The 72,089-nt window shown below is 34.2% G+C and overlaps 2 protein-coding genes across 3 annotated transcripts; both read right to left on the bottom strand.

Annotated features, from left to right (window-relative positions):
- Nucleotides 1–27,181: 27,181 nt before the first annotated feature.
- LOC110725899 (probable aquaporin NIP7-1) lies at nt 27,182–29,412 on the bottom strand. The gene is made up of 5 exons (XM_021905369.1): nt 29,060–29,412; nt 28,720–28,944; nt 27,935–28,132; nt 27,792–27,853; nt 27,182–27,688 (listed from the first exon to the last, which is right to left on the bottom strand). Exons 1-5 carry the CDS (start codon nt 29,237–29,239, stop codon nt 27,487–27,489), a joined length of 867 nt encoding a protein of 288 aa, XP_021761061.1. The 5' UTR covers nt 29,240–29,412; the 3' UTR covers nt 27,182–27,486.
- A 1,446-nt stretch (nt 29,413–30,858) lies between these two features.
- LOC110725909 (serine carboxypeptidase-like 15) lies at nt 30,859–58,154 on the bottom strand. 2 transcript variants are annotated; one of them, XM_021905375.1, is made up of 14 exons: nt 57,914–58,154; nt 57,606–57,751; nt 54,891–54,973; nt 54,585–54,707; nt 52,872–52,974; nt 50,922–50,959; nt 50,172–50,273; nt 49,785–49,871; nt 49,422–49,487; nt 43,730–43,801; nt 43,496–43,614; nt 31,479–31,592; nt 31,306–31,360; nt 30,859–31,226 (listed from the first exon to the last, which is right to left on the bottom strand). In XM_021905375.1, exons 1-14 carry the CDS (start codon nt 58,051–58,053, stop codon nt 31,143–31,145), a joined length of 1,332 nt encoding a protein of 443 aa, XP_021761067.1. In that variant the 5' UTR covers nt 58,054–58,154; the 3' UTR covers nt 30,859–31,142. The 2 variants fall into 2 exon arrangements, with proteins under 2 accessions (XP_021761067.1, XP_021761068.1); XM_021905376.1 differs by lacking the exons at nt 30,859–31,226; nt 31,306–31,360 and having other exon boundaries at nt 31,485–31,609.
- Nucleotides 58,155–72,089: the final 13,935 nt, after the last annotated feature.

The raw sequence follows: 72,089 nt of genomic DNA, 5'->3' as shown, positions 1-72,089 counted from the left end.
TTATGCACCCTCGCCTCTGATGTGGTGTTATCCACTTCCATTTGTTGCCCGTCTTGAATTTCTTTGAGAACTACTTTACTCCCACTTGTCTTTCTAGAGAGGAATTCCTTTTCTAGAAAGACACCATCGCGAGCAACAAACACTTTTTTTTATCTTTGTGATTGTAGTATAATACCCTTTTGTTTCTTTGGGATAACCCACAAAGAAATATTTGTCTGATTTAGGGTTGAGTTTGTCGCTTTGTAAACATTTTACATAGACCTCACAACCCTAAACCTTGAGATAAGACAACTTTGGAACTCTTCCAGTCCATAACTCATATGGTGTCTTCTCAACTGCTTTGGACGGGCTTCTGTTTAGTATGTTCGCAGCTGCTTCTAGTGCATATCCCCAGAATGATATGTGAAGATAAGTAAAGCTCATCATGGACCGAACCATATCTAGTAAGGTCCTATTCCTCCTTTCTGACACCCATGTAACTGTGGCGTCCCTGGAGGGGTTAATTGTGAAAGTATTCCACAATTGATAAGTTGTTCATCAAATTCTTGGGTTAAATATTCACCACCACTACCAGATCGTAATGCCTTAATTTTTCTTCCCAAGTTGGTTTTGTACCTCATTCTGGAATTCCTTGAACTTTTTAAAGGATTCCGACTTGTGTTTCAATAAATAAATATAACCATACCTACTTAAATCATCAGTGAAGGTAATGAAGTAGTTATAACCACCTCTAGCTTTTGAACTCATTGGTCCACTTACATCTGTATGTATGAGGCCCAAAAGGTCACTAGCTTTTTCACCTTTTCCAGTAAAAGGTGACTTGGTCATTTTACCTAGCAAGCATGACTAACAATTCTCAAATGACTCATAATCAAATGAAGTTAGGAGTCCATCCTTATGTAATTTCTAAATATGCGATTGGTTTATATGACCTAACCTACAATGCCATAAATAGGTTTGGTTTGATTCATCTATTTTACGCTTTTTCCGATCAATGTTGTAAACATGAGTTGTATAATCTAAGACATATAAACCATTAATCAATTTGGCGTTAGCATATAACATATTCTCTTTAGAAATAAAACAACACTTGTCTCTTATTTCAAAAGAAAAACCTTCAGTATCTAAAACAGGAACTGAAATAATGTTCTTGGTAATAGTTGGGACATAATAACAGTTATTAAGCACCAAAATAAGACTAGAAATAAATCTCAAATGATAGTTTCCAATAGCAAGTGCAGCAACGTTTGATCCATTTCCTACTCGAAGTGTGACTTCCCCTTTTGCTAACGTCTTACTTCCTTCTAGGCCCTGCATGTTATTAACAATGTGAGCACCACAACCGGTATCGAATACCCAAGTTGAAGAAGAAGTAAGATTAATTTCTACAACAAAAACTTTAGGTCGGTAACTCTTTACCTTCTGTTTTCACTGGTGAGTAATGGGGACACCCAAGTACGTTGCAAGACCACCAACCGCGATAGAAGCACTAGCTTCCCTCCCTTTTCAAGTACTCCTCTGAATGGTTGACCAAGAGGTTGACTAATGTCACTGTCGAGCCTTCATCATCATGAATAAGCTTGAATAGATTAAATCCATCATGGAGCGAGAACAAGATAGTGTCATGCGCAGAGTCATCATCAAATGGCCTCCTTAGGATATCCATCTGATTGAGTAATCCAATCAGTTCATTGACATGGGTCCTAACTGACTGACCAGACATGAGTTTCTTAGCCATAATCTTACAGTGGATACTGTGAAGTCTCAAACCTTACAATGTCAGTCCAGGAGTAGTAAATCTGAGGGATCTAATTAACGACCTCTCTTACATTGTGGTCGTTGATGCCTACACTTCCTAATGCTACCACGACAGATGGCACGAAGACGTTCATGCAGATTGGTCAACTCATAGTGCCTGAACCTTCTTTTCCAACAAGTTGGAATAGATTCTAAAATGCGATTCCTGATTTTCTCAGCATCCGAAACATTTTTCGCATGCCTTTCAGGAGTAAAACCAGTAGTGTATCTGCTCTCAATGGGTATGTATAAACGAGCCTCAACCCTTTGACTTTTGAGAACATTTCTCAGCTCGTTTTCCCATTCCATGAAGTTTATGAGATTCAGCCTTAATTTCAATTTGTTTGGCAAAATAGTGTTGTCGTAAAGGTTATTCATCTACAAACAAAAACAAAACGAGGCAAAGTTCAATAATTATGTTTAATAAATTTAAATTACCATAAACGATTTAAATTTAGTAACTTTAAAGCACTTTATTCAATTAAATAATCCCAATTTGAATAAAGTGATTCCAGGACCCTTTATTTGTGTAATAATTGACAGGACTTTGGCCCTACCATCAACCATTACATTTTCAAAGTGAGTAAACTCTTTACTGATTACAACTCTTTTAATTCTTGGTTGAATAATTAATCATCACATGTTTAATTATTACCCTTAGCTTCAAGGTTCTAAACTCTTTAGGTAACCTCGTTGAGTATAACCAATTAAAATTGTAAAACTTGATTTACCCCAACTCTCCCAAGATATAATATGACACCCAGCTTTGGCATAAATATCGAAGGTTTATCGGGTTTTTTAATTGGAAAAGCAACCTCAAGATTACCAGGACCTAGATTCATTATGTTTGTGATTTTAATAAAGTGAACTCTAGCGCATCATCACACAACATAAAATAAATCTAACATGCAAAATCTATTAATACATAAATAAAACATGACATAGTATGGACCCTTAATCCTAAGAAAACTAATAAAGCAGAAAATGCTCCCACTTGAATCTTCATGGATCTCATCCATCTTATTCCTTTGGGCCTCCACTCCATTGGCTTATTGGATCAAATATAACCTGTAATATTATTCTATTCTATTTACTACTTAAATAAAATAAAATAAATTACAAAAATACTTAACGGTATGCAGATCGTATTTAGATTACAAAAATACGAAACGATGCACAGATCGTATTTAGAATCTATGGACAAATTAGTCTATATATAGCAATAAATAATATCATATATAATAAAGTGCCACATAATAAATCACTCATCATGCTTTCCTAAACTACAACATCGAATGTTCACAGTTAAGGAAACATGTCTCTAAATATCTCATATTATAATTTAAAACTGCAATTAGATAATATCACATATAAATTCTAACCAACCATAAAATATCATATATTTTATGTTAGGTAAGAAATAGAATCAAATCATATTTTAATTATGGAAGATAAATCATATTTATTTTCCATGATTATCCTAACTAATTAAGGAGATTCTATCCTAATTGCCTAGCCAATCACATAATTTTAAATCAATTATTATCTAAAATTAATTATGGGATAATCTCATTAAATCAATTATTATCCAAATAGAATCTTTTGCTCCATAATTATCTAAACTTAAAAAAATTAACAACTTTAACTTTGTTAATTATCCTTTCAAAATCAAAACTTATCTTTTAAATTTTTAAATTTGAAATCTGATTTTTATTAAAATAAAAAATATTTTTTTTGAAAGCCTTGCACCAGCCACCGTGGTGTGTCCAGCCAAAGCCGGCCACGGTGGCCGTACATTGTGAGGTGAACGCTGCTTGCAGCGGCACAGCAGCAGTAGTAGTGCCGCACAAACTTTGCACGGTGCTGCTGTTGTTGCACCTCCCTGACCCGCCTGTTGCCCCGCCCCGACCTCCCTTTAGACCACCTGCAGTGACAGCCACTGCGGCTGTGCCACCCAGCCGCGGTTGCCGCTGCTAAAAACTTTTTTTTTTTTAATTTAAATAAAAACAAAACAATTTTTGTTAAAATTAAATTAACCTTAATGTGGTCCAATTAATTTCAAAATTAAATCATATTCAATCTTGAAATTAGGGTTCTTCATGAAATTAATCCCCAATTTAATTTATCTCTTAAATTAAATAATTTGATCATGAAAATTCATAATTTAGAATGAAATCAAATAGATTAAATTCATTAAACATATAGCAATCGAATTAAATCAAAACCAAAACACAAATTTCACAAATTAGGGTTTAGGGTTTCAAAATTTTTGAAATTAGGGTATGGGGGGTCGAAATTTTCGAGTGAATTAAACAACTTTTAATGTATCTATATATATTGTTAAATCAAATTTAAAATAATAATTGATCCATAATTATATTATTCTCCTTCCTAATTGTATTAAAATCATGGACTATCAAAGAATTAATATTCAATATATGTACATGCATAGGCTAATTGATACCACAGTAGGAGTTTATAGGTACGTATTGCGGAACATTCATATAGCACCTAATCCTAAGATCATTCATAAAACATAAGGAAATAGAATTAATATCTTTGTAGTGTGATTCCACGTATGATTGAGCAAGAACAATAAGGAGAATAAGAACCCCACGTGTGATTCCTCTACTAAGTTCAAGAGCTTTCCATCTATATCTTATTTATCTTATTCCGATTTCTAGATCAAAATATATGATAAAAACAAAAACCGCAAAAACTGCTATCTATCGCAAGAGTTTTAATCCGATTCGAACTCGATCTTATCTTGTTTTTTCGATCCTTATTGTTTTCCCTATAAATAGAGGTCATATCACCCCTTTTTCAATGATCAACAATCTTGATCATCAAATCATTCTCTTCTCCCTCTTTAGCCTAAATACCAGCCTCCCTATCCTTTCATTTCTTCCCTTAAGCACTCCAAAGAGTCTATACTAAACCCCAGGTTCCGTCCTTAAACCAAGGCGTGAAAGGTATAAATAACCGAGGGACCAAGTAAAATCTATATTTATTTAATTTAATTTTCATTTGATTTATATTTTTATTGAATTTACTAACAATTTATTCATGATGTAGCAATTTAAAGGAACGCGCGGAATGTGAGTAATTAATTAATTTAAGAACTCTTATTTTATTCTCTTATTGCTAGTATCATGATTATGTTATTTTGTATTTAATTTGACTAACGCTATTATTGTTGAATTGCTTCCAATATTAATGTTGATTCTATTATATTTTTTTATTGATCACCATATTGCATATTAAAGGGAATATGTAATTGAAAATCACGCCTAATAAGATAATTTGGACAACCGGTTTAGGTTCCTTTTAATCTTATTTTTTAATCAAGTGGTCACGATATTTTAGAATTATGTGTTGCGTTAATATTCAACCAATTTAGATTAATAATAGTTTGGAGCGAATTGAATATTTTGTTTGTATGCCTTTGAGATCGCATGAATCACTTTTCACTATAAGAATCGAGTAGAGGCCAATACGAGCGAATGTGACTCCTTGACTCACTTCGTACCGTCATCCTTGATCCTCCTTTCGTGGTTCCGAACCATATGGAGTTAGTAATCTCATGGATTATGAATGGGGTGTAATCTTCACGGGTCAATCGTTGTTGCCTATCGTTGTCCCTTTATCGTGGTTGCCTTTTATGATCCGTGAATGGTTTACAAGTTCCTTAAAAACTTGTTGGCGGCTCCCTACTTTATTTGTCCCTAATCGCATACGTCAATTCCCACTTCCTATGAGTGCCAAGGATATTCACCACATGCTTTTAACGTAGGCGCACTTCGAGCGACGTCTACAATTTGGCTTGATTGAGTCAAAGAATATCCAATGCTTAATCCTATGACCCTATCCATCTAGAGCTAGACTTGTGGCCTTGATCCCACATCATTTAGCCTACCCAGCCTAAAGAGTCACCATTTTGACTCTTCTCACATAAATTTCCATCACCATAGCCTTTGCAGCCAGCCTTAGTATCACATTCACACACTTCACTCACACATCCATATCCATATCAATCATCCTTCCCTTTAAGATCCCTTATCAAGAAATCTTGTTTCAACACTGTGCATGATTCATCATATTTAAAGACAACATTCATTAGAAGAAACATTGTATACTTGCTTAGCTTCCTGACCTGAGCAATATTCATTGTTTCATGCATCGCATAATGTGCTGAGAAAAATTTATATATCAATGATTTTTAATCATACAAAGCATATCGTGCTTAGCTCCTTGACCTAAGCAACGTTCATTATGCAATAATCACTTCATTTGTATATGTGCTTAGCTTCTAGACCTAAGTGACGTTCAAGATCGTTTCTTTACACCATATATGATGCTTAGCTCCATGACCTAAGTTCATTCATCGTGTCACATGTTGTAATTGTCCTTAGCCTCCTGGCCAAAGGACATGCATCATGAATACATTAGTTTCAAGAAAAGCAATTCAATCCATGCGATTCATTTTGTCTTGCTCAACGAGGAAGTTCAAAACTTCTTTCTTTTTCTTAGCGTCTTTTCTTTTGGGGAAGTTTACAAAAACTTTTTCAAAATTTTCTCATCGAGAGAAGTTCGAAAATAAAAGTTCAGTTTTCACATCTTTCTTTTTCGGGAGAAAGTCAGTACCCTCCACTCATGACCAAAAATTGACGGAAAATTTTTGCTTTTGCATCTTCGTTTTCTTGTGTCTGCACATACACATATACACACACACACACACTCACAAGTCATACACATGTCATGTCACATCAAGTCAAACTTGGTCAAGTCAGTGGTTAAGTCAATCACAATATATACGAGTCCATTGGCAAATTTATTTTTGCAGGTCTCATCTACAACCCACGTTCGGGGACAAGCAAACCATCTACAACCCACGTCCGGGGACAAGCGGACCATCTACAGCCCACGTTCGGGGACAAGCGAACCAACTACAGCCCACGTCCGGGGACAAGCGGACCATCTACAGCCAACGTTCGGGGACAATCGAACCACCATCATTTCATGACGCAAGGTTCTCAATACACAGAGACTTGCAATCTCATCATTTGTCGACTTTCCTCAAGCATGGAAAGTATTATCCGGTGGATTTCTTCAAGCATAGAAAATCGCCAAATTCCTTTGTCGGCTTTCCTCAAGCATGGAAAGCATTATTAGTGGATTTCTTCAAGCATAGAAAAACGCCAAAATTATATTTCGACTTTCCTCGAGCATGGAAAGTGTCATCCGATAGGTTTCTTCAGGCTTAGAAAGCTACCAAACTCATCTGTCGGCTTTCCTCAAGCATGGAAAGCATTTCAACAAACGTCATCCGGTGGATTCCTTCAAGCATAGGAAAATACCAAACTCATTTGTCACCGATACACCGGTGTCAGATAAGCATTATATCCCTTTACTCTTTTATTTGTAGAACTAACATTTTTCTGCAGGTATCGGCGTATATAGAGTGATTTAGGATCGCAGAACGTCTTAAATCATTCTCCGTCCCTATCGGCTACTTTGACTATCATTTTCGAAACTGACGTTTCTACAAACTCAGTCAAAGTAGGGGCTTCTGTAGACACCTAAAAATGTCTCCCCAAAACCAAACCCGATGATGAACAACCTTTCACCGCCATTATTGGTCGGGTTGAGTATTTAATCTTGGAGTGCTTAAATCCATATTCAAATCCATATTTCCATTTCATAAACCAACCCAACTTCTATCCCATTTCCCCAAACCATAACTTATTTTCCTCTTTTCGTGCCTTTAAACCCAAAATAATTCATTTTGTGTCCTTTAAAATCATTCATTTCGTGTCCTTTTTATAAAAACGTTAAATCCAGTTTATTTTGTTCCATAATATGGGTCCAATGATTGAATAATTGGATGAGTCTTTAAAAGAGATTTCCAACGATATATTATAAGCCCAAATCCGAGTTATAACGAATAAGTTATGGCCAAAATATTAACCTGAGCCCAAACCGAACCTAAGCCCACCTTACCTACGACCCAATGATCATGTGGAGGGTCCAAATGATTTAATCCAATTCCTAAACAAATTAGGATTAATTAGAAGCTTCTATAAGTTTCTAAAAGATCCTAATTATCCTTTTTGAAAAGATAAGATTAAAGAGTTTGAAATTGAATAAAACTCCTTTTTTTTTAAAGTCCTAATTTTATCCGAATTGAAAGACATTCAAAGATAGACAGATATTATTTTTGTTCTTCATATTTTTTATCCAAATTTTATATGGTTGAATAGACCTTGAAATTATCTTTCCAATGATATATTATAATATCAATTCCGAGCTATAACGGAAAAGATATGAATAAAATGTCAAACTCTATCCAAAACTGACACCGTCTCACTATTTCGGAAATATCTTTTATTTTACAAAATATTTTAATCTGATTTTAATTGGGTTAGAAAGTAGACTTCAAGAGCTTTCCATCTATATCTTATTTATCTTATTCCTATTTCTAGATCAAAATATATGATAAAAACAAAAACCGCAAAAACTGCTATCTATCGCAAGAGTTTTAATCCGATTTGAACTCGATCTTATCTTGTTTTTTCGACCCTTATTTTTTTCCCTATAAATAGAGGTCATATCACCCCTTTTTCAATGATCAACAATCTTGATCATCAAATCATTCTCTTCTCCCTCTTTAGCCTAAATACTAGCCTCCCTATCCTTTCATTTCTTCCCTTAAGCACTCCAAAGAGTCTATACTAAACCCGAGGTTCCGTCCTTAAACCAAGGCGTGAAAGGTATAAATAACTGAGGGTTTGGAACAAATAAAATCTATATTTATTTAATTTAATTTTCATTTGATTTATATTTTTATTGAAGTTACTAACAATTTATTCATGATGTAGCAATTTAAAGGAACGCGCGGAATGTGAGTAATTAATTAATTTAATTACTCTTATTTTATTCTCTTATTGCTAGTATCATGATTATGTTATTTTGTATTTAATTTGACTAACGTTATTATTGTTGAATTGCTTCCAATATTAATGTTGATTCTATTATATTTTTTTTTGATCACCATATTGCATATTAAAGGGAATATGTAATTGAAAATCACGCCTAATAAGATAATTTGGACAACCGGTTTAGGTTCCTTTTAATCTTATTTTTTAATCAAGTGGTCACGATATTTTAGAATTATGTGTTGCGTTAATATTCAACCAATTTAGATTAATAATAGTTTGGAGCGAATTGAATATTTTGTTTGTATGCCTTTGAGATCGCATGAATCACTTTTCACTATAAGAATCGAGTAGAGGCCAATACGAGCGAATGTGACTCCTTGACTCACTTCGTACCGTCATCCTTGATCCTCCTTTCGTGGTTCCGAACCATATGGAGTTAGTAATCTCATGGATTATGAATGGGGTGTAATCTTCACGGGTCAATCGTTGTTGCCTATCGTTGTCCCTTTATCGTGGTTGCCTTTTATGATCCGTGAATGGTTTACAAGTTCCTTAAAAACTTGTTGGCGGCTCCCTACTTTATTTGTCCCTAATCGCATACGTCAATTCCCACTTCCTATGAGTGCCAAGCATATTCACCACATGCTTTTAACGTAGGCGCACTTCGAGCGACGCCTACAATTATGAATGGGGTAACCTTCACGGGTCAATTGTTGTTGCCTTTTGTTGTCCCTTTATGGTGGTTGCCTTTTATGATCTGTGAACGGTTTACAAGTTCCTCAAAAACTTGTTGGCGGCTCCCTACTTTCCTTGTCCCTAATCGTTGTTCCTAATTGAATATGTCAATTCCCACTTTCTAAGAGTGTCAAGCATATTCACAACATGTTTACGTAGGCGCTCTTTGAACGACGCCTACAGTAACCATTGTCATGAGTACTCATAAATTAAAGACAAGAACCAACATTCCTAATCTAGATGAAAACATTCCTGGGACTTCATATGCTCTCATATTGACTTCACCTGAAATTAGTCAACACTGCTTACCATTAAGGTAAACATGGCGAACCAAAACAAATAGAGAATAGGGATTAGAAAAATATTCTAAGTACAATAAGTGCAAGATAATTAAACTCAATTTAGTAGCAAACATGCTTTTAAAATCAATTCCAATATAATCCAATAATTCCAATTCATGATTCAAAACCAATTCCAATATTTCAAACCATTCCAATAACTCAATAATAATTATTAAAATCAATTCCTCACCCAAATGACACACCCCCCAAGCTAGTCTCCTTATATTGCAAGGATATTCTTGAGGAAAGACCCGGTCGTACAAAGTCCAAGGCCTTATCATACCAAATCCACATAGTGGGATTACTAACATGCTTGTAAAACTTTGATAACAATTCAATAATTCCAATATAATCCAAACTCCTTTTTATTTAATTCCACATGCTTTCAAAATCCAACCTTTAAAACATGTTCAATAATTTTAATTAATCAAGACATGATATAAAATCAATCCTCAACTTATTTTTTAAAAACAATTATTTAAACACGCTTTTATTTCACAAATCACAACTCTATTATTCAAGACATAATATCAAGATCAATTTATTAAAACATATATTAAAATCATATTTTATTTCATAAATCATAATTCAAATCAATTTAATTCAATCACAAATAAAAATCATATAAAACATGTTATTCAACCAATCACTTTCAAAGGTGTCTAACCATCTAAACGTACCTTGATCCTTGCTAGAAAAACCACACAAAAAGAACCTCAAGAACCTTGATTGAACACACCCTACAAATAAATATAACCTTAATTAATATAAGATTTTATTATAACCTTAATAAATATAACCTTAATTAAATGATCACAACAATTAAATTAAAAACCCCCAACTATATGTACATGAACCTTTTAAATTATTTTATCATAAACATCATTAAAAATCAGATTTTATTTAATTAAAACTAGTCATAATAATTTTTATAAATCCCTCATAATAATAATAATTAATTAAATAAGAGAAGAAAAGATGAAAAGGTAGAAAACCAAAGGAAAAGAGGAGGAGATTTGGAGGCAAGGGTGGCGGTTGGTGGCTGCTGGTGGGGGTGGCGGTTGGCGCAGGTGTCAGCCGGCATTAGTCGAGGTGGCCGGTGGTGGTGGCGCACAAAAGGAGGAGAAAAAGAAAAGAAAATAAGAGAGAATTAAGTGAATTTGTGTGAGTGTTTGGTCATGAAATAAAGGGGTATGTATATGCTAGCTTAGACATGAATTATGGTAGGAAAATGTAGGAAGAATTATAACAAGAATAGTTAAGGAATTACTTGGAGAAGTGAATAAAGAAATGTGGAAAGTTTTGATAATAAGGAGATTGTGCATAATAAAAATATGGAAGGTGTGTTGTCATGAAAAATAATATGGTAAGAGAGATTACTTGGGGAATAATCAAGGGAAGTATAAGATAGAAAAATAAGATGAACAAAAAATTAGGAGATGGAAAAATAGAATTAAGAAATATAAGAGATTTTAAGGAGGTAATTAAAAATACAATTTTTCAAAATAAATCACTCAAAAATCCAACCAAGTGGCCGAAAATTTTGAACGAAGCTCAAAATTTTTGGATCATATAGTTGTATCTAGGGAAGATTTTTGCTCGATTTTAAGAATTAAAAATAACCGTGTAAATAATATTTATTGTATAAAATCAATAATTAAATAAATACCAATTATTCAACAATTACATAACTAAGAAAATCAGATTTTCTATGCATAGAAAATATGAAATTCTCAGCTACATTGGGGGAATTTTCGGACCTTTTAAAATAATTAATAAAATATAGTTTTTATTTTAACTAAGATATCCGAAAATATATAAATAATCCGTTTTTTTTTAAAGTGAAATAAATGGATAATAAATCTTATCTAAAATCTAAAAATAATAGTTAGATTTTAAAATATTTTTGGCGCCAAAATTCAAATATCATTTTGACTCCAAAATTCAAATAGTAAGCTAATTTACTAAAATACCCTTTTTATGAAATAATTAATTTAAAAAATACGTATGAATATACGGGGTATTACAAGTGGTGCTCTGATAATTTTTAAAAAATTAATATCCTATACGGTACTCTTTAAACTTGGGAAAAAACTCCCTTATATATATATATATATATATATATATATATATATATATATATATATATATATATATATATATATATATATATATATATATATACTAGTACGTGCCTCGGTTGCCTCGCATACCCGTTTTAGAAAGTGTACTTATTAATGGACATGTTTTGTAGCTAGTATTATAATTTATAAATTAAACCTATTAAAATTTAAAATGTTTATCGAAACTCTTTGTCGATCGACATTTATTTTTAAAAATAATAAATAAATAAAAAGCTCTATGTCGACATATATGCTAAATTTTGTTGTGGCACTACTTAAATATTAGAGGAAATATAATTTAGTGAAAAGAAGTGTGTGTTGGTAAATTTTGTTTGAAGTGTGATGCATCTTTTGTCTAATCGAAACATGAATATGGTGTGTGTTAAAGTTGAGAAGATGTGGAGAAAACGGCTTCCCCTTTTGTATTGATATTAATCACATATATATACATAATACACAAACTTGCCTAAAAACTCCTAACAAGATAAACTTTTCAAATATACAAGAATAACATAAATACACCAAATCGACTCTAATACTCCCCTCAAGTTGGAGAATGCAAATCACGAATGCCTAACTTGCGTAACTGAAAACCAAACTGCTGACGTCTAAGAGCCTTGGTGAGAATATCTGCCAACTGATGACCATTCGAAACATATGACAGGATAAAGTCGTATCACCTAGTCAAAAATAATTCCTAAGTTCCTCTAACTATGAAGATAGGGAAGAAGGGTCGAACCACAGGGAAACAAGTCTTCCTATTCCTAATTACTTAATATAATCTAAATTATAGAGTAACTAAATTATAGATATGATGAAATAAACTAAGGGAGATGAAAGTAGGGAGAAATCAATAAATAAAAGCTTAGGGTATAGGTTCACCAATAAACAATATTTCAGGGTAAAACATAATAATAAATTATCGATGCATCAATTAATCATATCATAAAAGGGCTTTCGGTACTGTAGGGAATATTTCAAGCATCCCACACTTGAGCCCCACTGTGATCATACACTTAAGCATGGTGGCATTCAAGGGGAAGGAGGCTAGAGCAAAAGAGTCGCCAACAAGTTTTAGGAACTTGTAAACCGTTCACAGGGTGAAGGTTACACCTTTTCACGATCCATGAGATCGCTAACTCTATAGTGGTCTGGAACCATGACTGGATATTCGGGGATGAAGGTACAAATCCAACCTAAAAGAGATTGAACTCGCCCTAAAAATAGGTCTTTACTTTATTCTTCTCATATTCATGTGCGCTTTCTGACTAACTTACAATCAATAGGTTAACCCTAAACATGTTTAATCTATGTTGGTTGAATATTAATGCATAAACAAATCTATTATTGGCGATCACTTAAATTATAATCATATTAACCTAAACAAGATTATTAATTATCTTATTAAGCTTGATTACAAGTATAAATTCCCTTTAAACATTCATAAAAGGCGTGATCAAGCAATAACAATAATAATAAGGAAATATTGATTTTTAACACCACAAAAAGGTAAAAAAATGGCTTTTAACACTACAAAAAAACTTTTATTTTAACACCACTTAAAAAATAAAATTTAGAAATTATCACCTATATCCAAGTTCCGTTAACGGAATATTTACAAGGGCCCACTCCAACGGATACTTTTTTATTTCTGTTATAAGTAGTCACAATATTCTTCTTTTCTTCTTCCTTTTTGCGCTTCATCTTGCCATCGAATATGAAGTTCTTACGAAAATTGCAACAATCCAAAGAGGAGAATTCAACCTAGCAATCGAGATTGTGTCTAGTATTAGGTATGTATGCAAATAATTTGATTGAAATTAATTACTGCATATATTAGTGAATTTGCACAATTTCAGAATTAGGGTTCATGTAAATTCAAAATTGGGGATTTTTGTATTATTAAATTATTGTCAAAATTAGTGTTGTAGACTTTTAATTAGTTCATATATACATCATTAAATGTTTTTTTTTGTGTGAAACGATTGCAGATTATGTCAATTATAAGTTCATCTCCTTCAACAGAACCAAAATGCCAATGTGGTGTTCCTATGGGAAAGCTAACTAGCTGGACAAAGGAGAATTCAGGGAGGAAGTTCAGGTCATGTAAGTTTTATGATCCAATTAAAGAAACAAGGGGGTGCAAGGTGTTTCAATGGGTTGATCAACTTGATAGAACAGAGTGGCAAACACATGTTATTAACAACCTGTTGTTGGACAAGAAGCTGTTGAAGGCTGAAGTAAATGAATTAAAAAGGGAGGTTGATGATATCAGTGGACAAAGGAGGTGCTTGCTGAACGAAATTGACAATCTCAACATGAGGCATAAGGCTTTAACTGCTAACAAGAAGAAAATGAACAGAGAAGTGAAGCAAGGAAAGAGGTCCTCCATTGGGTGCCTTGTTTCTGTTAGCATCATTATTGATGTGGCAATGGGAGTCTGTGGGCTAAGTGTAGTACTCATGGGTGTTTAGTGTTTAATTTAGTTGGAAGTTGTAATGAATTTAAGGGTTGTTTATGTAATACCCCGTATTTTCATACGTATTTTCCTAATTTATTATTATTTTCTAAAAAGGGTATTTTAGTAATTCAATTTACTATTTAAATATTGGAGCCAAAATGATATTTGAATTTTGGCGCCAAAAGTATTTTGAAAACTAATCATTATTTTGGATAAGATTTATTATCTATTTATCCTATTTTAAAAACCGGATTATTTATATATTTCGGATATTTTAATTAAGGAAAAAGCTATATTTTATTATTATTTTAATTAGTCCGAAAATCCCATTTATTTAGCTAATAATTTCAGATTTTCTTAGTATAAAATATGATTTTTATTAGTTAAATTATTTGGTGAATATTTGGTATTTTATTATTTAATTATTTATTACAATAAATATTATTTACACAATTATTTTTAATTCCTTTAAACTAGCAAAATATATTCCTAAATACTAAATAGGAAGGCCGAAAATATGAGCTTAGGAAAGCTCAATAATTTCGGCCATCCCATAAAGATTTTGGGAAAATATTTTGGTAATTTGTATTTTTAATTATCTCCCTTAAATATCCTATTTTCCATAATTCTAATTCTCCATCTTTTTGATATCCAATTATTACATTTTCTTGCCATTCATACTTCTTAATTATTCCCCAAGCAATTCCAATTTCCTTAACATTTTTCATGACATACATACCTTCCATATTCAATTATACACAATCCCTTCAAATATCAAAACTTTCCTTAAATCTTTGCTCACTTCTCCAAGTAATCTCTTAAACCCTAATTACCATAATTATTCCTACATTTTCCTATCATAATTCATGCTCATACTAGCCTATAAATACCCCTTCATACCTCTCACATTCTTCACACCAATTCTCTTCTTTTTCTTCTCCTCAATTTTACACAAATCATCCTGTTCATCTTTGATGCCAATTTTCGGGAACTTCTGATCAGTTTTTGGGGTAGTGACGTTTCACAAAAGGTTGTTCCTCTCGACAAATCCTTGAGGTTAGGCTCAAGAATCACCCAATTCGGAGCTAAATCAAAGGAGTTATAGCCTCTGAAAGTTCTGCCTTTTATTTCCTACGCAAATCCAATTCTTTTCTTCTCCTTTTCTTTTATTCAATTATTATTATTATGGGAGATTAATATAAAATTATTATGAGTATTTTTAATTATATAAAATCAGATTTTAATAATTTTCATGTTGAATTAATTTAAGAGGTTCATGTACATTTAGTTGGGAGGGTTTAATTTAATTATTTGTGATTATTTGTTAACCTTATATTGATTAAGGTTATATTTATTTGTAGGGTGTTTTTGATCAAGCTACTTGAGAGTTCTTTTGAAGTGTTGTTGGTAAGTGAAGATCAAGGTACATTAGGTGGCTAGATACCTTGAAAGTGGTCGATTTGAATAACATGTTTGAATGATTTTATGATGAATTGAATTAAATTGAATTGCATTATGGTTTATGAATTAAAAGTATGTTTAAAAGATTGTTTTTAATAATTAATTTGGAGTATTGATTTTTATAACATGTTTTGATTAATTAATTTATTATTCATGTTTAAAAAGGATTGATTTTGAAAGCAAGTTGGATTTATGGAAAAGGAGTTTGGATTGTTTTCATTAAAGGTTGAATTATTGGATTTAAAAGAGGATTTATTGAATCATGGATTTATTATTATTTATGCTTTATAAGCATGTTGGTAATCCCACTATGCGGATTTGGTTTATTGATAAGGTTTAGGACTTTGCATGACCGGGTCTTTCCTCAAGAATAGCCTTGTAACATAAGGAGACTAGCTTGGGGGGTGTGCACACTTGGGAGAGAAATTGGTTTTAATATGAGGAATTGGTTTTAAAATAATTGGATTTGGTTTTATTGATTATTGATATTGGAATTATTGAGAATTGGTTTTAAACCATGAGTTTGGAATTATTAGATTATTTATTGGAAATTGGTTTTAAAGCGTGTTTGCGAATAAATTGAGTTTAATTATCTTGCACTTATCGTACTTAGCATATTTTGCTAACTCGTACTTCTTATTTGTTTTGGTTCGCCCTGTTTACCGTAATGGTAAGCAGTGTTGCTTATTTTCAGGTTGGAGTCAATAAATGATTCATTGGAGTCACGGGATTGGTTTTCACTAAATTAGGAATTTGGTTTTGTATCTATTTTGAGTACTCATAACATTGGTTACTATTATGGTTATTATTAATAAAGAAGAGTATTGAAGTTTCCGCTGCAAAGTATTGTTATTTTTAGTAAGTTGAGTAGCCTTGCGTAATCACGCGGCGGTAATACGCCTAAGTCTATCTCTACGGTATAATTATACATATTATACTAGTATTTCCGTAGAGGGAGATTTGGGGGTGTTACAAAGGTTTAATCTATTTACTCTGTTTTATTTGTGTAGAACAATGCAATGTATGTGTATTTGAACTTTAAAGCTTGAATTGCATAAAGTATTAACCAATAAAGCAGTTTGTTCAAACAATATTTTCCCTTTAAATATATCAATTATAGTGGCATTCAATACCTTACAAAAAGTAGTGTTGTGCAAATGTTCAAAAACTATGCAATTAAACTACTGTTCTTCAAAAGCATGTGTTAATTGGCATTCATTGCCTTACAAAAAATGATAATATTGTTCTAAGCAATGAATTTAACACAACATCACTAAGTCAGACTCATCTTGCTCCTAGTTTGGAGCTTTGCTCTAGTAACAGGACCACTTGGTGTAGCAGTTGGTGGTGGTTAACTTGATGGTGTTTTGGTGGTTGCTTTGGCTTAGCTCTATTTAGATAAAGGCTCTTTCAGTGGCTGACTTAACTGTTCTGCAGCAGCAACTTGTTTGCTCTGAGGTAGGCAACCTGGCTGCTCTTGGGGGAACTTCTTGTTGCCTATGCTATTTGGTCCTGCTCCAACTGCAGCCTGTCAAAACCATGCATAAGGAAATTTTAAAATTAGTTTAGGGGAGAAAACATAAACACAAATGTGAGTTCAATAGCTATACCTTTTTAGCAGCCCTTAGCTCTTTCACCTTTATCTGCTCTTCCATCCAAGCTGTGATAACAGCTGGTCTGCCCGCTGGCTTTGGGATTTCTGTATCTGGTTGAGTAGGGAGCTTGCATATCTTTGCACAATGGCCAAAGCCACCACAATTCTTGCATTGGTTTTTCCTTTTACTTGTGCTTCGCCCAGCATAAGATCCCTCCCCAGGTTCTAGTTTTCTCTTCTTACTCTTTGGTCTGCCTAGTTGAACCTTGATTGCAGGTGGCTGTGATTCCCTTATCTTAACCATATCCCAATTCAATGTTTTGGTCCAGGCATAGGCTGGAGAGCTGGTTCATATGATTTCCTGTACTTTTCCAAACTGTAGTAGCTATGCACATAGGCTTCAATGTTTGCCCTGCCGTCCAATGTGCAAGCATAAGCATGCACACATGGGATTCCAGTTAAATCCCAATGGTAACAGCTGCAAGTGCCTTTCTCTAAGTCAACTAACACCTGATCATCTTTGAGTTGCACCTCATAAGTATCCCCCCTAGATGGATTCACTACACATGATCTAGCTACATAATCAATCCTCTCCAACAGCCTTCTCACATATGGCACCAAGTTCCCAATAGTATCTTTTGAATTCTCCCACTTGTCCTTTTTTCTGTGCATCATGTATCTCCTCATCCATTCCATCTGGGTGAGGATAGGCTTGTCCCTTGTATCCCTTATCACTGCATTGAAAGTCTCACACATGTTGTTTAACAACATGTTAGACTTGCAGTTTGGTGTGAAAGCATGTCTACACCAATGATGAGTTGGGATGTTTTGCAAATACTCATAAGCCTCTTTAGAAGTGATTTTGATTGACTCCATTTGTATCTTAAAATCAAATTGGTAGCATACACAAACAATCAACAACAACCAGAGATAATCTAAAAGCACTTATTTAACAACCAAGCCAAACACATACACTTATTTAAACTCAAACAACCAAGCCTACCACATATACACTTATTTAACATCCAACATTGTAATTGAAAAAAGATCAAACTCAAACAGAGAGGCACACATAGAACAATGGAACATACTAAAGTGGAAACTTACATAAGTTGTAGCTCTTGTTGCACTCCAAAACAGTTCCTTAAACATTTTCCCACTGAACTTAAGCTTAAAGTTAGCCCAAATGTGTCTTACACAAAAACTAACCTCAGCCTTTGGCACGACTTCAGCAATGGCTTCAACCAAACCCTGCCACATAAAAATCACATATGTTAGAACACAGCTGTTTGATATTCTTAAAAATAAACTGAGAGTAAGAAAAGAAAACCATACCTTCTGTCTATTAGACATGAAGGTGAAGCCAGCTCCTTGATCCCCACCAAGCATTTCCAACAAAGACTCAAGGAACCACACCCAAGTTTCTTTATTTTTTTATCTCCACTGTAGCTCATGCTATTAGGAATAGGCTGTTATTTCCATCCTTGGCCACAGCTACCAAAATCTGACCAGGATATGCACCTTTTAGGTGGCACCATATACACCAATAACTGGCCTGCAACCCCTCTAAAACCCATCTCTCTAAGGACTCTAACATACAAACATCCTTAGAAAAAGAGGTGGCTCAGGCCTGTTAAGACCCTCAACAACCACATTACAGCCAGAGCCAGGGTTATGCTTGATGATTTCTTTGCTATAGTCCCAGACCCTGGCATATTGTTCCCTAGCTGACCAAAAAATAAGCAGCTTAGCCCTGCACCTTGCTAACCAAGCCTTGAATTAACTAACTTCTATCCCAAAGTCAAGCAACACCCTATCCCTGATTTGTTTCACTCTCCAACCAGGATTACTTCTAAAATCCTCAAAATATCTCTCTGCTATATACTCAGCTGTTATCATCTTGTTTTTATTTACCCTAATGCAGGTGTGTTAGTTTCAAGCTTTTAATTTTCCAGGTTTGTTGTTTAACCAGTTTCCTAGCATGAATCTTAAAATGGCACTTTACTTCACCCACACAAGTGCATGCAGGCATCCTGCATGTATAGCTATTGAACTCACAATCACATCTAGACTTACACTGCATTATAATCCCAGTGCTATCATTATACAAATAGTAAAACTGATACCTATTCTACACAACATGCAACCTTAATGCCTTTATCAAATTGAAGAATTATTGAACTTCTATTTCAACTTTAGATCTACAGACTTGCTGAAGTCCACGGTTGCATCAAACCAAGGTGCATAGTCAATTTCATCATCTGAACCAGCCACACTTCTAGAATCATTAGAATCAGCCTCACCTTTTTCTTCCTTTGACTGGATCTGGCCTACATGCAGATCCTCAATCAATTCTGAGGTTGGAGCTTTTTTTTTCCCCTGATATGTATCAATCCCAAGACCCTTTGACAAACTGTTATTCACCTTATCCAGAATCTGGCCTGAATTCAAAATATATCACTCTTCATTAATTCTTCTTCTCCAGGCTCCCAATTCAAATCATCTTTACTGTGCTTTGAACTTGAGTACTCAGAACCACTGCCTTCATCTTCAGGATCTTCCTCAAATACCAAAGCTTTCCCTTTCCCCTTTGTGGTAGCTTTCCCCTTTTGCTTCCCACCACTTCCAGATGCATATACTCCAAACTTAGCAGATACTCCCTCCCTTTCTTTGTGAGATGTTTGGTCCTAGGTTGTGGACTGTTATCCTCTTCAACTACTTTAGTTTGTACTGGATTTAACCTAGGAATCTTCCTAATTGACATAACTGAACTCTTCTTTTCCTTGGGCTTAACAGGAGTACATTGGGCCTGCTCATTTTTAGGCCTAATCTGCTTTCCTACTGTAATAAAAGCTTCCACATATCCTTCATCATTTACTGACTCTAACAGCCCCCTTATATCCACAATGTCCTCTATTCTCCTCTTTCCTGTATTAAATGTTTTACCCTTCTACCTATACCAAAGGCTATAAAGCATAGGCACTTGCATGTCATACTTCACAAATCCATGGACAATAACCTCCTTTATCAAATTAACATCCAACTTAGACACCTTCACCTCCCTCCTCCAATAACACCACCCCCCACACCACACAAGCAACTGCCTATTTTTGCTGACTCTTTTGGGGACAAACCCTCCCCCAACCCTCTGACAAAGATCAATTGTATCATCACTGTTGTTATCCATTGTCTACCAACTACTGAACCAATAAAAAAAGAGTACAAGTCAATACTCAATTAACAATAACATTAGCATCTTAAACTTATCAAACTAAGATTATTTTTTTCTCCTATTTCACAGCATCCCCACAAGTTCCAATATCTTTGAATAACAACACTAAAACACAACATATTAAGCAACCCCTCAATTTCACTCCTCAACCACACAAATTAAGTTAGATTTGATTTTTGTAGAAGCTTTTTTGAGTAGATGAAGAAATTCAATTATATTCATTGCAGAAGGTGGGTGAGAAATTAATGAAGGAACCAATGAAGGAAGTGAAATCGTAAATTGAAGGTTGATGTTTGGAGGTAAAACATAACTGTGGGATCCACAAACTTTTTCTGTGACGGAAATCGTTATCTGGTGATAATTTCTAAATTTTATTTTTTAAAGTGGTGTTAAAATAAAAAGGTTTTTTTTTATTTTCTTTTTTTTTTGGGTAGTGTTAAAAGCCATTTTTTTTTGGCCTTTTTGTGGTGTTAAAAATCAAAATTTGTTTTTTATTATTATTCTCAACTTTTTATTATTATTAAGAACTTTATATTATTACACCCAACAATTGATTCCAATATATTCATATGACTCTTGACTACCACAATTTTTTAAAATGGACGGGTGAGATTATTTTTTTTTTTATTTTTATAAGTAATTTTAATTAAAAATAATTTTTTTAATTATTTTGAATATAATTTTATCTTCCAAAAATTATTTTTTATTGTTTTCAAAATCTTGAAATAAAAAATATATAAAATGATTAAAAAATTATTTCTATTTAAAATAACTAATAAAAATAAATAAAAAAACAAATAATCTCAGACATCCATTTAAAAAAAAATTGTGGTAGCCGAAAGTCATAAGACTAAATTAGAATTTTATATGAGGGTAACTTTTTACCTTATTTAGTTTCTAAGGCAATTAATTAAGTGTAATTTTTACATGGTAAATAAGGTCAATTTTATCAAAATTTTTGCCCTCATAATAGTAAATGGGAAGCAAGAAAAATATCCGACGGGATATATGAATATATTGATCTACACACATCATATCATGTGCATATAAAACTAGTAATTATACATATACAATTATACACTAAGAAGGCAAAAATGCCAAAACATTTTTATTTGTTATTTCTTTTCCATAAGACACTTGGACGGTTCCCCATTTTCTTTTACCCAAATCAAATAATACTAGGCATATCCATTATTTTATTGTGCATTTCTTATTAATCATACCCAACAAATTTAAAAACGCTTGAAAAAAAATCATAATTTTTATTTGAGTACGGCTGGAGCAAAATAAAAAACATTTAAAAAGGTGGATGCATACTTATGTAAGCTATAATCGCATAAGCAACATTAGAAAGATCTAGCATTTCCTTGCTATCAGTCGATATAGGAGACTTGACTGGTGCCTTGAAGCCCTCCTCGCAATTTTCAACATTTATTGGTACACTTTCCATGATACCTCGAGCATATTCAAAGTCTTTGCCATTTAATCCGTCTATGGTTTCAATAATTGAACTCCTTATAATTGAGAAATACGTATGATCGCATTTGGCAAGGAGTTGTCTCACTGGACCGATGATTTCTCGATTTTTTAGAAGACCAACAATATGATTCTCTGTTGTGATTGCGGTGTCATTGACATGAGCCATCATGATGATGGCTAGATCCCTCATATCTTTCGCGTTACCTGAATTAGGATCTGACTTTAATGTTGAAACACAAAGATTATAGTCGTGTGTTTGATTGCATGTTTGGGTGATCAAGGTAGTATTTTGAGCATGTAATAGAATTATAAGATGGGTAAAAAAGCTAAAGAAAATTAAGACTTGACTACTCCCTCCCTTCATTTAAAAAAACAAAAAAAAAAAAAAAAAAAGATGTATAGTATAAGATTATTTTGGTTGATTATTGAACCATATTATAGTTGTATGTATATATATATACTTGTCCAAGTATTGTAACAAGACCAATTGTCATTGATCAATTATCTTGTAACAAACAAAACAAACACATGGATGGTCTTGTGATTATTTTTCTTTTAATAATTAAATTATTAAATGCATTCATACTAGTATCAAAGTTAATAAAAATTATTGTTGATATGTTACCTTATTATTGTGATTATTTTTCTTTTAATAATTAAATTATTAAATGCATTCATACTAGTATCAAAGTTAATAAAAGTTATTGTTGATATGTTACCTTATTATTGTGATCAACTAGTTAATACACTTCTTTCTTTTAGGAAATGTTTGATAAGTTTCCTATGGTGTATAATGTATTTATTTATATGATAATTTTTATATACATAAACTTTGAGACTATCCATCCCAAATAATTTTTTCACTTATTTTCTTTGGATTTATTACTAATACATTTGTGTAACACAGTAACACTATCTTAGTTTTACACTAGATTAGATCCCGTGTATTTTAACAAAATTTTATTATGTATTATTACAATCTTAGAAAAGTTATACTTGAACAATAATTTACACAAAAGAGAGTTATAGTTTGTTTAACATAAAAAAAATTACTTAATTTTATATTGTTCTTAATTTAACAAAGACACCAATTTAATTAGTTGACAAACTTTGATCGACACATGATTTGGACAATAATAATGAATTACCTTATATAAAAGGTATAAAAGATATGAAATAAAAAATATGGAATTCATATGTTAACTAAATATTGAATAAATATCTTCGTTGGTATAAAAAACATTTTGGAGGGAAAATGCAGCACCAGAAAATGACATGTGTCATTCCTAGTGTCTGTTTTACCATTGTGTTATTGATTTTTTGTGAGTCACTGCATGCATGTGACCTTACCCCATTTTTTTCCTTTTCTCAAGGCCAACCTATTTATAAGATGCTCTTATGATAATAAAGCCTTTTTTTTTTTTTTTTTTGAGAAATTCTGTATTTGCCTTGTGCTTTATTTATTCAATACAATTTTTCTCCTTACTTTTTTTAATGACACAAATGTGAATAATTCCTATATACTCCGCTAGAAAAAAAATGTTTCTTACAAAAACTGATGTACTTAAAAAAAATTAGATTGTATGATTTAAAAGTTCCAATGTAAATTTCTCTACAAAATTTACACTTTTTTTTGTCTCTCTTTTGTTAATTAGAAAAAACCCGCACTTAATAGTTAAATTCAAATCAAAATTAAAAGTAATGTAAAATATTTTTTAATATATTGATCTTCCATCACTTTTACTCATACGATGAAAATAAAATAACCATGATAATTTAATTAAACCCATTAGGTACATTATCACGGTGATTACCTATTGAAAAGAAAAGCCCCTTTAATGCTCAAGTGCTAAGTTAGAAATGTACTTTCTAGAGAGAGAAGGTGGGGGAAGAAAGAGAGAGAAAAAGACATTAGAAAAAGATACCTATACTAATCACAGGTTTAGTTTTATAATTGTACTTAGAGGTGATAAAATTATACTTCATGAACGAAATCGTGTAATTATGAGCTGATATAGAGATAATAAGTTTGATTGTAAATAAGCTTGATCCTTCTCGTAATATATATATATATATATATATATATATATATATATATATACGGAGAGGTTCCGCTAAAAACAGAGCTTATGGTGAAAACTAAAAACAAGCAATCTTAGCCATTCATTACTAGCACAAAAGATCAGACGGTTCTAAAGCCCTAAGATCATTCCAACCTTACATATAATCAATTCAACTGTTTTAAAGGTTTTTTTTTTTTTTTTTTTTTTTTTTTTTTTTTTTTTTTTTTTTGACAAACGCAACGTTTTAAAGGTCACTACATGCTAAAATAAGGTAACTTTATCTAAATTGACGATATTTACATAAAGTCACTATATATAAAAATAACGTAACTATATACAAAAATAGGATAGCTATATAAATTTTGATCATATTTACATAAAGGTCACTATATACAAAAATAAGATAACTATATCAATTTTTAGAATATTTACTTAGAGGTCACTATATACAAAAATAGGGTAACTATATCAATTTTGAGCATATTTACATAAAGGTCACTATATACAAAAATAAGGTAACTATATCAATTTTGACCACATTTATACAGAGGCCACTATATATAAAAATAACGAAGGTCACTATATATAAAAATAAGGTAATTATATAAATTTTGACAACATTGACCATATTTATATAGATGTCACTATTTACAAAAGTAAGGTAACTATCATTAGATAACTTCTCCTTCTCCGGCCTCCTTGTCATCAGATAACTTCTCCTGCTGCTCCTTATCATAAGATAATTTCTGCTGCTCCTCCTTGTCACCACCAAAGGAGTAGTCCACTGGCTCCAAACCCGACAGTCAAAGCTCATCAAACGGACAAACTTTCCTGCTTCACAGTCAGTCATCACCTATTAGATAGCAGCCAGATTTTGGTAACATTGTAATAGTACCCTCCCTGCCACAGAACTTGCACTGAAATAATGAAAGGGTGATTGATTAGCAACAAGCCAAAAACACAATGTAACTATCACCATTACCAATGTAAGAAAATCCAAAATTTAGAAGGCAATAACACACAAAAAGCAACAGAATTTTAATAGCTGGAATGGAACAAAGTTAACAGCTCACAGAAAATTTATACATTGTAATATAATTCAGGCATCAAATGTCAATTAAGTGTAAACCAGAAAAATGCAGAAATGCAACACGTGATTCATACATATCAAAGCATCAAACACATTCTATAAGCTGCTGGACATTATTCAAGGCTTAGTCAATACAGATATAGCAACAACGTAAGCCATACATCACTTGAACGGGCACACTATTATTGAAAAAGATGGAATCAGTACAGCAAATGACTGAACAATAGATAAAAAAAAAGAATTCTAAGAGCCAGAGCAGAAGTACTAGTACAACATCAATACACTATCATAAACCATTCCCCAAGTGCCAATACAAGGCCATCAATTGACATCCGGAAGAAACATATTAAACAAGTCCTAATTCCTAAGCAAATAATCCTAAGATAACAGAATTGCAGAAATTTCATACCAAACTTAAACGCTATATCATGTTGAACAGTTCAATAAATCAGACAGGTATCAAAACAACGAGGAGAAATTTCCAGTTTGCAACCCTGGTGTTCATAATCTTTAAAACATGTTCAATACTCCTGTAATGGATGAAGAAGCTTAAGGGGTATTCAACTCGCTTCTAGCAAATTGGCAAGGCTTCTAATGGAGCTTCTGCCATTAGTTCTAAACATATACTCCTATGACTAAGAAAATAAAAACATGTACTCCTATGATTTTCTAATTTACTCAAACCTAATTTACTCATTAGAAGATTAATTTTAGACCTAAGTAACACCTCAAATGTTGACAGTCAAATTACAAATTCAATAGAAATGAATAATTCAACTCTCGCAAAATTCAAGCAAACATGCTTTTCGGTCAAAATTAATCGACAAAATTAAAATATAAACAAAGACAATACAATATTCTGATGCACCAACATTTTTCATCATATGTACAATGGAAAAATTCAAATAAACATTAAAAAAATTCATCAATTATCAAAATTCAAATCGTTAAGCTAAAAAAATAACGGAAAAACACACTCACTCTTCCATAAGCGTTCTTCTCGAGGTCATTAGCAAGCAGATCAGCAATGTCTTTCCTCAAAAACTTCTCCGTCGCATTTCATTCGTCGGACAACTTTGATTCGAGTTCTCGTCTGCTTAATCAACGATTTACTGCAATTTCAATCCAAAAAAAACAAAACTCAAAATCAATGAAATGAATCAAAATCTAGCAAAAACGAGTTAAATTTGGTTGAAAAAGTGAAACAAAAATTACGAAATTAAGTACTCAAATCAAGCAAAATAACGAAATTAACACAAATAACTTACTTGATAATAGATTGTAGAGCTAAGAAATTGCTGAAAATCAAAGTAATTGAAGCTAGATTTGAATTAGTAGCATGAAATTGGTAGAAGAATTGGAAAAGTAGGAGAGAGAAAGTAGCAGAGAGAAAGTAGGAGAGAGAAAATAAAGGAGGAAAAAGTTACGTGCAAATGAAGGAGGAGAGAGAAATTGCTATCATTTTGCTTTAATTTGGGGGAAAAATCTGAACCGTTAGATGAGGGGTGAGTAATAGATCATAATCTACGGTAGAGATTGCATGTTTTCAGTTTTCAGTTTTAATCTTGTTTTCACGTGATCCACACTCTATATATATATATATATATATATATATATATATATATATATATATATATATATATATATATATATATATATATATAAGCTTGATCCTTAAGAAGGGTATTTTTGTCATTGTGTCGATGATTGGGCTTAAACCCTGAGTTAAGTCCAAGCAGATGTGATCCAAGAAGGTGTCATTTGAACTAAACATGCATCAACCAAAAAAAAAGCTTGCTGATATCTTTTATTAAGGCTTGAGGTAAATGGCATTGTTTTTGTACAAACTCAACAAGTTGCAAATTTGTGATTTTCATGCTCCAACTTGAGGGAGGGTGTTGGTAGACTTATTATACATTAATTGTGGGTTGTAATATAACAATTACATTCTCAATTTCTCATTCATGTTATCTCTCTAGTTAATACAATACCTGAGCTGCAATAAGTCAGCTTTGGAGGTGAATTAGTCTCCTCCTGCCACTGATTTCACTAGCAACACCCTAACATTTCTCTAACCCAACAACTTTTCCAGCATTGTCTCTCAATCACAACTAATCAAGAACATGTAAAGAAGTAATAATTTCCTCTAAAAAGAAAGGTAAACTTAAAAATCTATTGCAAAACACTCCTTGCAGCAGATAAATTATGACTTTGAGGAAGCTGATGATGAAGACACAAAGCATGAACCATTAAAACTCCAAGAATTGCACCAGCAACCGGGGCGATGAAATAAATCCATATTTGATCAAGTTTCCAAGCAAGAATTGCTGGTCCTATTGATCTTGCTGGGTTCAATGATCCTCCAGAAAGCGGCCTGCTCAGGGTCAACAATGAAATGTCACGTGACAATTAATTTTTGACACAAGGATGATGAATAAGTAAGCGTGTAATTTGGGTTAGACCAAGGAGACACATACCCAGTAATTAAGACTGCAAGTGCAATGGCTATGCCCATCACAAAACCAGCTAGATTACCAACCTGTGAAATGACACATTGGCTCATTAGTCATAAATTGTATGTTTAAGAGTTTCAGAAATGGCAGCTCTGCTCTTTACTTACAGATTTTGCATCTCTTGCTAGAGATGCAGCAAGAAATGTAACGATAAAGGTGGCAATGAATTCAGCTACGAAGGCTGCAAACGTGTGATCTTTTAAAGGTACGGTCATAATAACTTCTGGATTAACTTTGAAGACAAGCTGCCCAACATACGTTGCCAATAAGGAGCCCAACAATTGTGCAATCACATAAAAAGGTACCTATATGCATTACAAGCTTTGCGTTATCAATTGTTGTACAATGACAACTGAATGCCATAAGAGCATTATAGGTTAAGGCCCAAGCACAAGACAAAATCAGAAATTAGCTTCAGACGGTAGAAGTCAGATCAACGAGAGTAAAAACTTAGCCTTGCACCAGTTTGTTAGATTGTTACATCTAATGTATACGTTAGTTAGCATTCTGTTGAAATCAATTACATAAGGTCTCAACAAGCCCAATTTTTAAAAAATTTCAGACTGAAGAAAGGCAAAATATGTAAATAATATAACTATATAAGTACACTAAGCTACTAATATTCGAAATCATGTAGCTGATATATGTAGGCCTATGCTTCAATCTTAAGGCTAAATGTTTAACCACTGGCCAAATTTTAATGGTTTATCAGTCTTAAAACTGTAGGAGCAGGTGATTTCTTGCATTAATACATGGTAAAATTCATTGTCTCACAAGATCATATTAAGATTTTGAGTATCTGGATGGTGGCATATACCAACCAAATGTTATACTTTCTGATTTCATTGCTGAATAACAATGAAATGGAAACAAAAACATGAATCACACGTACCTTTTTCCATGGAAAATGACCGAAAACAGCAAAGGCAATTGTGACAGCAGGATTGACATGAGCACCTGAGGTTTCCCCCAAAGTGAAAATAATGACAACTATGGCTGTACCAGCTGTAGTTGCATACTCCAAAAGACCCACTTGGTTCCCTAACAATTGCATACTCCCCATTATCCCACATATGCTGAACATCAATATGAACGTACCGAGACCTTCTGCTAATGCCTGCAGCATAAATGTAAAAAAAGATCATGTATCAATGCATACAGAAGATGCTACATTTTTATGTCTGAAATTGTAGAACGAAATAAGACCATTAGACTACATAATGTAGACATACAATGCGAGCTGGATTCAGATTTAATCCCCTTGGTAAGAAGCACAAGCTGGTAAACTTCCAATAATCAGTTCCATTAATTGATTCAGTAGTAGCTCCCATCTGCTGATCATCCGGCAATTGCCCACTCGTCGATTCCCTTGTTCTTGAATGATCAAATGAAGATGGATCTTCTCTGAACATCTGCTTATATTTTTGATGTTCAAGAGAAGTTTAAAAGCTACAAGAATGTTAGTTAAACGGGTTAGTCGGACCTCTGTATTATAATGGTCCTAATAAGGTATAAAGAAGGTTGAAGGAACATCATCAAAGCTCAGCAAAAATTATAAGTGGTTAGCTTATATAGAAGTACATAAACAGGTAATAAACTAAGTATTTTATTCTAATATATCTACAAGAATAGTTAGTTTGTCACACATATTTTGCTGTCCTCCAAGAATGCTACTATCAGAAATTCTGGTAGGTAATATGATGGTGTAAATATCAGAAGAAGTTGTTTGCCCAAACGGCAATGCAAAGATGGCATGTATTACTTATTATTCCAATGTGCAGGAGCCCCTACACAAGTCTAGATCTACAGCAATCTTTCTTATAGTTTGATAAACTAAGTTTCCTTTTTTATTCGTTTATAGTATAGTTTATTCCCTCTTCAGCCGATCTTTCCAGTATCTGTTGCGGTTTTCACTTGTCGTATGCATCAACACCTATTTCATTTTTTAGGTGACAAATTGTTGATAATGACATTGCATAAGTGCAAGAATCTCATAGTATTTACGAAGACATTACTACTGAGCTGCAATATAAGGTCTGTTTAGGAAGGGCGCTCTTTGAACCCAGTGAACATGACTCATCTCCTCTACTTAGGCAGACATTGCTTACCAATTTAAGTCCTTTATCTGTATGAACATATTGCTCTGTTCCTCTAGGCATTGTCAAGTGAGGTCCAACACCGCACCATGTATGATTTGTCAGCTCACTATATCGCGCTCCTTTCTGTTATTGATTTCTTCTGCTTGATAAAATTTTCTCAAGGTCTTCCTTTTCCTGTCATCCTTATATTTCTTCCTTTGCTCTCTCTTTTGGGAGGGGGCCTTCTATGACTTCTGTTCAAAGATGAATTCGGCTTTATTTTTTAATTTATACATTATAAAAGTTTCTTCTCCTATCACCTTTGCTTTGCTCATTTTGTTGACTAAGATTTGAGTTACAAAATTCAAGGAAGGGTTCTAAAACATAATATTTGGTTCAGAAAATTCAAATTTGAAATATGGAATGAGCAATTCTATCATTTTTGGGTGACCCATGCCCTTGTTAGCAATCCCAGCAAAATTAAGACAAACACGAAAATGAGTTCTTCCTGCATACAATCACAGAATCAAAACTGTGGCATACACGAATCAAAAATGAGTCATCTCATCTGCTGATCTCAAACTAAGTCTCTTAACCTTTCTTGAGCAACAGAACTAACTACACAGCCTATATGAAGGATTCCACAATGCTTCGCTTATTTCAGAGATTCACTAACTTGAAAACCTCCCAAGTATATTACACAAAAATGTGCTTCGTATCAGTTTTTGTCTGTTTAATAAGCATGAGGTGTGATTGGAGGTCATTCTCATGCTTGTGTGCTACACTGCTACTAGACAATCTACAGCTATTCAAATCTATGCATAAACAGGTATTTTATTTTTTAAACACTAAAATGTTACTTCAACTTGTTTTCACATCTGTTGAGGCCTCGGCGATTCACATCCAAATTACCAAAAAAAAAAACAAAGGATCCCTCACCCTCATCTACCTTATTAACACGTAAATGCTCTTATATATACAAGGAATAATGACCTATGTCAAACATTTAGCACTGTCTCCGGTGTTCAAGATCTCATGCATCATACACATAGACTATAGAAGAATGTTAAATAAAAGGTCAACCATGTTACCAATCCTGTCCTAGTAGTCTTTGTTTTACACTTTTACAATAGACTATTTTAAGAAGTGAACCTCACATGTTGGAGAAAACTACTTGCCCCTCCTATACAATTGACATATAGCACAAGCCTCACGGTTGTCCCGGTACCCTTTCGTACTATAGAGGATGCATTTCAAACCATTTCTTGACCATCACAAAGCATTCTGGGCGATTATACTCAGGAGAAGTATGCCCTGCCCCCTGCAAGTTAACAATACATGCTTGGCCATGTTACACTTTCAAACCAAATAATATACATGCTTGAAAATAAATGTTTTACCTTTACAGTAGCATATGTTAAATTATAAATGTCATTTGAATACTTTGTAGTATACCTGCACATTCAACTCAAAATTTGAGAAGTTAGGAAGGATTTAACGTATATTTGACCATTTGACAACTAAAAACTAGTTTAGTATGCGGTTGATTTCATTTAGGGATTTAGCGCCTCACCCAGCAACTTGACCATTGAAAAACCATGGCCTCCAAGCTTCAGTAATTGGGACATTTAGCATCTCAATCCATTTCAAAGTTGACACATATGGTACAATCATGTCTTGGTCACCACTGCCATTGAAAAGAAACTGCAGATCAGATGTCACTACTACCATTAAAATAATTATACAGATAATCTTATGTAGGAGTTAATTCTAAGACTTCTAACTCCAAATCGTATGCTTCAAAAAATGATCAATTTGATTTTTCCTCCAAGGGAGAGAGGACAGAGAGTGAAAAACCGTGCATGGCACGGGACCTAACCTAGCCGAAGATAAGAGTCGTGTATCCCAGGAGGTTGATTGCTAAGAGTCCGTGTGTGCAACAAAGCTTAATTTAAATTATTTGCTATTAGTCATATTTCCTACATCTCAATCCATGACAATTAAGTTGACTCAAGATCTAGTGGCGAGTGTTTGCTATATGCGCACTCATATTGTTTTGATTTCACTACTTCCACCATGATATTATCACAATAGATGTGCTACTCGCTGTTGTTCTTGATTCAAAAGAATCAAAACTAAGTCGAATTGAAACCTAAGTCTGTCTAGAAGGCCAATAAAAGAGCAACAGGATAGATAACCAGCACGCGTGTCACTCACATATTGGGCTGCCAAATAGAGAACACCATTATATAGGTTATGAAACCAAGGACTGCTCCCTTAGAAAGGTATAAATACCCACGGAAACATATATCAAGACGTTGTCCAAATAATTGCTCTCAATTCCCTTTAACTGATTATCAATTATCATGATAACCGAGATATACTTGGTTTAGCAGATGATCGTGAGTAGATGACATTGCAATAATATTCTCACGAGTATTAACATAACTTAAATACAATGTTTAAATATAAAATTATCTAGCAAACCATCACAGAAAAAAAAAAAAAAGCATTTGCATAGAAGCAATCAGGCAGGATCTTTCCCCCGATTTCTAACAATTGGCGCGTCAGGTACGGGTCGAACCTACGACCTTCTAAGTCAAGGAGGAGAGAATAGCCCACACATAAGCCCAAGTGAGGTTCCATTCCAAAACCATATGGCAATAGAAGGACTAGCTCACTTAGGTTTTAAACTAGTTGCTCTTTGTTTAATTTTTCCATGTGGGACAACAACTCACACTTGCAACTTAACAATAAAAGTATGGAATCTAGTCTAGTTTTTAAATAAGGCAAATTGATATTTACTTATGCAAACTCTTTGTAAGAAAAACATAATTTTATTAGCTATATAGACAATAACCCTTGCGAGCAAATTATATGGTGCAACCTAGGCTGAGCAAAACTACCCGAAAAACCGATCCGTAACCGTTCCGAAAATTAGGGTACCCGATCCGATAACCATAACGGTTCGAGTACCCGCTCCGATAATTTGTTATCGGGTATGGTTATGGGAATCATTTTAAAATTAACGGTTACCCGATCCGATCTGATAAGCAATTTTTTTGCTTTTTTTCCTTACTTAAATCTATTAATATAAATCTAAACTTTTACTTTATTTCATAATCACTTTATAATATCAATGATTAGTAATATTATTAATAATTTGGTCAAGATCATATGGTATTGTTTTTAATTAGTTGTAAATTATATCATAATAACAACATAATTAAGTTTAATTATCATTATTGGATATCTTATTGGGTACCCAATAACCGATCCGAAAATCCGGGTACCCGAAATCCGGGTACCCAAACTTATCGGTTCCGGTTATGGGTATCACTTTTAGTGATTTTGGTTATCGGGTACCCGAATCGTTAGTATTAACGGTACGGGTACTCGTCCCATGCTCACCTTACTGGTGCATAGTGCTCATGATACACCAAGTCATAATAACATAATATGTTCTTTAAATTTGAACTTTATAATCTTTGGTTTTAAACTGTTCTGAACTGATTGAACTGAGCTAAGTTGAATTGAGGTGAGTTGAATTGTTTATGAGAGAAGGAAATTAGGAACTGAACTGATTGGAACTGAATTGAACTGAAGAGAACAGGCCCTAAGTAATATCTTTTAATTTTTACTTTTTTTCTACACGACATGCTCTTTTAATTTATGAGTTAAAAATGAACATGTGCTTTGTGTTTAAGCTACATTTTCTTTGCGTTTAAATTACATGTTCTTTATTTTTTTTTTGAGTTTATGTCTATTTGTTTTAAATTTTATTTTCTTTTAAGGTTTACGAATTTAAGCTTATTTGTTTAAGCCCATACGGTAACTTTGTCGGTGAATGCCACAATTTAGTGTCGGTCTCAAGCCTGGATAAAGGAAAAGAGTTGTGGTTGGTATGTGACGGCTATCATAAAACATAGTCTCATCTTATGGGCACGAATCGAAATTTGGATATCGTGTGGGCGTTCCCTACTCAGGGACGCGCTGCATTTCATAGGCCTGGGTGTAGTGAAAATATGCAAGGGTTGCTAGGTTGTCACCTAAAGTGACATGCCATCCCAGCACCCGCGGATGGTCAAAGTATTCAAGGGTTCCCGCATGACGAACAAATGCAAGTAAAGAAGCAAGCTAGTATATGGAAATAGTAAGGGTAGTAGGATGCATTTTGGGACTTGGAACGTTGGCTCTTTGACTGCGAGATTAGTTGAATTAGTAGAGGCTATGAAGAGGAAGAGAAATGACATAATGTGCCTACAAGACACTAAGTGGGTTGGACACAAGGCAAAGGAAATAGCTCCATGAGATTATAAGCTTTGGTATGCGGGTAAAGATAAGGGTAGGAATGGAGTAGGTATCCTCATTGACCAGAGTTTTGTTGATGTTAATGATGTGGTTGAGGTGTCTATATAAGGAGTGATCAAATTATGAGTGTTAATCTTGCGATAGGTGATGAAATTGTAACTATTATAAGTGCTTATACACCACAAATAGGATTGAATGCCTCTATTAGACAAGAAATTTGAGACGCCTTCAAAGAAGTGGTGCAACAGGATCCCAAGGGTGAAAGTTGGTCATTGGGGGCGATCTCAATGGACATGTGGGCATTAAAAGGGATGGCTTTGAAAGTATTTATGGAGGTTTTAGGTATGAAGATAGAAATGACGTGGGAAACGATATTTTAGAATTTGCATTGGCATATGACTTAAGTATCATGAACACTTGGTTTGAAAAAAGGAATCTCTGATCATAGGGTAGTGTTTTAGGATATTTTCATTATGCTTTTCATGCTTTTCTTTTACCCTTTTGATCATTTCTCCTCTAGTTTCTCTATTTCTTCTTCTCTTGTGTTTTACTTTCCTTAATGTGCATTTCTTCGTGTTTTCCTTTTATATTGCTCTTTTTCTCTTCTATTTTCTCTCCTTGGTTTCTCTTGTAGGTGCCTAAAGACTTAGCTTTGCAAAGGATTCAAGGGGAGCAAAAAGAGTTAAGCAAAGGAGCATCAAATCTCATGGAGAGGGCTTGGGGAGGGCTCAGAGAGGGTTTTCCTCTTTTTCTCGGAGCCGCAGGCGCGGGACCCAAGGGTCGCGAGCGCAGGTTTTGGTGCACTTTTTGGGGATTTTTGGCGGGAACACTCAGCGCCCTACTTGCGATCTACCCGCGGGTACGGAGATGTTGGAGAGGGCGCTCCGGATCAGAAAGACCGCAGCCCCCTGCTTGTTTAGGAACAGGGCATTTTGTCGCGCCCTGTGCCGCGAGCGCGTGTGGCTATGCCGCGGACACGAGCTACAGTACCCGCGGGCGCGGGTTTTGCCCAGATTGCCTGTGAAGGTAGTTATGGGTTCCGTACCCATTTCTCCGCGGCCGCGGGGTCTTCAAGGAGAGGGCGCAGGCGATCAGCTTTTGTTCTTTGCCTATATATACTCTTGTAAATCCTTTTGAAGGCTAACTTTCAGATAATATTTCATTTGCTTAGTTTTTAGAGAAAGAAACCAGAGAGAAGTTAGAGAGAAAGTAGAGTTTGTAATCTTTGGATTTGAATTGTAACTCAACATTTGTTTCTTCAATCAAGTTTGTGATTCTTCTTCAATATTCAATCAAAGTTAGTAAGATTTCTTTCCCTTGAATTTACTTTAATTGCAATTTACTCTTATGCTTGAATGTTTGGTTTGGAATTTGATTTAGTTTTGAGAATTTGTTGATTGATTGTATTTCTTTTTTATTTAGCTTGAGATGAATATGTTTGAGATTCAATTTGTTCTAGTTTTAGATGTCACTATGATTAGTGAGTAGATTAGTTGCTAGGGAGAAGGGGAAGCATGCTAGATTGATGATTATTGTTAGTTGATGATCCTTGATTGATTGATTGTTGCAATTAAATTGGTTGACATAGTTGTGCATGTGATTAACTAGACTAGGAGTGATCAACCTATAAGATTAATCTAGATTGCATTGCAAATCCCAATGACACGAACAATTGATTTGGGAATTGCTTTAATTGATTGAATTTGATTGTGATTCTCCTTGTTAATCATTCATAGTGAACCCTAGTTTGGTTTATAGGAGATAACCCTTGAATTCCTTTGATTGCGATTTATGTTTGTCCTTTGCAACGTTTGAGTCAATCGGGTGATCTATCAACTAGCATGATTGTTAAGCTTGCATGTGGAACCTATATCCCTAGTGTTTAGCAATTTGATTGAATTCTTGATTCTTGTTATCCTAATTACCATACTCAACCTTTGACAATTCTTCGAAATAGCTTAACGTTATACTATAACATGGTTTTGATTCATTCCTTTGGGTTTGATCCTTAGCTTGCCCTATACTCGTACAAGGTTTGTTAAGTGTTTACAAATATAGTTTGACTTAGGGAGAATTAAATAACGACCTAGTTCCAACCCTTGTCAATCCCTCACCTGTTGACTTATAGGAGTAGTGGAAAAATAGTCAAAGTGATTTCTTTTTTATAAGGAATGCTTGGAGGAAGAGTTACGTTGATTGTAAGATGGTCCCTACTGAGAGTATAGTAACTCAACAGACTTGTTGATTTTCGAGGGTCGTAGATAGGTAAGGACTCGAAGACCACAAGTGGAGCCTAAGATCAAGTGGTAGAAAATTCAATAGGAGAACCAACAAATATTTGTACGAAAAATGAAGATGTAGGAATTTGGTCCGGTAGCAATGATTTGGATGTAGATATAATGTGGAGTAAAATGGATCATATCATTAAGGAATTGGAGAAAGAAATCCTAAGAGAAACCAAAGGAAGCATGCCACCGAGAAAGGAAACATCTTTGTGGAATGAAGAAGTGCAACATGCGATAAAGAACAACAAAAAATGCTATAAGATGTTGGGGAAAAATGAAGTAGTGATGAAAATTATGAGAAGTATAAAGAAGCTAGAAAAGAAGTGAAGAAAGTTGTATGGGATGCGAGAACGTAAGTGAATCGAGACCTTTACGCAACCTTGGATACAAAGGAAGGAAAAGAAAAGGCAGAGATTGGAAGACGCGAGACATCAAAAAGGTCAAGTGTGTGAAGGAGGATATTGACCAAAGAGTTCTTGATAGAGACAAGGAGATAAAGGAAAGATGTAGATCTTACTTAATAATCTATTCAATAGAGATCTATCGGGATAAGAAGAAGGATTTACATATGGTTCTTATAGTTTGGAGAAGACTTATGATTAGGTACTAAGGGTATAATATAAAAACTCGGCCGTGATGTCATGTTTCGGCCAAGATGTAACGGAATTTGAAGTTACCGAACCGAGATTTAGCATTTTGTAACGGGGTATTAAAAAACGTCGAATTTTTTACCAATACGGCCGATACACCTCCGAATCGCGCGAGATATAGGCATATAGCTTGACTTTGCAAGTTTAATCATTTAATTGAACATGTATTGCAGCTTCCATGGTTGCGATTTTGCAAAGACTCCATTGTTAGCTTGTTGCAAACTCCAAAGAGAGAGAGAAAAAGGGACAAAATTAAAGACTAAAATAGTAGGGTAGGTGGAGGGGGAGTTGGCTGGACAGCTGGCCACATTTTGTGGTTTCTTTTATTTATTTCTTGACATTTTGACCCCACTAAAGAAGAAGTCACATGAAGATCTAGGGGATTTCAATATTCTTTTTCATTTTTTAAAATTCCATTGCTTTACTTACGTTTACATCTTACTTTTAGTTTCCGTTTAAATTGTTTCATAATTATCCAAATATAAATAATAATTAGATAGATGACAATTAATTTACAATTTAAACTTTCTTTTTAAAATAAAATTAAAAAAACTCTTAAACAAAAATTCTACCGCGATCACCGATACTCGGTCCGCGATCAACGCATCATCTCTGTTACCACATTACCGCGACCATTCCCGCGATCGTGACCGAAACCGCATTCTTACACCATGACTAAGGGAGATTCTTTGATTGGCTTTTACAAGGAAAGTCGTTTCGCACAAATATATTGACATCATTAAGGACATGTATGAAAGAGTTAGCACGATTGTTAGGAAGACCGAAGAGTTTTTAATTACAATTGGAATCAAGTATCTACACCTAGTCCTTTTCTTTTTGCTATAGTCATGGACGAATTGACAAGTTCGATTCAAGATGATATACCATGGTGCATGATGTTTGTTGACGAAAGAAAGCGTGAAAAGCAAGTTGGAATTGTAGAGACGAACTATGGAGTCCCGCGTCTTGTTGGAATGTAAGTTTAGCGGTGTGGGAAACAATAAGGTAGGGGTGATCAACTTGGATGGTGTGGGAATATATGGATATAATTGGTTCTAAATTAATTATATCTAATTAAAGGTTAAATTAATTGAAAGGAGAAGATAATTTGTAGGAGAGATAAGAGAAAAGAAACTATGCTCCGTTGTTTTCTTTAGTAAAAGAAATTGAGCCATTCTTTATTTAGAGCATGGAAATATATATTCTTTAGGTTGTAACGTAGTATTAACATTTCAATTATTATTCATGTCAAAAAGGTTATTTGCATTAAGAAAGTTTAGTTTCTTATATTTATTATTGCCTTCATAGAGGTAGTCTGTTTATCCCAAAATATTATAATTTATTTGCAAGGTAGAAATTATTAACTAATAAAAGCCATATTTCCGCTGCGAGAGCTCTAACAATTGGTATTAAAGACAACGTCAAAATCTTAAGTGGTAAAATTTTTTTTATTTTGAAATTAATTATAAGGTAATTTTGACTTTCACTACCTCACAAAAATACAAAAATTGCTTTTACCACCTCCACATCCAAAAGTTTTATTTTACCACCTCATAAAAAAAATAAAGATAGATTTTACCACCACAACCTAACTCCGGTGACGAAAAGTTGTTGTGGGCCCCACACTAACAACTATTTTTTCAAATTTAGCTCAATCTTCCTCGATTATCTTGTATAAATAACCCAGGTACCACTTTTCGTCAAAAAATATCCATGAAATCAGGTTTTTTTTTTTTTTGCGAATTTCTTCCCAAATCCTCAAATTCACTCTATCCTTTCAATCCTAGCATCCAATTGTTCCAGATTTGTGCTCATTTAACAACGTCCTTTGAGAGGGAAATTTGAAGAAGGTACGAATTTCACTTCAATCGCAAATACCATAGATTAGTATGTATATTTTCGCAATTCATGTCATGATTATGTTCCAATTGTTATGTTTCATTGGAATTGTTGATATGACTTATGAATTGAGCCCTAATTTTAGATTTTAAAAATTAGGGTTCATGTTAGTATCAATTAATTTGGGGTAAAATAACAATTGGTTAATGTAATTAGGGTTTGGGAATAATAATTGTGTTCAATTAGAAGTAATGTTGATGCAGGTGTTTGTCAATTGCAGCAAGAAATGTCCACCATAAGTATATCACCATCAAAAGAGAAAATATATCAATGTGGATTACCAATGGCAAGGCTAGTGATGAATTTTGAGACTTAGGGTTTTACTTTTACAGAAAATGAGAGGAGAAAGGTAAGATTTCAAAAAATTAAATGGAGGAAGGTGAGAAATTGATGGTAAGATTTCAAAAAAATTCAATGGGGAAAGTGAGAAAAGGAAGAGAGAGAGGGAAATCGGGTTTTTACCCTTTAATGTGGAGAGAAATGAAAAATAGTGGGGCCCACGGCAACTTTCCGTCACCGGAGTTAGGTTGTGGTGGTAAAATCTATCTTTATTTTTTTTATGAGGTGGTAAAATAAAACTTTTGGATGTGGAGGTGGTAAAAGCAATTTTTGTGTTTTTCTGATGTGGTAAAAGTCAAAATTTCCTAATTATAATGGCATCTACTAGTGGAACGATTAAAATTGGAAAATATGCAATTGAAAAATTCAATGGTAAAAATGATTTTTTCTATTAAAGGATGCAAATGAAAAATTTGTTTATATCACAAAAGTTGCATAAGGCATTAGCGGGAAAGGAATAAAAACCCGAGGAGATGAAGGATGAGGATTAGGAAGAGTTAGATCTTGAAGCACAAGTGGCTATAATCTTATGCCTTGAGAGGGATGTTGCATTCAAGGTAAATGAAGAAACAACAGCCGTTGATGTGTGGACAAAGGTAAAGACTAATTTCATGACGAAAACTCTAACAAATAGAATCTACTTAAAATCCAAATTGTATACATGCAAGATGGAACAAGGCCAAATAAGTTTGATAGAATTATATCAAATTTGAAAAATAATGATGTGAAGGTAGATTAGGAAGACCAAGCACTCATGTTATTGCTTTCAAAACCAAAATTCTATGAAAATCTAGTTCAAACATTAATGCTTGTGGGTGATAACCTGATACTCTAACCATGGATGAGACTAGAACATCGCTTTTCGCGGATGACCTTCGAAAAGTTGCTACAAGTGGAATGATGTCTATTAATGGCACAGAACACAACAAACAAGCTATTGAATGAAAGAGGGTGAGGGAAGGGAGAAAAGTTTAGATCAAAATCTAGACCTCTTGTGGAAAGGACATGTTTCAAATGAAGTGAGCTTGGTCATTTTAAAGGTAATTGCCCAAATAAGAGGGTAATATTCAAGAAGAATAACATTGACAACTACAAAGGAAAACAACATAAAAACAAGAAGCTAGATTTCTCTTGGGCTTGATTTAGTTTTAGAACAATGTAATGAGATATATAGTACATGGAAGCTTGATTTGGGTGCATCTCACCATATGTGCCCATATAAGAAGTGGTTTACAACTTACCAGTGTTTGGATGGCGGTATTGTTTTAATGGGAAACGGTCATGCTTGTAAGATTGTCGGAATCGTACACTACTTGAAAAAGTAAGGTGTATGCACTCTAATTCTGGATTAGGCAAAGAATGGTGGGCAGAGTCGGTTGCTACAACATGTTATATTGTAAATCGATCCCGCATTGTTATTTAGATGGTGACCATGCCTTAAGTCAGGGGAAAATGCAAATTACAAGAGGCTTAAAGTATTCGGATGCATGGCTTATTATCATGTTCAAGATAACAAGCTTGATGAAAGAGCCAAGAAAGCAATCTTTTTAGGATATCCAAGAGGGGCTTGGAGTGTAAAGGATTCTAAATTTGTAATTGGCAGGGATGAGACCTTTGATGAAAGATCTATGGTAACTTTATCAAAAGCTATGGTGCCTAATGATGGTGATGTTGGAATAACTACAAATAGTGTTACTCAAGATGAAGAGGAGGGTGATCATGAGGAGATTCTGTAGGAAAATGCACATTTACTACAACAGCAGCAATATAATTCTTTGGCATCCACTAAGCCAAAGAGGAATTATAAATTATTTCAGAAGTTTAGGTTAAACAAACCTATGAGGCATTATGGGTAGGTAAACTTGGTAGAATATTCACCCTCAGTGGAGGATGGAGGATAATGAGTCGAGGATGATGAGTCGGTCACCTTCAAACAAGCCATCAAAGATATACAAGGATAGCGAAAGTTGGTTAGCTGCTATGAAAGAAGAAATGCAATCTCTTCATAAAAACAAGACATATGAGGTAGTCCCATTGCCCGTGGGAAAGACTGCAATAGGTTGTAAGTAGGTGTATAAAAGAAAAGAGGATCCTTCCAAGATTACTTTTAAAAAGTGCGCCTAAGGGAGCTGTTGAGGCGCAAGGTGACGCGAGGCGCAGGCCAAAACACCTCGGCCCTCCTAGGCGGCGCACATTCCAAACCGGCTCTACCAAGGTGTAAGGCGCACCGCCTCAGTCGCCTTATGTTAAAAAGCGTGAGAAAAGGGGATTTGGATTAATTTACGTAAAAAAAAAAAACATTTCTTTTCCAAATTGAAGCTTACCCGGTCTTTAGAGTGATAATTTGAGCAAAGGCCCCTTGGTAATTGCACAAAATCACTTTAATTTGACCATAGTTTAAAAATCCTAATTTTTTTAAAAAACCTAATCGCGGGTTGCTTTGCAATTGAAAATTTGGTGGGTTCCACTACGGAAAACTTTGCTGGAGATCAATCCCCGGTGGTTTCCAACACATATATACCGACGGCCAACATCGGTGGAGCAACCAAGGTAGGTTTCGATCTTTTCTTTTCTCCATTCTTTCATTTTCTGCTTCTTCTTACACTCTCTCCTCTGCGTTATCTTCCCACTTACAATATAATTTTTTTTTCTTTATTACTTTTTCATTTTTTTTTTAAATTGATAACTAAAGCCTGCTCCTCTTTGTGACTTTTAAATAAATAATAAATAAAAATTGCGCCTCATATCCAAGAGGCGTGCGCTTTCGCTTTGCGCCTAGGCTCCAGGACCCTTTGCGCCTCGGTGCGCCTCGGCGCGCCTCGCGCTTTTTAAAACTAAGCTTCCAAGTTAGATAAATAAGGTATAAGGCTAGGTTAGTGGCCAAGGGATTTGCAAAGAAGGTGTTGTTAACAATGAGATTTTTTCTCCAATAGTAAAACATACTTCTATTCGGGTGATGTTGAGTCTTGTACCTGGAACTGCTCGATGTGAAGATAACCTTTATACATGATGACTTGGATGAGGAAATCTATATGTTTCAACATGAGGAATTTACGGTTGAGGGTAAAGGTATGTCGTCAAAGGAAATCACTTTATGGATTGAAGCAATCTCCTCGCTAGTGGTACAAGTGATTCGATAGTGGAATAAGGACTTTATTATCCCTCTTATACATTTTACTTTCTCCGTGTTTTTAATTGCACCATTTGGGAAAGAATTTATAGTGAAAATTTGTTACCTTAATTCCCTCAATCTCACTTTGGTCTCATTTTTTTAGCCAGCGTTGTCTTAAGAGGTGATAATGATGGTTTTAATATTGTCCAAACTACAGAAATCCATGTTTCTCAACAAATTATTAAGCTATAATAGGATCTGCTTTTTAAAGTGTAAGACGGGGAATCCATTTTTGTTTGAAAATATGTCATTACAGATGTGGGGCACAATTTTGGCTAAGCTAATATGCAAGAAAATATGAATTCGTTCCACATGGGCACTTAAATATTTCCCACAATTCCAAAGAACAAATTGATAAGTTTTTTTTTTTTTATGGACAAATTGATAATTATTAGGATTGAAACAACAAAGAAACACAATATCAAGAAGAAAAAAAATATCCGAATAAAAACATGAGACTTATAAGAACTTTACGTGGAAAACCCACCTCTAAATTCCTAATAATAAAGGGAAAATCCATGATCCTTAACTACCTCTTATGACGTAAAAACTTCATCATCAATATCTTCAGGTGTACAATGATAACCACTACAATTTCAATATTAGACAACACTTATTAACCTTAACAATAGTTTTATTTTTCCCCACATAGACAAAATACAATTTAGTTCTACTCATTTACAACCCTCATCAAAGTTCGACTTCTAGTCCACCTTAAATGCAAAAAACCCCTTCGCCAATTTCTTTCTTATTCTTTTTGTTCTTTTTAATTGTTTTTTTTTTTCACAACTATATAACTATTTATAATGATATTTGATTAATTGGGATTTGGGGAGATTATCCCAAAAAAATTTGACATAAAATAGCTCACTAAGCAAAAAGCTGTAAAGTCGTGTGTAAATAAAAAAGTGTAACAATGAGAGTAGTTTATTACCTGAAGATTAGGGCACGAATGTGTTCTTGAGTAAAATTTTGATGGTAATCAATGGTGCTGCCAACATTTTTTGTATATGCTGTACTATAATTACATCTGACCCAGGGACCTTTAGTACCCTAAACATGTAAATACTAATATTTACTCAATCAGATTACAAGAAAGCATAAGAAATTGGCTACGAAGACTATCTATAACTTAAAATCAACCTATTTGACTTTGTACTTTGTATACCTTTTGAATGTGAAGCACTGCTCGAACTTGAGTGTCATCAGCCCAATAGCTTAAGAGCTGGTACATGCTTGACTACAATAACAAGAGGCAAGAAATAGTATCAAAGTTCCTTTGTCTCATACGAGAAACTCATGAATGGCAATTGGCAAATGAGCTGCTTGGACTAGTATATGGCTAAGATGTCAACTATTTTTCATTGGTTTGTGATTAGTTTAAGTCTTTATGGCTTTGAAAAATGAAAAAAGAACAATGATAAGGTTTTTTACAGGATTTTGATTTAAAACTTGTAATGCAGAATACATAACCATGATCTGATCTTAGATTGTCATGACCCCAAGTAAAAGTCAACTTTTATTAACTATGGAGGACTTGAGCGTCCGTTTCAGAAATAAATGGCCAATGTTCACATAAACCACTTGACCTCCATTTAAGCATTATGCAACATATCAAATAGTCATGTGGTATTTGTTTGAATTGTCTCAATGCAATTTCCGAATATTAACTTTTTGTAATTATACTAATTAGTATTTAAAGATAACAAGGGTCAACCCCGTAATAATTTAGGATCGGCTAACATTAATCTTCATAAAGAGCAGTACAATATAAAGAAAGGGACATAACAAGATAATCAATTGAAAGAGTTTGAAAAAAGGTGAATAAAGTGTAAAAACAAAGAGCATCCACAATATAAATCAAAACTAGCAAATACGAAAAATGAAATCAATAATATTTAAATTAGGCAAAACCACGATCGTTATAGATTAGACCCGACATTAATGAATATCCTCTTTAACTTCGCTCTTTTAATATAGTCTTCCACGAGGGGATCTTTTGATTTATTAGAGTTTTAAAATCGAACAATATTTGATGCAATCCATTGCAGGTATAAAATTGACATCTACTGCAGCATTACACAAATCCTCATAAAAAACCAATTTTTCTTAAGGAACCGAAACATATAGCCCCAAAATCTCACAATGAGAGAAATAAAACCTAATATACGAATAGGTTTAACATAAAAAAACTCTTTAATGGAGAGGATGGAGGTTTATTATGAGCATGATTTAAAAACTAGTAAAACATTGGTGCTAGGTTGATGGTAACCCCAACAAATCTTTTTAGGGTTTTGAAGGAGGAAGAAAGATAAAATAACATTGACCTTAGGACCACTCCATTCCGGTCCACTACAGTAAATCAGAACTCGCCCTTAGTTTATATTAATTCTCATTTCAAGGATCTTCTATCATAAAATTGAGTTTATTTGAAATTGATTTTGAAAATGAAGTTCGAGAGCTGATACTTTTGGGCTTCATTACTGAATGCAACTAGCATAGCTCTTGTAAAGAAGGAAGTTGACATTTGACGACGTTCATAATCTAGTTCTTAGTGAAGAGAGTCGGGTGAATCATCCTTCAATTCTACATACATGTCAAGAGGAAGAAATTCAATTAAAAGAAACGAACGTGGAAATTCAATTGCAGTTGCACTAGGAAATGAAAATTCCAAATTGTGACCTAAGACTTGGCTAATAGAGTGAAAAAGAGATGAAACTAATGCATTCTAAAGGGAAACTCCTAGGTTATAGAATTAGTTGATATGGACATGTGTGACAAATGCGTACTTAGAAAGCTAAATTAGTGGTGGAACCCAAAGAAGAAAAGGTTCACTAAGATGTTTGGGGACCAACAACTACTTCATCCATCGGAAAACACTACTTTTTCACTTATACTATAATCACTTGAAAGGTATGTGTTTACTTCTAAAATCAATAATCCAAAGTGTTTGAAGCTTTCAAGTGATAGAAAGCTATGGTGGAAAATGAACCAGGTCCAAAAACTAAAAAGTACAAAACCGCTTGAAGACACCACATTTAAGAAGTTTTGCTATAAGCATGGTATCAAGATGGAGAATACCGCGTCAGGTAGTCGGTACTCCTAAACATAATGGTGTAACAGAGTGTATGAATACAAACCGGCTGAAGCATTCGTACGCAATCATGTTTATAGAAGGGAAATCAACATGGAAGCTTCCTCAATTAATCAAGGGCAATCAACTCCATTAGAATACAAAATACCAAAGGAGGTACGGCGCAGAAAAGAGATAAAGTGTCTCACTCCAAGATTTGATCCTAATTCTAAGAAATGTACTTTCATGTGCTATGGCGTGGACGAGACATCTGGGATAATGTATAAAAAAAGGTGATCTCGTATTAGAGAAAGAGTCATGGTATAAGGATAGACACAAAACTGAAGCCACCGGAGTTTTGGGCCCATGTTTGTAGATGAATATTATCTCTAGAAAGACTCAAGTACTCGCGTTCCTTTTTGCTGTTTTTTTAAAGTAGTATCTCCCCGGAACGAGCCTAGTCCTAAATCGCCCTTTTTTTATGGTGTTTACACTTGTAAGAAAGACAAGCAAGAAAAAAGTCTTTATGGCTTGGCAATTGGTGAGAGACAGCACGACGCAAAGGAAAGGGCAGAGCTTTGACAGCCCTCGACAGCCCTAACAAGTCAATGGAAGCTCCTCTGGCGCACCCTAGCCAATCGGTCCTCGCTTGCACAATTAGCTACCTCATTCTCTTATTGTGCAGCGGGCTGGGCGAGTGAGGTGTAGGGTTAGATTAGAGGGGGAGGGAGCCTGGGGAACCATGCATTCCTCCCGGGCTGGGCTCTCACTTGTCCGGAGTCCGATCAGATCAACTAGCGACCGGTTTACGGAACAAGGAGTTAAAACTTTAAGAGAACCTCAACAAGAATAATTAGTCCAACATGCCACAACCTTGTAGTTGAACTACTCGTCCACATATGCCAACCAAAATATTCGTGAATTATCATATTATTAACTGAAGAAGGGAAAACATAATGCTATAATGAAGCATGTCAGACTAGTGATGCTAGTAAGTGACAGCTCAAAATGAAAGATGAGATAAAATCTTTGATTTCAAACCAGAATTAACAGAGTTACCCAAGAGTAAAAAGGCACTTCACAACAAATGGGTATATCGAGTGAAAAAAGAGAATGATTGTTCCAAGATATACAAAGCTACAATAAACTAACCTAAGAAGGGGTAGTATGGGTATTCTAGTAATTACTTAACTAGGTTAATAGTCCTTACTATAAATACAGAGAGAGGCGAAAGAAACGGGTAGGTAGAGCTTTAGAGCGAATCCTTTTGAGAGTTATGACCTCAAGTCACTATTTGAGAGTTATGACCTAAAGTCACTAATAGAGATTGACATCCTAAAGTTTCTAGCTTGTACAAATCATTGCACTTCAATATTTTCAATCAAAGATTTGAGCTTTTGCCTCCGTACTCTATGTTAATGGTGTGTGTGATGGTCTAGCAAGCATGAGTTTATCACAAAAGCTTGATTAACAGTTAAAGGATTCCAATATAAGGGAGTTGACTACGATGAGATCTTCATCTTGAGCGATTAAATGTGAAGAATGCATTTCTTCATGGAGATTTGGATGAAGAGATGTTCATGCATCAACCACAAGGTTTCTTTGAAATTGGGAAAGAAAATATGGTGTTGTATGGCCTAAAACAAGCCCCAAAACAGTAGTACGAAAGTTTGATAGCTTTATGACCAAGGAAAATTTCCAAAAGTGCAATGACTACTTTAAGAGATACCAATCCAGTTATATTATTCTACTACTTTATGTCGGTGATATGTTAGTAGCAGGTTCGAATATAGATTATATAAGAAGGTTGAAGCAGCAGTTGTCAAAGAAGTTTGACATGAAGGACTTGGGTCCAACAAAGAAGATTCTAAAAATGCAAATACAAGAAAAAAAACATAAAAGTACTTTGCAATTATCCCAATCAAATACATCAAACATGTTTTACATAGATTTGATATGAGTTATGCCCTTGGCAAGTCACTTTCGATTATCCAATGGTCAATCTCCTCGGAGGAGGAAGACATAGAATATATGGCTATAATTCCTTATGCCTTGGGCTTCAGAAGTTTAATGTACGCAATGATTTGTACAAGACCAGATATTAGACATGCAGTGTGAGTTGTTTGCAAGTTTAGGAAAAGTTCATTAGAAGTAGTGAAGTGGATTTTGAGATATCTTTGACAGAGATGTGTTTGCATTTTGGTAAAGTTGACTTTGAACTTGTAATTGTCGTAAAAGAACCACGGGTTATATATTCATGGTTGGAAATACGACGATCGGTTGGATGTCACAATTGTTGCTCTATCCACTATGTGGCAATAGGATTTAGGGAGAATAATGTTTTATATAGTGAAAGTCAAAGCGCAATATATTTGGCAAAGAAATCAGCATTTCACTCTAGAACTAAGCATATCAAACTTTGATATCATTTCATAAGATCTCTATTAAAAGATCAAGTATGAAAGGTTAGAAAATTCAAGGAACTAAGAATATGGTAAATATATTAACAAAGACGGCGACTATTGACAAGTTGAAGTTGTGTTCAACTTTAGTTGGTCTACATGAGTTACACATGCGAAAGTTGTGCTGCATGGAGCAAGGTGTGACAATAGATTAAAATCTAGCTTCAAGTAGGAGATTGTTGAAGGAATGAAGACCATTCTTTGTTTTAGTAAAAGAAAATTATATGATTAATTGTCACGGATCCAGTTAGTTGTCCTAATTCGAGTTAACCACCCATGAAGGTTTATGCAAGAAGAAGGTCAATCAAGGACAACCAAGGTCAGCAACTGAGAACAATCCCAAGCCTTACTTCCTTAGACAACTAAAATTAAGAAGAAGACAAATTTAATTAAGAAGAGAAGAAGGAAAGAAAGCGGCCTAGTTCTATGTTGTTTATTTATGATTTTCTAAATTAGTTAAGTCTCTCATGTTAAGCCTTAAGGTCATTCTTGACCATTGTAGTATAAGTAGTATGAGTAGTGTTAAGGGAAGATTATCCAGAAATTGAGTGTGAACACATTGGTGAGATTAGTAGCCTCAAGCTTCCTGTAATCCTCCTGCTATTATTAATCAAGCATTCATCCTTCCTTCTCTTAAGTCTTAAGTCTTAATTGTTATTTTAATCGCCATAATTTCCGGCCGTCTGAGTGGGTCTATAACATTAATATCATCCTTTGTAAGATCAACGATGAATTAGAGGAAAGCTAATAATATGAGGTGCTTGGTTATTTACTTAAATTCACCCACTAGTTTAGGAAAAACAAAAGCACATATATTAGTTGATATGGATCATTGTAATAGTATCCAAAAAAATCACACAAAGTATATAAGCTTCGAGAGAAAAAAAGTTTTGAAAGAGTTATATAGAGAAAACATTGGGGAAAGAATTATATAGAGAAAAAAATTAGGGAAAGACTTATACAGAGAAGCTAAGGATCATTATAATAGTATCCCCCTAATCTGATTCTAAAGAAAGTTGCATAATATTTCCTTGGCTATATCAACATAAGAAGATTGATTGTTATAGCGATATATATGATTTTCACCTAACTATTACCGGGGACCAAAATATTTTTAGATAAGAAATATTTTAGACTACCAAAGAAAAAGAAAATACTCCCTCCGTTTAATTATATTAGTCCCATTTAGCTACTCTTGACTGTTAAAAGTATGAGGAAATCTTCTAAAATTTTCTTTACATATAAGAATAAACATAGTCATATGAAATTTTGTTTACCAACATTATGAAACGGGGGAGTATATAACACTCATGCTTTGAGAATACCTGACATGTTTGATTGGAAACGCAACGAGGTTGTAAGACATGGTTAGTATACACTGGATCAAGATTCTGCATAGAAACAACCAGCTCATATTAAAACAAAAAAACAATATAAAACTACTAAGGCATGATGATAATGACTTCTCTAATAGCTATCATCAAAATACATTTAAATCCATCCACATCATAGATACAAAAATTAAGATTAATTGTGCAGATTTTAGTTTTGAGTTATAGGTCATGGCTCACTAAACCTATACCTAAGAGTTGTATCATTAGATCACATTCGTTAACCAATCAAGTCATTTCATACTCTCCGTTGTGCAGATTTTATGTTCTTCACAAGTAAAAACTTTCCAAACTCACATTTGATATGGCTTGAAGATTCTGTGTGCAATTAATTCCATCCATAATCACATCCTTGTAAGTACCATAGCAGCTTGCTTTGGTTGACTGCAAAATGAGAGTGAAACAATAAGTTAGAGATCCACATCAACGAAGAACAAAGTTACAACTTTTGCATAGAAAAAATTAAAATACCTAGTCTAACTATAACACTAATCAATAATAGATAGAGTAAAAAGTGGTTTTCAAATTTAAATGTAAATTGGCAAGCAGATATATTATTAAGATGCAGGCTGCTCTTTCTTGTACGCTTGAAGTGACGAGCATCCAAAGTCATGGTAATTCTTTTGTAGTTTTCTCATGAAAACCAAAATATATCATCCAAAGTTATGTAAGTTAGAACGTTACCGCATAGAGTTCATCAGATAAGAGAGATACACGGTGAGCAAAGTCATATCTTGATTTCGTTGAATCCTCCTTCCACGTTGTTGGATTTCCAAGAATATATCCCTATAAAAAAGTTGTAATGAAAGCTTAAGGTTCCATAAAAAACGACTTACGCTACACCCTCAATTTTTTAAGCGAAAAATTCCTTAACCAGCCATTTTAAAATAAACAAAAATGTTTCACTTCTTTTTTTGCAAATCAATATAGTATAATGTTATATCACTCTCTTGTTATGGTCCGTCCCCACTTATACCCACTAATAATCGCAACACTAGGTGTTGCACAAAGTTTTTAAGAAAACTATAAGGTGGGGACCAAAAGGAAAATTTTATAATATAAAGTATAGTTAGTGGAGATATATTTATTTCTTAGTAGGAGAGAGAAACAATAAAATAAAATAAAAAATAGTGTATGTGAGGTTGGTAGGAGAGAAATAATAAAATAGTAATGGACCTTTACCAAACAAGGAATTGTTGCAATTATTATAAAATGAATCTAAAAGGAAAGTCTTGCGATTTATCTCACATTTCTTACCTCATCCTTTACGCTATTAATACCCCAAATACACCCACTTGCCTCTAATGTTTTAAAAGGTAATTTCAATTTTCTAAAACTATGAGTCAATTAAAATGTAAAACTTAAATACGAAGGGTTGTAATAAGCAACATAAACAAGGTAGCTATTTACATAAGGTTACCTTCTCACAATTACCTGGAGATTCAAAATAGGTTGAATTCCAACTTTATTCCCTATGCACCATGAATAATTCAACAAGTCAAAGGATGAAGGTTACAAAAATTAAGAAATTTACTAAAATTGCTAGGAAGTAAAGACTTGCATAGTTGCATTCTCAATTTCTCATAAAGATTTAAAAGCAGATAAACGGAGATAAGATCATTATGTACACAAATCCTGAATACAAAGTAAACTAGATAAGAAACAAAGTAACAAACAGCCTCCATTATCAATTGTATGACCGTTAAACGAAAGAGAAAGAGGCAATCACTTGATTTCGTTATATGGATAGAATCATATATTTACTGACAATAGTATTGAGTTATTGGGAAATATGTATACTGCTTTTGTTAAATCAATATCGGCTAGAATGGAATAGATACACATTGGGAAATCTTGTTCTTAATAAAGGCACTACATTTTAATCATACCTTGGCCTCAAACAAACAATATCCTGATGGCAAGGAAAGTTGTTAGATTTCTTAATTCATTTTGAGTGTAATGTTTGAAATTGATGCTATGTAGCACAACCACACCAAGTAACTACTTTTTTGAAAGTCAAAACATACAAAGATTCACTGAAAAAGTGTTCAATTAAGATAATTAGATCCACTCACAAAGAAGTTATACCCCAAAACCAATTTGTTTTAATTTTATTCCTACAAGGGCCTATATGTAGTTAGACTATATTTCGACATAGGCTTGATTTGACCCAATGAAGATTTATTATAATGTCAAATGATAAAGAAATGTCTAGAATGTCGGTCCTAAACTTCATCTCATACATTAATTTGGGTTTAACCTGTAAAGCAACTATTTGAGCATGAAACTACTGATGTTGACACAATAGAAGAACACTTCTTGCAAAGTATACAATTTATTGAGGAGATGTTTCGAAGGTTAAAGGAAAAAGAAGGTTCAAGATGAAATTCCAGTTAATAAGTTACACTTATTTAGAGACCAATCCAACTGGACTTTTTGGTATGTACCTAAGCCTGAATTTCTTAAGCTATTTGGTTCAAATTCTACGAACTGGATAAAAGTATGAAGCAAGTATATTGGAATTTGTGACACTCTTGGAGAATTTTGAAATTGCAAAGTTTAAGGATGACACCGGGGCAATACTCCGCATTTATTGTTGATAATCTCAACAAATTTTACAAATCTGAAATTATTAAGGCTTATTCAGCTGGTTTTATGAACTTAAAGTCATTTATGCTGCAACAAAAGCTTAGTCTGCCAGATTCATACCTTCTTGAAAGTTTGTGCAAATATATAAGTTTGTGAGGACATTCAAGCCTACTTCAAGTCTTCAAGAATAATTTGTAAGGTTTTAGTTAGGACATTCAAGCCTATTTTGGTAGAAAAAGAGTTTGTCTTATATCAAATTAACAAGCCTTCACTATAATGTTCATCACGGAAACTGAAACTATCTGTCTCTTTACTCAAAATTCAGAACTATCCCTTTTCCTACACAACAACTGAACCCAGAAGTTAAAAACAACTGAAAATGCTGAAATTCCGAATGCAAGTTTTAAAAATATTAAAATCTTCCCTATTCATGATCATCAAATGAAATAACATCAATCTTTCTCTCTTTCCCTCTAAAATTTATATTCTTATTCACTTCTTCAGTCTTTCTATATCATTTCTGCTTTTATTCTTGAACCCCACTGTTAGACTGATTTCACTAGCTCCATTAAAAGTTATTGTTACGCCAATTCCTCTTAATGTTTGACGGCTTAATCTTCAACATAACAATGGCTGCACATTAAATGACAAACTTTATCTATTATTTTATTTTGGCCGCATGAAGACATAAGCTAGGAATTTTAGTTCCTAAAATAAAAGTGAAATTTTTAACTCTACGGTATAACATTATTAGTGTAAAAAAATAAGAATTTATGGAAAATTTGATATTTTTACCATTAATTATCTCTTGGACAATAATAGGGACAGTCATGCCGCAATAGGATTCCCCAGAAACATAAAGCGGGTTACTAATGAATCCATCATGATCCACTAGCCACTATATGCAAGAAAAGACATATAACAGAGATTAAATAAGAATAAGTAAAATATACTGGTTAGTTATAACAGTATTTGTAACCATAAACTCCTGTCTTCAAATAATAAACAGAATTAAAAAGTTTGCAAAATAATAACATCAAACAATCAATAATATATAATGCATACCTTAGAGTTGTCTAAAGAAACAAGACTTCCTCTCCAATCAAATCAGAAATCGTGTTGTAGGAATGAAGTGTTATAGACTATATTGAAGTAAGTTTTGATTGGATCTTACCTACATTGAAGTAAGTTTTGATTGGATCTTACCTAATTTTAAAATTGTGTTGTAGGAATGAAGTGTTATAGACTAGGTTTGCTGCTGTAAATATTGTAACTTGATTATAAGATTTATAAAGAAAACTTGAGTCTTTTTGATTGAAACTACCAAAAGGTTACAAAGATAAATATAGATTTAGGCTATAACTCTCAATGATAGCTTGAGGCTACTAGTCTCACATTCAACATTATCACTCAATTTCTGCCTAACTTCCTACTGCTACCCTACTTCTCTCATATACTCAAGCACTACCATAACCCTAACATTAATGTATTTTGGCCCCATTATATTGGAGTATCTCTGCTATTTCATGTTGCCTCCTCTCCTAGTGGAATGTTAATTGCATTAGTCTCCTAGTGCATAGCTGTCCCTTCCTTTTTCTGAGTTTGCAAATTGTCTCTCATTGTTGGTTCATCACATGAAGCAGAAACAAGCATCATATAGAAAGAGATAATTTTTGCTGAGAAATCTTTGTCTACCAAACTAACGAAAACAAACAACTTTGCAAGCTGAAAACTTTATTACAGCTGAATATTGATACAAGCTGAAATGTTATCCCAACTCCCAAGTGTGTTTCTCTTATAAGAACATGCAACTGTAAGAGGCTCCAACCAATATTCTTTGTGAAAATGAATCAACTATTGACCTATACAGTGAGCATGTAATAGGAAAAAAACAAGGTGAGGAAAGCACCTACGTCACTACGTGCATCGGTTTCTCTGAATGAAGCAGTCTCAAAAGCTTGGTCCTTTCTTATGCCTCCGTCCTTTTACTGGTAGACGACAAAGTGGCTTTTTGATATTCTTTTTTTTATGATCATTATTTTCTTTGTTAACGCGAAAGAACATAGCATGACATTTAGGATAGATCTATGCCGTCTGTATTCATATGCTGTCTATTTAGGCTATTTTTTATACTACTTTCTATAGCAATTATTTCCCAAGTTTTCTTGTTCCCTAAGTGCCTCTAATGATAAAAATATAAAAAGATCTAATCTTGAAAAAATAAGGAAGTGAAGTATTAGTTTGATAATTCCTGAAGTAAGCATTTAGTATGAGATTGTTGGAGCAAAGGATGCACAACAGTACTTTGTCACATGTACTTGTAAGTTGTATAAATCTAGACTCACCAGTTTAGTAGTCCTATATTAAACATAACGGGTTGCCTACAGTACTTTGTATTTATAGGGCAAGGACAATGCATTTGGCAAACAGGCAAGAGCTCTTCAATTGTGAGTCTGTGTTATTCAAACTTTCAGTTAAAGAAGTGGATAGTTTACAGTTTTTCCTTACCTTTCTCAAAAATTGATGTACATGTCTTGATGACAAAAGATCATCAGTGTAGTAACCTTTTGGATTTGTTGCATATGAGAATCCAGCACCAACAGGTGAATCCACAAATATTATATTAGCCACCTGAAGATCAAACAGAATAGATATATATTATACGATAGTCGCTACTCAATTGTCTGCCAATTCTAGATGAACTTTCATTGTCATTGCCTTCTTAAGAGCTACTAAATCTGAATCCGAGAAAATTTATCTAATTTGACATGAAAAAACATAAAGATTATAAACTATAGAAAATAATTCTTGTACCTTTGTCCAAGAAAACGGATTTAACTGATATGTTGGTGCTTTCGAGTGCCAATTGCAAGCTGAAGTATTGAAAATCAAAGGTCCTGCGATGTGAATTCAATTTTCATTAGAAAAACAAACATATTCAATTGGGCTCAATTACACTAACTGTGGCTTGGATGCACAAAATGCATTGCTAAATGCTATGAAATAAATGATGACCAAGAAACTGACTACTTAAGTCACGAATTGCACCTAAGAGTGTAGTTTGTGGTGCGCAGTGCACCTATTTAAGCTAGCATGGCAATCAAGTCATTCAGATTCAAGTCGAGTTGATTTAGGTCTCTCATACCCAAATTCAGATGAGGTTAATTTGGTCAATTAGGTTATCTAAATAAATACATTAATAACAAAGCCTTAGTCCCAAAAATGATTTGGGGTTGCTAACATGAATCGTCATAAGGTACCATCCAAAAAGTAAAAAGAGCATAGCAAAATAATCAAATGAAATAAAAGTTGGAAAATAAGTGTGTAAAGTGAAAAACAGAAAGAGTATACATGTAAAATTTACAAGAGTTTCAAAAGAGTAGTAAGGGGATATAAAGGAGAGGAAAAACATGTGAGTAAAAATATAAAAGTTTGTCAAAACATTGGTAAAGGAAATAAGGATTTTTTTATTTTTTTTTTTTTAACGGGAAGGAAATAAGTAAAGTTTACAACACACAAATATATATAGAGGGAATCATGACACATTCTTAACATGAATTTTCTCCCTCCACTCGGCCCTATCCAACATCACCTTTTCCTTCATCCCTAAAGCACTCACATTACTCTCAATCACCCCTCCTCCAAGGTTTCCCTACTTTGGAATCCCAATTTCTCCCTCCACTCCAACCTATCCAGCATCATATTTTCCTCAATCCCCAAAGCACTCACATTACTCTCAATCACCCCTGCTCCAAAGTCTTTCCTACCCCTCACGATCCCAAGGCCACTCTTTAAGCCTCCTTATTGGAGCCTCGATACGTCTCCTTTTTACATGGACAAATTACTTTAGGTGATTCTCCCTCATCTTGTATTCAATTGATGTAACCCCTACTTTTTTTCCTAATTATTTCATTACTCAATCGATCCTTTCTTTGTATGGCCACATATCCATCGCAACATATGCATCTCCGCCACATTAATCTTATGCACGTTACAATGCTCCTCAGCTCAACTAAAATAGGTAATTTAAAGGGTGGAAGGAAAAATCTTTTGAGAACTTCACAATAGGAAATGGGTCAAAAAAAAAGGACCTAGAAGTAGTAATTTACTAATATTCTAATAGTTGGTATTGGAAATAAATTGCAATTTGAACAACCTACTCTTAAGTACCTAAGAGTGGCAAGGATCAAGTTGAATCGATAAGTGCTCAAATCACCTCTATCGGCCACACTCGACTCATTCTACATCCATATCTAATCCACCCGTAGGTTATTATACTGCACTACTTTGTAATATCTAAATATCTATTAAGTTGTATTATAAATATGATATAATATCAAAGTGTTAGGCTAGAAGCAAACATCTTAAGCGCATAAGACCAGTTTGTTAAGTTTGATAATCAATGAACTATGTATAAACAAAACTTATAACTTATTAATTTTTTATATAGGTTTTGTTTGGTATCACAGTGGTTTTGTGTTTTTTGGTTCTTTGTTTTTCAAAATCACATAATATATGTCATATAACGAATCAAAGGCTAATTAAACTTATTAAAATCATAATAATTTTGAAAATTGACAACGGAAAAGTAAAAACATCTTTTTCTTATTTTCTATTTTTGGTTTTTTGTTTTTGAAAAAAAGGAAACAAAAAAAAAAAACAATGCCAAAAGTTCAAATTAAGTAGCATTTGTTTTTTACTTAAATTGTTAATTTTTCACATTTGCCAACGCATAACTTTAACTATTAAAATCTTTGATTCTCAAGAGTAAAAAATTAGATATGGTTGTTATACTTTTTTTGAGATGATTATAACAAAATTCTACACAATTATGCTTTTTTCGTTTACATAAATCATAATAAACAGTCGAAGAAGAGGATTCAAATGGTGCAAAAGTCAAACTAGATGAAGTAAATAAGAACGGAGGAAGTATTTTACTTCTCATATTTTGTTTTCTAGTGTCTTATGGTCTGGTCCGATTTCTATTTTAAGAGATATTGCTTAAAATAATTGATATACTTCCTCCATTTCTTTATACTTGTAATACTTTTCTAAAATGGATATGTTACAATAGTTGCAATACACTATTAAAGGAAGGTTTTTATGGTGAAAATTATACAATTATATAATGCGGGATAATTGATAAAGAAACAGATTATATCATGCGAGGTCTTCTTTTCTTAAATATCATGATAAAGTGTGTAGTATAACTATTCAAAAACGGATGAGGTACTTTTTCTTCTTTGGTAATTTTTAATGATTGACCCACTTCCAATGGCCTACAATTATTAAAATGTTATTAGAGCATGAAATATACATGCAACAGTTCAGTTTACACAAAACCACTCATTTTATGGTGGGACAGATAGAGGTGTTTCCTAAGAAACCACACGTCCATACTTATTCACCTAACAATTTCTCTAACATTTTAATTTGCATAAAATCTTGTGAATATAGTTACATGACAAGTAAATTGAACGAAATGGGTAAATTCAGTATTAAACATTGGAAAGTAAATGATGGACATACCAACTTCTAAGATAACTCCTGAAAGACCAGAGCAACCAGGACCTCCGGTAAGCCACAGAATTAGCGGGTCATTTTCAGGATCTTTTTCCGACTTAACAAAGTAATAAAATAATTGCACTTCTTCATTTTCTCCGACCCCAACATACCTGCATGCAATTCAATCTTTTATGTCAAATTCCATAATTAAACAATTCCATGATCTCGTCTATATCATTACTCTTTACGACACTAAAAAAAAAAAAAAAATTATAGAATAAATTAACTTCTATAATAGAAACAAAATTGAAAAATTGGACAAGATGAATAACCCGGTTTCAAAGTGAAATGGGAGAATGCCTGGAAATCCTGGTATAGATTTAATGATATTGTATGAAGCAGCCTGGATAATTTGTGTAAATGGAAGAAAAAATAAAATTTGGAGTATAAATATTTTAATTAAATTTCCCATTAAGGGGAATTTTACGATTTAGAGGAAAATTTTGGGAAGTGGGAGTAGACGAGTAGTCCTACACTTCAGAAAAAATAATTATCTGCAAACACCGCATAAGAAATTACAAATTGCAACAGTTAAGGCTGTACACAGTTTGGTCTGGACCATAACCAAACCAGTTTAGCGGTTTGGTTTGGTTTACGGTTTGAAAAAATACGGTTTTGTTTCGATTTTTTGGAAAATACGGTTTGCGGTTTGGTTTGGTTTTTCAAAAATTATAAACCAAACCAAACCGTAAACCAGTAAACCGCATTTTAATATTTGTATAATTTTTAAATAAATTAAAATAGTTATTATATAATATAAATAAATAAATAAATGAAAAAAAATGAGAAATCATTAGAAGACTATAAGGTCAGTATACTACTATACTCTATACTCAATCTCAAATATCAATACTTAAAATTCAATAGGTCATATAACTATAATGTAGTATGAATTATTTTTTTGGACTAATGTATTATGTTTTTTTTCCACTGTTATTTGTTATGTATTATTTTTATTATGTGTTATTGTTAGCACTTAGCACTTGATTAGTTGGTTGTTATTTTTATTAAAAATTTGTAGTATAATTCAATCCCTTTGGGCTAATTATTTGAACTTTATTATAAGTTTATTAATATTTGACAATTTTTAGGAAAAAATGTCGTCTCATCATAAACCGCAAACCAAACTGCACCAAACCGCATCCTTACAGTTTGGTTTGGTTTCAATACTAATATGGTTTGTTTGGTTTGGAAATTGACCAAACCGTATTTTGCGGTTTGGTTTGGTTTAGACTCAAACTGCATCAAACCAGACCATGTTCACCTCTACATACGGTATTGCATAAGTTCAAATCCTACCCATTTTTTATTTGGAATTTTCCATTGGTACCCGTGGTTTTAACTTTTCCTATTGATACACTCTTAAATTTTTGCCTTCCCATCGATATACCTATGGTTTGGTCTTTTTCCCAACCGTGACTAACACCGTTAAAAAGTGTTTCATTAATTTAAAATAATTAAGGAAAAGACTATAATACCCTTTTTAAAAATCTAATGTCTCGATTTTCGTATCCAATATTATTCGATTAAAGTTTTGGGAGTCATGTTAGTCCATAATGATCCAAATTAACCTCAAAATTAGCAAAAAAAATAATATAAATGTCTCATATGCGTGTAAAAAAATATCTCGATTTGCGTGTCATTACTTTTTTGTGATAGTAATTGTTCGCTTAAGGTTTTAGGGGTCATTTTGACCCTTTATGGACCTAAATCGAACTCAAAATTGTCAAAAAAATTAACGAAAATGTCTCGTTTTGCATGTCATGACAAAAAAATAAGAAATGTCATGACATGCACAATGAGATATTTTCGTTAATTTAATTTTTTGACAATTTCGAGTTTGATTTAGACCCATAATTTGTCTCGATTTGCGTGCCCTGACAATTTCGAGTTTGATTAAGACCCATAGTTTGATCTACTACCCGGATTTTTTGCTCACCCCTAGTGGTCACGCTGGTACCGCCAGTAATGATCTCTAGTAGTCGACAGCCCTGGCAGGTAGTTGTGGGGTTGTTGTCGTTAAACGGGAGGAGTTTTCCTTTTTTAAAAAAAATTAAGATTTTTAAAAGTAGAATGACATTTGGATTATTCCAGGTAATAAATTAAGGACCCGGTTATAACCAATTCCAATTCCAATTATCAACTTTTTGGAACCGGAACCGGTTGGGTACCCGGTTACCTAATACATGCTAACTAAATAAATTTTAAATAATAAAAATATGTTGAATGTATCTAATTTATAAATTAAAAATGTATTATTAATACCTAACATAAATACAAATAGCTTAATGCATATATAAATATAAGTATTAAACGCTAAAAATGAACCTAACTAAAATAAGAATTATAATTTGTATTATATTTTAATAATTACGTACATAAGTGGGTAACCGGAACCGGAACCGGTACCCGGTGGTTCCAATACCAATTTCTAAATTTTAGGACCTGGTTGAACCAATCCAATTTCGGATCCGAATTTTAGGACCCGGTTCCAACCAATTCCAAGTCTGGGTCCTAAAATTTTGACCGGGTACCCGGTTTGCTCACCCCTAGTGACCACCTAGCCTCAGTGCCCGACCACCCAGCCCCTCCTCTTCCCCTGAACCACCTTCCTCCACACTAAAACCCTTCTCCCTCCCCTCGAAAACCCCCCTCCCCTCACCGGCTGCCAGCCAAACCCCCTCCCCTGTGCCGGCGAAACCACTTCGCCCCCCCACCGGCCGTCTCCACCTCTTTTACCCTTTGAACCACCATCCAAAAACCCTAAAACCCCAAAATCGAGTGGTTTTAGGATTATAGGGTTTTCGACCTTTTGGTGGTGGGTGACACATTCACCTAATAAAAAATAAACCTAAATCCACTAACTATGTAGATAGGGAAGAAGGGTCGAACCACAGGGAAACAAGTCAATTTACTCCTAATTAATTAAATGCAATCTAAATTATCAAGTAATAATTTATTGTAAAAAGGTAATTAAATACTAAAATTATGAGCAGGAAAGGAATAAAAAAGGTATAAATCAATAAAGGGAAACCTAGGGCATAGGTTCACTAATAAACAATATTCCAGGGAAAATCATAATAAGCAATCATCAAGCATCAATTAATCAGATTATAAAGGGCTTTCGCTATGTATTATAATCACAGAGTTAATTTACCGGTATTAAATCTCATCTGTTGAATCTCGACTTAACCATTTATAAATTAGTCCGCCTATTAAAACTAAGCCTAAACATCAACTCTCATATGTCGAATCTCGAATTAATATTTCTAAACTCATTACAATTAAATCTGACCAAACCTAATTGCATAGTATTAAATCAATCAATAGGAAATTAATCAAGCATTGATAATCAACAAACACAAATTTACCCCTTCATATTATTTATTAGATCCCCATAAATCTTAGAAATAAAACTACTCAAGCATAATTAAATCTAAACTAATCAAATCAATAAAGCAAGACATAATGAAAGAGTTAAATAAAATAACTGAAATAAAAAGAGAAGAAATTGTTACCAAAAGAAATCTGGATGAATGAATGTAATTAAGAACAATGTTGAGAGAGTTTTAAGAGAGAGAAAATATTCTAAGTAGAGAGAGAAAATCTAAAAGAAAAGGTAATCAAAATTACGTACAAAAATCGTACTTAAACATCCCTAAAACAAAACCTTAAACAAAAACTAATCAGGTCCCTAAAAAACATGCGCCCGATCGGGCCCGCCTTTTTTTCTACGCCCTTGCTGGTGTGCTGCGCCCGATCGAGCCTACGCTCACCCGATCGGGCGCGCCTTTTCTCTTGATGCTGCTTTGCGCGCGCCCGCCCGATCAGGCGTATGCTTGCCCGATCGGGCCCAGCTTCTTCTTCGAGGCTCCGATTTTGATTGGGCTTGATTCCTCAGCCCAATCCGAATTTCCTCTTCGGGTCTTGATTACTCGATCCAATTTCCCCGGTATCACGTACCGAGCCCTTAATCACCGGCTCTCACCGGTCCTGGGCTTCAAGGATGGTCGTGTCCTCCTAATGCTCGTAGTTGCTTCGTGAAAAACCCGGAAAACGCTCCAAGTGTGCAATTTCCTACAAAACTCAAGCAAAACTACAAAAACACTAGAAAACACAAATTAGTAATAAAAGTGGCCCTAAAGAGCCAAAAACACCACTAATTATGACCATGGGACGGGGGTAAAACACTATATAAATTGGACATATCAAACTCCCCCAAGCCAAACCCTTGCTTGTCCCTAAGCAAAGAGCTCATCAATGAACATATAAAACATGCCTCATCCCAATAAACAAAATCAAGCACAAACGATTCAAGATAAGTCTAATGAACATGCTTCAATGTTAATTAATCTCATTCATCTAATCACCCTTCCTCCCCAACAATTGTTAAGTAGAGCAAACCATATGAGCATATAGAATTCAAGACTAGTGCTCACACACTCAACTCTCATTTATGCGGCGAGTAAAAGATGTACTCGATCGCTCTCCAACCAACCCCTTTATTTGTGAACAATTCCCTCCCAACTCACACTCTCGTGTGTTTAAAACAGTGAACGCTCAACCTACTAGTCGACTCGTAATATATCAAATCATAACTTGCATTGATAGACAACACTTTCACATTCATACAACTCATATGCACAAAGATCGGAAGGTCTTTAAAGCTTGTAATGTAAGGATAGGGTAAAGGGTAGGATAAATTTAGGAAAATGTGGGAGTAAAGCCATGCTTAAGGGAGCCATATCCTAACAAAACCCAAGGTCAAAAACAAGTAATGACCAAATCATCTCCAATCACAACTCAACTCCACAAAAGTTCACCAAACAATCATATACACAACACTATCCCAACACTTATATATTCACTCACAAAATATAATAATATGAAATAGAGTGAATTAAAACAAACTTTGAACTACTTATTTTTTTCTTTCTAGTTTGTTTTCAAACTTGAACTTTTTTTTTTCTTTTGATTTTTTTTTTTCTTTTTTTTTTCTTCTTGAGCAACCTTCAAATAGAACATTTGAACATATGAAACAACTTTTTTTCTCTTTTTACCTTATATTGGAAATTTTCAACTTTGAAACACAAAACATCAATATTTTCCAATCATAATATCAAAGAACAATCACTCTTCTTTTATTCCCACATTGGGCAAATGATATGCACACCACAACTCCCTCATCTCACCAACTAAGTAGCTCCCCCAAGCCAAGCTTGGGACTAGTAACCAATGGGGCTTGTATAGGCTTGTAAAGTGGCTAAATAAACAATAAAAGGGCACAAGCAACAACATGGGTAACAAGAAGGGAACAAATGTATCTAATATCGTCTGAAGGTTACCTAAGAGAACAAATGCCTTCGTCCTCCTCAATGTGCATAATATTGAGCCATATAAACATTACTAATAGTTGCAAACCAATACTCAAATTCATTGACATAACAGGAACTATCACACATTCCTAACCAAATCAACTAGTCAAGCACTATATTCACAAATAGTTGGCAAAATTGACACATGTTTAGGAATTTAAACAATTAAACTTCAAATCATGATCAACAAATTCACAAAGCTCATTATCATATACCAAGAATCAAAATAATATTTTCTAAGTATGGGACACAGGGAAGCATGATTTGCAATTCATTGGAACGTATTTTTGAATTTTTATATTTTTCAAATTTTTTGTATTTTTTTCATAAAGGAAAGCGATAAAAACTACACTAGAAATCAATAAAACTATACTAGAAAAGCAAATAAAAAGAGAACAGAGAGAAAGAGTTACTATGTATACAAGAAATCTCCCCCAAGCCAAATCAAGCAATACCCTCATTGACTTGGGAGGGTAGCTAGGAGAAGCTACTCCTCCTCATCATCCATCCTCTCGTAGCCTCCTCCATAACTCGAGCCAGACCACCCTGGCTCGTTCCAGCACCACCATAGCCCGAACCACCTGCAAAGTAGTTAGGGTTCACATTTCCCCCCATACCCCCAAAAGGAGCATCACCCCCATATCCATGGACTGAAGAGTAGTCCACATAAGTACCAAAAGCTCCGGGGGTGGAATACCCTCCTTGGGGGTATTGGAACCAATCGGGAACTAATGTCTCGGGGGGAATAGCCCCTCGGCGTGCATAGTCATCGTACATCGGGTATAAACCCCTCCCTAGGTTCCTCTCTATATGACCTACCCGCCTATCCAAAGTGCCTAACCTAGAATCTAGGTTTTGCACCATGCCCTCTACTCTCTCTTGCCCCATCTCTATACGGTCAATCCTCATGTCAGTGGCAATACACATAATCTTTCTAAAGGGTGTGAGGTATGTATGCGTGCTAAACATCCTAGAGATATATTTCCTTTGAGTGATGGTAGAGCTTCTAGGATTTTTGAAAAAATACATTGTGATTTATGGGGTCCGTATCGACATGTCTCTTCGTGTGGAGCTCGTTATTTTTTAACTATTGTTGATGATTATTCTCGAGCTGTTTGGATTTACTTGTTGGTTGATAAAACTGAGGTTTTTCGAATGTTCTTAGCATTTGTTGCAATTGTTGATAGGCAATTTTCTCAGACCATTAAGGTGGTGCAAAGTGATAACGACACTAAATTTAATTGCTTGCATGATTATTTTAGTGCTACTGGTATTATTTTTCAAACCTCTTGTGTGGGGACTCCACAACAGAATGAGGGTTGAGTGAAAACACAAACACATTCTTGAAGTTGGGAGATCAGAGCTTTGAGGTTCCAAGCTAATTTGCCAATTTATTTTTGGGGGGAATGTGTTCTTGTCGCCGCTCACCTAATTAATCGTACACCCACTCCCTTGTTACAAAATAAAACCCCATTTGAAATTTTGTTCAATAAACCTCCCTTATTTGATGCACTTCGTACTTTTGGATGTTTATGCTAGCGACGATAAAACCCCGCATGACCCAAGAAACTTCTAACTCCCTTAACATTGACTGGGGGAGGTAATTGCTCAATCACTGAGATCTTAGCTTTGTCTACTTGTATGCCCTTATCAGATACAATGTGACCTAGAACTACTCCCTCTGTCACCATAAAGTGACATTTATCCCAGTTTAGAACTAAGTTGCACTCTTCACATCGTTTTAAAATTTTAGCGAGATTAATTAGACATGAATCAAATGAAGAACCATACACGCTAAAATCATCCATAAAGACTTCCATAATAGACTCTATGAAATCAGAAAAGATGCTCATCATACAACGTTGAAAGGTAGCGGGAGCATCACATAAACCGAAGGGCATTCTACGATATGCAAAAGTGCCATAAGGGCATGTAAAGGTTGTCTTTTCCTGATCTTCAGGGTGAATCGGAATTTGGAAAAATCCCGAATACCCATACAAATAGCAAAAGAACTTATGGTTAGCTAACCTCTCAAGCATTTGATATATAAAGGGGAGGGGGAAGTGGTCCTTTTTAGTGGCGATATTTAGTCTACGATAATCAATACATATATGCCACCTTGTTACAGTTCTAGTGGGAATTAATTCATTTTTTTCATTATGATCACAGTCATCCCACCTTTTTTTGGCACTACCTGCACAGGACTTACCCACTTGGAGTCAGAAATAGGATAGATAATACCTGCATCAAGTAATTTCATAACCTCTTTCTTGACTACTTCCTGCATGTTAGGATTCAATCTTCTTTGGGGTTGAATGTAGGGATTATAGTTATCCTCTAGATGTATCCTGTGCATACAAAAATCAGGGCTAATACCCTTGAGATCATCAATACTGTACCCAATAGCTTTCTTATAGGTTTGAAGAACCCCTAGAAGTTGGGAAGTTTGTAGGTCATTAAGTGCAGTACTGATGATCACGAGGTATAGTTCTTGTTCATCCAGAAAAATATATTTCAAATGAGAAGGGAGAGGTTTTAGTTCAGGTTTCTTAACCTCTGCAGGTTTCGATTCCTGAACTAAATTTTCTACCTTCATTGTTTCCTTGGGGTCTAACTCTTTTAAGGAAAGAGCTCTTTCAATATCTTGTACCTCATTACCCCAAACGCTTGCATTGTCTGTAGATAAATTCCCACAAAGAATTTCCTCCAGGGCATCCCTTGCAAGAACCTGCGGCAAACTATCATCACAAATATCGTCCATTATATCAATATAACAACAATTTTCCTCTAGCATAGGCCCTTTCAAAACTTTCCCTAGATTAAAAGTAACATTATCATCACCAACAGAAAGGGTTAGTTTACCATTTTTCACATCAATAATGGCTCCTGCATTATGGAGAAAAGGCCTACCTAATATAATAGGTATTTGTGTATCCTTTGCCATGTCTAAAACAACAAAATCAATAGGAATAAAAAAATTTACTAACTCTGACAAGGACATCCTCTAAAATACCTAGGGGTATTTTACAGAACGATCTGCCATTTGCAAAGTTATATTAGTAACTTTTAATTCTCCCGTATTAAGTTTAGCACAAACAGACGATGGCATAACACTGACACTGGCACCCAAATCACACAAAGCTCTATCAATAAAAACATTCCCTATATGACAAGGGATAGAAAAACTACTGGGATCCTTTAATTTAGGAGGGGATTTATTTTGCAATAAGGCGCTACACTCCTCTGTGAAAGCTACAGTTTCTACTTCATTAAAGGCCCTTTTCCTAGTCAGAATGTCTTTCATAAATTTAGCATATGCATGAACCTGAGTGATTAAATCAGTGAAAGGAACTGTTACCTGCAGATTTTTCACAACCTCTAAGAACTTACCAAATTATTTATCAAACTTACTCTTCAATTGTCTATTAGGGAACGGTAGTTTGATAACTGGGCTCTACACATCTCCTCCCTTATTCTGAGATTTACCCTGCACAGAAACATTAGAAGGGTTAGTATCTGTTTGTAGCCCTTCAGGGTTAGCAGGATTAGCATTTGGTATAGAGGAATCTAGATCAGGAACTGGTCCATCTTCCTTCGGCATAGGAGGTCCATCATAATGTGAACCACTCCTTAGAGTGATTGCATTGTCATGATCTATAGGATGGATAGGTTGTGATGGTAGAGCTCCTTGCTGACAGGATTGTAGGTGTAGACACCTAAAAATGTCTCCCCAAAACCAAACCCGATGATGAACAACCTTTCACCGCCATTATTGGTCGGGTTGAGTATTTAATCTTTGAAGTGATTAAATCCATATTTCCATTTCATAAACCAACCCAATCCTATCCTATTTCCCCAAACCATAACTTATTTTCCTCTTTTCGTGCCTTTAAACCCAAAATCATTCATTTCGTGTCCTTTAAAATCATTTATTTCGTGTCCTTTTTATAAAAACGTTTAGTCCAGTTTATTTTGGTCCATTATCTGGGTTCAATGATTGAATAGTTTGATGGGGTTTTAAAAGATCTTTTCAACGATATATTATAAGCCCAAATTCGAGTTATAACGAATAAGTTATGGCCAAAATATTAAACTGAGCCCAAACCGAACCTAAGCCCACTTTACCTACGACCCAATGATCACGTGGAGGGTCCAAATTATTTAATCTCATTCCTAAACCAATTAGGATTAATTAGAATCTTCTATAAGTTTCTAAAATATCTTAATTATCCTTTTTGAAAAGATAAGATTAACGAGTTTGAAATTGAATAAAACTTTTCTTTTTGAAAATCCTATTTATATCCGAATTGAAAGACGTTCAAAGATAGACAGATATTATTTTCGTGAATCATAGTTTTTATCCAAATTTTATATGGTTGGATAGACCTTGAAATAATCTTTCCAATGATATATTATAATATCAATTCAGAGCTATAACGAAAAAGATATGAATTAAATAAAAAAACTCTATCCAAAACTGACACCGTCCCACTATTTCGGCCATATCTTTTATTCTACAAAATATTTTACTCTGATTTCAATTGTGTTAGAAAGTCGAATTCAATAGCATTCCAACGATATCTTATTAATTTTATTCCAATTTCTAGATCAAAAGATATGATAAAAACAAAAATCGCAAAAACTGTTGTCTATCGCAAGAGTTTTAATCCGATTCGAACTCGATCTTTTCTTGATTCTTCGACCCTCTTTTTTCCCTATAAATAGAGGTCATATCACCCCTTTTTCAATCATCAACAAGCTTGATCATAAAATAATTCTCTTCTCCCTCTTTAGCCTAAATACTAGCCATCTTATTTTCTCAAAATACTTTCCCTAATTAAGCACTCCAAGGAGTTCATACAATACCCAAAGTTCTATACTTAAACCAAGGCGTGAAAGGTATAATTGACTGAGGGTTTGGACCAAATTAACTCTACTTTAATTTAATTTTTATTTGATTTATATTTTTATTGAAGTTACTAACAATTTATTCATGATGTAGCAATTTAAAGGAACGCGCAGAATGTGAGTAATTAATTAATTTAATTACTCTTATTTTATTTTTAATATTTCTAGTATCATGATTAGGGTTGTTATTATTATTATTTGATTTGGATAACACTATTATTGTTAAATTGCTTCCAACATTAATGTTTATTCTATTATATTTTTTATGATCACCACATTGCATGTTTAAAGGGAATATGTAATTGAAAATCACGCCTAATAAATAATTTGGACAACCGGTTAGGTTCCTTTTTAATCTTGTTATTTAATTCAAGTGATCACAAATATTTTAGAATTATATGTTGCATTAATATTAAACCAATTTAGCTTAATAATAGTTTGGAGCAAATTGAATTTTTGTTTGCATGCCTTTGAGATCGCAGGAATCACTTTTCACTATAAGAATCGAGTAGAGGCCAATACGGGCGAATGTGACTCCATGACTCACTTCGTACCATCATCCCCGATCCTCCTTTCGTGGTTCCGAACCATATGGAGTTAGTAATCTCATGGATTATGAATGGGGTGTAACCTTCACGGGTCAATCGTTGTTGCCTTCGTTGTCCCTTTATCGTGGTTGCCTTTTATGATCCGTGAACGGTTTACAAGTTCCTTAAAAACTTGTTGGCGGCTCCCTACTTTCCTTGTCCCTAATCGTATTTTGTCAATTCCCACTTCCTATGAGTGCCAAGCATATTCACAACATGCTTTAACGTAGACGCACTTCGAGCGACGCCTACAGTAGGGTAGATGAAAGTTGTGCAATTTGATTATCCATGATTTTATTGTGGGCTAAAATAGAATCAATTTGTGCATCCCTACTCTCCATATGCTTTTGCATATTAGTAAGCATTGCTCTAATTTCAGTCATGGCAGGGTCAGAAGATGATGAAGGAGATGCTTGGCTTTTCTGGTTAGAATTTGGATGGTAATATTTTTGCTATGGTGGGGGTTGCTGTTGTGGTTGTTATGGAGGTGGAGGATTTTTTACATTGGTGCTCCGGTAAAGATATGGATGGTTCCGGTAGCCAAGATTAAAAGAGTTGGAATATGGGTTATTCTGCCTATAGGTTTGGAAGGCATTAACTTGTTCCATGAAACTCCTACAATCTTGCTCCCAATGCCCTACAATTCCACAATTTTCACAAAAAGCTTCATGGTTAGCAACAGTAGAAACATTAGCTACAGAGTTAGGAGTAACAGTAAGATTATCTAATTTTTGGCAAATAGACGTTAATTGAGCTTGCAAAAAGGATACAGAATCGACATTATGTTTTCCTTTATTTTCAAATCCTCTTGGATTCCCGTACTGGGAATTGTGTATTGTCATGTCTTCGATAACCTGTTCTGCATCATCCACATTTAAATTCATGAATCTCTCACTGGCTGCAGAATCTAGAGATGATCTAGAAGAATTTCAAAGTCCATTGTAGAAAGCTTGGATCAATTGCCATTGTGCTAGATTATGGTTGGGGCATTCTCTCTGTAGATCCTTGAACCTCTCCCAAGCCTCATATAGCGTTTCATCGGCCTCTTGAGCGAAGTTCTGAATAGCACTCCTTAGTACCGCTGTTCTCTCTGCAGGATAATATTTATTATAGAAATTCAAAGCAAGAGTTTTCCAGTCAGTAATACCAAGTGCAGTTCTATTCAAACCATTAAACCATAATTTAGCCTTGCCACATAATGAAAAGGGAAAAAGAATCTCCCTGATTTGGTCCTGCATGACCCCGGCTTGTCTAATGGTGTTGTAATACTGGCAGAAATCTGCAATGTGAAGATTAGGATCTTCACCCTTAGCTCCATTAAATTGCTTTCTCTTTATCACAGTGATTAATTGGGTCTTGATCTCAAATTGAACTCCATCTAGACCCGGAGTGGGAGTAAGGTGCGGGAAATCTGTGAGCTTCGGCTGCGAGTAGTCACTGAGTTTCTTTTGGGCCGTCATCTCTGATTCTGAATCTGAAGGAATTTTTGCGTCACTAGCATCAGAAGGAGGGTCTCTTCGATTGTTGTCCTCCTCAGAACCCGCCATAATTTGTCTATAAATTTTCCTTTGCCTATGAAACGAGCGTTCGATCTCAGGATCGAATGGAATGTAACCTAATCTGGAACACTTGGGCATAAACAAGGAACTAAAAGCCAAATATGAGAATTGCCTCAAAGAACTAACGTTCTCTGAGACAAGAGGGGATAATCTAGACTACAAAAAAAAATCAGAAAATAAAAATAAAACTGTTTCCCCGGCAACGACGCCAAAATTTAACAAGCTCAAGTCGTATTCACCTAATAAAAAAAAAACCTAAATCCACTAACTATGTAGATAGGGAAGAAGGGTCGAACCACAGGGAAAAAAGTCAATTTACTCCTAATTAATTAAATGCAATCTAAATTATCAAGTAACAATTTATTGTAAAAAGGTAATTAAATACTAAAAGTACGAGTAGGAAAGGAATAAAAAGGGTACAAATCAATAAAGGGAAACCTAGGGCATAAGTTCACTAATAAATAAAATTCCAGGGCAAATCATAATAAGCAATCATCAAGCATCAATTAATCAGATTATAAAGGGATTTCGCTACGTATTATAATCACAGAATTAATTTACCGGTATTAAATCTCATCTGTCGAATCTCGACTTAACCATTTATAAATTAGTCCGCCTATTGAAACTAAGCCTAAACATCAATTCTCATCTGTCGAATCTCGAATTAATATTGCTAAACTCATACAATTAAATCTGGTCAAACCTAATTGCATAGCATTAAATCAATCAATAGGAAATTAATCAAGCATTGATAATCAACAATCACAAATTTACCCCTTCATATTATTTATTAGATCCCCATAAACCCTAGAAATAAAACTACTCAAGCATAATTAAATCTAAACTAATCAAATCAATAAAGCAAGACATAATGAAAGAATTAAATAAAATAACTGAAATAAAAAAAAAAGAAGAAATTGTTACCAAAAGAAATCTGGATTAATAAATGTAATTAAGAACAATGTTGAGAGAGTTTTAAGAGAGAGAAAATATTCTAAGTAGAGAGAGAAAATCTAAAAGAGAAGGTAATCAAATTTACGTACAAAAATCGTACTTAAACATCCCTAAAACAAAACCTTAAACGAACACTAATCAGGTCCCTAAAAAACACACGCCCGATCGGGCCCGCCTTTTTTTTCTACGCCCTTGCTGGTGTGCTGCGCCCGATCGAGCCTACGCTCACCCGATCGAGCACGCCTTTTCTCTTGATGCTGCTTTGCGCGCGCCCGCCCGATCGGGCGTATGCTTGCCCGATCGGGCCCAGCTTCTTCTTCGAGGCTTCGATTTTGATTGGGCTTGATTCCTCAGCCCAATCCGAATTTCCTCTTCGGGTCTTGATTACTCGATCCAATTTCCCCGGTATCACGTACCGAGCCCCTAATCACCGGCTCTCACCGGTCCTGGGCTTCAAGGATGGTCGTGTCCTCCTAATGCTCGTAGTTGCTTCGTGAAAAACCCGGAAAACACTCCAAGTGTGCAATTTCCTACAAAACTCAAGCAAAACTATAAAAACACTAGAAAACACAAATTAGTAATAAAAGTGGCCCTAAAGAGCCAAAAACACCACTAATTATGACCATGGGACGGGGGTAAAACACTATATAAATTGGATATATCAGTGGGTTAAGGAGGGGAAGGGGGTGCAGACGACTGACGAATTGGTTAAGCCGGCACAGGGGACGAGTTTCAAGCGCCGGCGGTGGTGTCAGCCTGGTAGGTGCGGTGATGGGAGGGATTTTTTTTTAAGTGTTTTTTTTTTTTTAATTTTAAGGTTCTTTTTTTTAAAAAAAAAATTAAGTTTTTTTTTTTAAAAAAAAGTCAAAAACATTAACTATTGATAGTGTGACACGTGCCAAAGGTAGGGATGTCAATGGGGCGGGTCGGGGCGGATGTTGATCTTCTCATCCCCATCCCCACCTAAAATTTTCACCCCCATCCCCGCGGCGGGTCCAAAATTCATCCTCATCCTCGCCCCAGCGGGTACAATTCCAAAGCCATCCCCACCCCACCCTCCACTTG

This window comes from Chenopodium quinoa, unplaced genomic scaffold (assembly GCF_001683475.1).
Source record: "Chenopodium quinoa cultivar QQ74 unplaced genomic scaffold, ASM168347v1, whole genome shotgun sequence".
Classification (NCBI taxonomy): Eukaryota; Viridiplantae; Streptophyta; class Magnoliopsida; order Caryophyllales; family Amaranthaceae; genus Chenopodium; species Chenopodium quinoa.
The sequence above is the reverse complement of the archived record's forward strand: the minus strand, read 5'-3'. Positions and strand labels throughout refer to the sequence as shown.

What these genes read in the sequence shown, in the direction of transcription:
- LOC110725909 (XM_021905375.1), bottom strand. Translation starts at nt 58,053, where the DNA reads ATGGGAAATTTAATTAAAATATTTATACTCCAAATTTTATTTTTTCTT. An exon ending in TGTCCAAGAGATAATTAATG is followed by an intron (nt 50,960 to 52,871) that starts GTAAAAATATCA and finishes CATGGTGCATAG; the next exon opens with GGAATAAAGTTGGAATTCAA. An exon ending in ATTCGTGCCCTAATCTTCAG is followed by an intron (nt 31,593 to 43,495) that starts GTAATAAACTAC and finishes TTTCAATGGCAG; the next exon opens with TGGTGACCAAGACATGATTG.
- LOC110725899 (XM_021905369.1), bottom strand. Translation starts at nt 29,239, where the DNA reads ATGTTCAGAGAAGATCCATCTTCATTTGATCATTCAAGAACAAGGGAA. An exon ending in TAGCAAGAGATGCAAAATCT is followed by an intron (nt 27,854 to 27,934) that starts GTAAGTAAAGAG and finishes GTCATTTCACAG; the next exon opens with GTTGGTAATCTAGCTGGTTT. An exon ending in CTTGCAGTCTTAATTACTGG is followed by an intron (nt 27,689 to 27,791) that starts GTATGTGTCTCC and finishes GACCCTGAGCAG; the next exon opens with GCCGCTTTCTGGAGGATCAT.